The sequence below is a fragment of the Nicotiana tabacum genome, chromosome 3 (genome assembly GCF_000715075.1).
Source record: "Nicotiana tabacum cultivar K326 chromosome 3, ASM71507v2, whole genome shotgun sequence".
NCBI lineage: Eukaryota > Viridiplantae > Streptophyta > Magnoliopsida > Solanales > Solanaceae > Nicotiana > Nicotiana tabacum.
In genome coordinates this window covers 1,883,828-1,953,192 of record NC_134082.1, presented here as the reverse complement: position 1 = coordinate 1,953,192, position 69,365 = coordinate 1,883,828, and the positions used below count along the sequence as shown (strand labels likewise).

General features: G+C 34.7%; 5 protein-coding genes across 8 annotated transcripts; 4 read left to right on the top strand and 1 right to left on the bottom strand.

The window, feature by feature from the left end:
• Positions 1 to 18,012: 18,012 nt before the first annotated feature.
• Positions 18,013 to 31,141, top strand: LOC142179342 (DExH-box ATP-dependent RNA helicase DExH8-like). 2 transcript variants are annotated; one of them, XM_075249044.1, is made up of 14 exons: positions 18,013 to 18,254; positions 20,317 to 20,494; positions 22,580 to 22,753; positions 22,952 to 23,099; positions 25,059 to 25,373; positions 25,695 to 25,841; positions 25,916 to 26,096; positions 27,452 to 27,732; positions 27,818 to 27,940; positions 28,063 to 28,207; positions 28,277 to 28,545; positions 28,625 to 28,816; positions 29,460 to 29,984; positions 30,703 to 31,141. In XM_075249044.1, exons 1-14 carry the CDS (start codon positions 18,110 to 18,112, stop codon positions 30,916 to 30,918), a joined length of 3,039 nt encoding a protein of 1,012 aa, XP_075105145.1. In that variant the 5' UTR covers positions 18,013 to 18,109; the 3' UTR covers positions 30,919 to 31,141. The 2 variants fall into 2 exon arrangements, with proteins under 2 accessions (XP_075105145.1, XP_075105146.1); XM_075249045.1 differs by lacking the exon at positions 20,317 to 20,494 and having other exon boundaries at positions 18,126 to 18,254.
• Positions 31,142 to 36,474: 5,333 nt separating this feature from the next.
• Positions 36,475 to 40,196, top strand: LOC142179341 (uncharacterized). Its single transcript, XM_075249043.1, has 2 exons — positions 36,475 to 37,569; positions 39,982 to 40,196. The coding sequence occupies exons 1-2, from the start codon at positions 36,846 to 36,848 to the stop codon at positions 40,077 to 40,079; spliced, it is 822 nt and encodes a 273-aa protein (XP_075105144.1). The 5' UTR covers positions 36,475 to 36,845; the 3' UTR covers positions 40,080 to 40,196.
• Positions 40,197 to 40,712: 516 nt separating this feature from the next.
• Positions 40,713 to 41,021, bottom strand: LOC142179624 (uncharacterized). The gene has a single exon (XM_075250623.1). The coding sequence runs from the start codon at positions 41,019 to 41,021 to the stop codon at positions 40,713 to 40,715; it is 309 nt and encodes a 102-aa protein (XP_075106724.1).
• A 10,096-nt stretch (positions 41,022 to 51,117) lies between these two features.
• LOC142179346 (magnesium/proton exchanger-like) lies at positions 51,118 to 58,223 on the top strand. Of its 3 annotated transcripts, none has more exons than XM_075249056.1 (9): positions 51,118 to 51,348; positions 53,256 to 53,718; positions 54,293 to 54,468; positions 54,703 to 54,821; positions 54,956 to 55,113; positions 55,255 to 55,403; positions 56,140 to 56,356; positions 56,466 to 56,595; positions 57,415 to 58,223. In XM_075249056.1, the coding sequence occupies exons 2-9, from the start codon at positions 53,325 to 53,327 to the stop codon at positions 57,710 to 57,712; spliced, it is 1,641 nt and encodes a 546-aa protein (XP_075105157.1). In that variant the 5' UTR covers positions 51,118 to 51,348; positions 53,256 to 53,324; the 3' UTR covers positions 57,713 to 58,223. The 3 variants fall into 3 exon arrangements, with proteins under 3 accessions (XP_075105157.1, XP_075105159.1, XP_075105158.1); XM_075249058.1 differs by having other exon boundaries at positions 51,122 to 51,348; positions 55,276 to 55,403; XM_075249057.1 differs by lacking the exon at positions 51,118 to 51,348 and adding an exon at positions 52,695 to 52,818.
• Positions 58,224 to 62,541: 4,318 nt separating this feature from the next.
• On the top strand, positions 62,542 to 64,137 carry LOC142179345 (protein SENESCENCE-ASSOCIATED GENE 21, mitochondrial-like). Its single transcript, XM_075249055.1, has 2 exons — positions 62,542 to 62,815; positions 63,757 to 64,137. Exons 1-2 carry the CDS (start codon positions 62,742 to 62,744, stop codon positions 63,971 to 63,973), a joined length of 291 nt encoding a protein of 96 aa, XP_075105156.1. The 5' UTR covers positions 62,542 to 62,741; the 3' UTR covers positions 63,974 to 64,137.
• The last annotated feature ends 5,228 nt before the right edge of the window (positions 64,138 to 69,365 follow it).

Here is a 69,365-nt window from a genome sequence, read left to right as displayed (position 1 = left end):
AGTACAGTTGCTTTTATACAAGAATTTCCCGAGGACTTCTCGTACAAATCATAATCTTCTAAGATTTAGAGTTTACAAAGCTAGTGTAAAATAAATACATCATCTGCCCGAATTATACATAACAGATTTTTCATAAGTCTAGAGCTGCCATGAACAAGAGGCAGTTATAACCAGGACGCAGGTACATCTTCAAATCCAGCTCATGTCGTACACAGTAACATCAGCATCCAACATCTGCACTCAAGGTGCAGAAGTATAGTATGAGTACAACTGATCTCATGTACTCAGTAAGTAACAAACCCAACCTTAGGTTGAAAGTAGCGACGAGCTGAAACAAGGTCGGAGTCCAACACCAATAGCCAATAATAGTTCATAATATAATAACAGTGCTAAAAGAAGTAACTCAGAGATAAAATCCTCAACTTTTTCACAGTTCCAAAAAATAGGCATGATTTTCATGTATATCAGTGAAAACCCAAATCTTTTATCGAAATCACCAAAATATGAGTAAGTTTGTAAAACTGTAATTTTTCCCAAAGCTTTCAACAGTAAATAAGATGTTTCATTTTTCAGATAGCAAGAGGAAAGTACGTCTCTATGCCTACATGTCAATATGCAGGTGAAATCATGAATGTCACCAAAACCGGGTAGCGTGAGAAAATGCATCTCTACGTTGTATCTCAAATACACATGCCAAACATAATGCATATCAGTGATGAACTCATGTACTCACACTCTCAGAGTACTCATTCTCGTGGTCTCGCTCTCTCACTAATTACACTCGATATTCAACACTGTACAAGGCAGATCCAGGCCAACCAAACATAAATAAAACCTTACGCTCAGTACTGTATATGGACAATTCAGGCCAGGGAAGATACATCCCAAATATATATATCAACTGACATTCTTATAAGGCCGATCAGGCCCAGGAAAAATCCATCCCCAAACATAAATGATTTGGGCAAGATCCATGCCAATGAAGATCCAACCCTCAATATAAATGTCAATTGCGCTCACTGGGGTATACAGACTCCGAGAGAGGGGGAACTCCTTCAGCCCAAGCGCTATAATAAGCCAGATCCAGGCATAAATCAATATAACATGTTGCGGCGTGCAGCGCTATCCCATAAATATCACTCACAATCAGACCCTCGGTCTCACTCAGTCATCAATCTCTCCAGCCTCTCGGGGCTCACAATGTCATGAAATTAGCCCAAAATTAATGATATGATGTATCAATAAATAGCAATAGAGAATGAGATATGATATGCAATGAAAAAGTATGACTGAGTACGAAATTCCAATTTAAACATATAATTCAATAGCATAAATAACCTTAGTGGACCCCAATAATACCAACATATGCCTAAGCATGATTTTTAGCATGGGTCACATCTCAATTTCTCTAACACGTGAAAAATACAAGTTAATTGACTATATAGATCTACGGAATCGATTGAGTTATAATTACTACGGTGCACGCATACACGACAGTCACCTAACATGTGTGTGACCTCCAAACAAATCACATAACACATATAATCAGGGTTTATATCCTCAACTCTTACTTTAGAAGTGTTACCGAGAAAGCTAAATGATTATCCAAAAATGTCATCTCGCGCGTACCGTCCTCCGAACGGCTCGAAACTAGCCAAAAGTAACTCAAATACATCAAATAAAGCCTAAGGAACAATTCCAATTGTAAAGGTCAAATCTTTAATCAAACCCCAAAAGTCAAACCCGGACCCGCACCTCAAAACCCGACAAAACTCACAAAATCCAACAACCCATTCAATTACGAGTCAAACCATACTAGTTCTACTCCAATCCGACTCCAAATCGATGTTCAAATCTCGAAAATTCACTTTATGAAGTTTTAGACAAAAAAACCCTAATTTCCTCTTTCGAAATCATCAACCAAATGTAAAAAACGAGGATAGATTCATGAAATATAATCAAACCCGAATTAAGAATGCTTACTCAATTCATGTGGTGAAGTTCCTCTTCAAAATCGCCCAAAACCGAGCTCCAAGTCTCAAACTTAGAGACAATTGTATATTTCTAACTTAGAGACAATTGTGTAGGTTGTTAAGCTCTGTGCATATTTTCCAACTAAATATTTAAGTTTCTACATACCATATTCTCTACGAGAATCATCAAAATGACTCTCTAAATATCTTATCATATCTTGAAAGCCTGAATCTTTTTAGCATGTGAATCTGTATATGCTATTGGATAACACAAGTAATCAATTCTTTTAATTGTTCTCGAACTTTTGAAATCTTTTACATGGCATATAGGTATCGATGCTAATAATATGGTTTAAAAAAATGTGAAAGCTATAGGAAAAAAGGATATATGAACTTATACAGGATACTAGTTATAACTATTCAAATCATGGATATGAACTTATACAGGATACTAGTTATAACTATAAAAATCATTACTAATGTGCAAGATTTTTATTGCGCCGAATACCTTTCTCATATTAGACTTCATTTTCGTTATGATAAAGTTAGTTCTTCCGAAAATAATTTAATATACGTAATTTATGTAAAAAGCTAATTGTAGGCATGCAAAATTTATTGAATTTAAATTCAATGAATTAATTTGGGATGTATTTTAAATTCAAGATATATTAGTCCAAATAAATACTACGGGCTAATATAATTGAATTAATTATATAGGTCCAAATACATATAGATTAAATAAATAAGTCTTAATCCATTGGGCTAGCCCATTTAACTAGGCTAAAGTGATGAGCCCACTTCACTAAGCCCAAGATGACATCTTCCTAGAGGCCCAGTTTGGTGCCACATGTCAAATGACATGGCGCGTCAAGTTAAACGAAAGAGCCAATAGGATCATGCCACGTGTCAAAATGACAAGGCATGCTAAGTCACATTAAAAGGCCAATGAAATCGCGCACGTGTGCAAGTGACATGTTCTAGCCAATCAAATGCGGCTTTGTCACACTTTAATTTGATTGGTCGGAAAGAGTTTGTTCTTATCATAACTCTTCCTTTCCACAACTATAAATAGGGGTCTTCATAACCCAGAAAAGACACCAGAAGTTATAACAAGAAGCAAGAGAGAACTCGAGGATCAAATACCGCAAATTTCTCTACAAGTTTCTGGCTTCAAGAAATCAAGTTCAAGTTCAAGAACGAAGAACAATTCAAGTATTCAAGATCAAGAACGAAGTCAAATCAAATACAAGGCGTTCAAGGTCAAGGCTACTTATTTGTGATACAATTCGTGGCAACAATCAAAGTGTTCGCGACAAAAAAATCAAATTCAAATTCAAGATCAAGCTCAAAAGCCCTTGAATTTATACTGAAAAAGTAGAATTAGAGGAATCATAGAGATTGTACACTCAAATATTTGAAATAAAATATTACGATTGTTGCAATATTTTTCGGTCTTGATTTTATGTTCCCGATGCAAATTTATTGTCTACAAATTCTGGCACGCCCAGTGGGACAATCTCTACCTCTCATCTCAACTTTTCAATCACCAAAGTTCAAGAACATTGAAATGTTTCAAAGAAAATCAACTTCGGTTCAACTTCCACCAAGGCTGCTAATTCTAGGTTCTATGCTGATGTGGAAAGCATCTTCGATGTTACCTTTGGAAGCATCAGACCAGTTACGAGGAGCAAAGTGAGCTCTTTAGGACAACAAGCACCCCAAGTGTCGTCCGTATCAACACATGTTTTCGGATCTTCATCTTCAAAATGAGAAAGATCTTCCTCAAACGCACCTGAAGGAGGAAACGATGTTACTAAAAAGATCAAGAAAACTCTTGCTTTGCTTGACCTCTCCGGATCCAAGCACTCTACTTTGAAGAAAGATGATGATGCTTCAAGTGATTGATCCTCCCCACTTACACCACATAGTGTGAGCCAATCAAGGATTAATCTGTGTGAAAATCCATGTTACTCTCCATCATCCACGATAATCATGCAAGCCATGGTGACAAACACTTCATCTGTGGAGGAGCAGTTGACAAACTTGACGGAAGCAATCGCTGACTTGACCAAATGCATGCAAAATCAAGAAGCTAGAATTGACAATCTAACAGACATGGTGGGAATCTTGATGGAAGAAGAATCCACCCATGCACCCGGCAAGCTCCCAGAAGTTTTAGAGAGTAAATCTCCCCCAAGACAAGTAGCATCCACTAAGGCTATCCCTGTCTCATCTGAAGAGATGATTCCAATCGATCAACTGAAGGAGTTCATTGAAGGAACCATTAAGAACAAATATGAAGTTGCTGCCAAATCCTCCTTTACATATGCAAAGCTGTACACTACAAGGGTCGATATGTTGAAGATGTCGGTTGGCTATCAACCTCCAAAGTTTCAACAGTTTGATGGTAAAGGTAACCTAAAACAACATGTGGCGCACTTCGTGGAGACGTGCAACAATGGGACTTATGGAGATTACCTCATCAAGCAGTTTGTCCGCTTGCTAAAGGAAATGCTTTTGACTGATACACAGACCTCGAGACTAGATCTATCGATAACTGGGATCAACTAGAGCAAGAATTCCTCAATAGCTTTTACAACACGATGCGTACTATGAGTATGATAGAACTTACAAACACTCGTCAATGAAAGGACAAACCAGTTATCGACTTTATCAATCGTTGGAGGAATGCAAGCCTCAACTGCAAATACAGGCTTAGTAAAGCCTTCGGGCATAGAGATGTGCATCCAAGGCATGCATTGGGGACTACGCTACATCTTGCAAGGTATCAAGCCTGACACATTTGAAGAACTTGTGACTCGTGCCCATGACATGAAGTTGAGCATGGCCTCCGTTGGAAATGAAAGGTTGTCTATCTATAAGCCTCGCAAAGGTAACGACAAGCAAGAAGTTAAGAAATGGGGAAAGTTCGTACCTAAATCTGAAAACAAAGAAGCTATGAATGTCAACACATCACTTGTGAAGTTCGCAACAAAGGTGAGCAAGAAGCAGAGTATGAAATCCACTTCTTTTCAAGACAAGCCAAGTGAAAAGTTGACTTTAAAAGAAATGTAAGAGAAAGAGTACCCATTCCTAGATTTTGATGTGCCAACTATTTTTGAAGAACTCCTGGAGTTAAATCTCATTAAGCTTCCAGAGATGAAGCGACCAAATGAAGCTGGGAAAGCGAATGACCCAAATTACTGCAGATATCACTGACTTGTAAGCCACCCTCTAGAGAAGTGATTTCAAGGATAAAGTTATGGACTTGGCCCGTGAAAAGAAGATCGTGCTTGAAGATGAGGAAGCAAGCGCGAACCAAGTCTATCACTTTTGGCTCATTCAGTCTATATGAGTTATGTAATTTAAAAGGAATCAAAAAATGAGGAATTACTGGAGAACAACAAAGTTGAAGACGATCAACCTGATGATGATGAAGGTTGGACGTTGGTGACTCGTCGTAGGCGCCACAAAAGGAGCCCACGAAAAGAATCAATAGAACAACCAACAAAAAAGATGATGGTAAAAAGACAATGAAAAAGAATCCAATTAGGCGTTTGAAGAAAGCAAAAGTGGAGACGCACCACCCTCAACAGCCATGACATACAATGACCTTTGAGGATTTCTTGCCATCTTGGTTCCGCATGAAGATTTCCTGTGATAATATTGAGGCCTCTTGTTGCAATGCTGATAAAGGGGAAGAAAAGAGTGATGACCTACCATTGGCATCATCTTCTGAAAAGCTCATCGAGTCCACTCCTCAAGAAATTAATACTTGTGAGGAAAAATTCACGTTCACAAATGACGATCTTCTGCTAGGTGACACTCTTCATAACCGCCCATTGTACCTGATTGGCTATATGCGCGATGAAAAGGTAAATCAAATTTTGGTTGATGGAGGATCCTCAATGAACATTTTGCCAATTCGCATTGTGAAAGAACTTGGTATTCCCATGAACGAACTCTCAGAAAATCGTGCGATGATCCAAGGATTCAACTAAGGGGGCAAAGAGCCATAGGCGCGATCAGGCTGGAATTTACCATTGAAGATATGCGATCAAGTGCGTGGCTACATGTGATCGATGCAAAGACTTCATACAACGCCTCACTTGGAAGGCCTTTGATACATGAGAACAAAGTGGTTCCATCTACCTACCATCAATGTTTGAAATACTATGAAGGTGGAGTCGAGAAGAAGATAGTTACTTAGTAATTTAATTACCTTATTTGAACAACGTAACGTAGTTGTAATTTCTTTTATATTACAGTTAAATATTTAAAATTCAAATGAGTTAATATTAAAAATTTGAATCAACAAAATTAGTTCCTTTAATTTAATATTGAGAAAAAATTAAAAGTTGATATAGTATGGATAATTAATATGCTTTTTATTTTTGATGAAAATCATTTACGTCCCCTAAGTTGTTTTAAAGATCAAACTCATCCTCCAACTTTGAACAATTATCATTCTACTCCTCATATCAAAGGTTACTTCTTAAAACACTTATTTTAACCTCTACAATTTTATCTCTTGTTTTTATTTTTTAGTATAATAATTTTTTTATTTTAATTGATAGACAAATTAAAAATATTTTTTCGAAACTAAAAAAATTAGAAGTAGTAGTCAAGAATATAAGTTAATAATGTTTAATAGTGAAATAGATGAGAAAATAAAAGATTACAATAAATAATTTACTCGTATTACTAATTTTATTAATAACAATTAAAATTCAATCTATTTACTAAACTGAGAACAAAAGAGAATGAAATTTTTATAAATTATACAATGTGGATATTAAAAAAAATAATATGCATAAAATAGAGGTAAATGTTATAATAACTTTACAAAAATTATTTATTTATACTTTACATGAACTTTAATTATAATTTAGAAAAAAATCTAGCAATAACAATCAAAATTCAAAAATTTTAAAAAACATATAGAATGATAAAATAATGGAACTTAAGATCTCTCTCACACACACCGACATACATTATATGCATTTTAATATAAATATTAAAAAAATAATAATAAAAAAGTAGCAATACATTTTTTAATAAATTCACAATATAGTTATTTTATTTATAATGTTAGTTAACTTAGATTAAATTATATAATAAGATAAAATATTTTTAACTTATAAATAAATACCTGCATTAAAAAAATCTAAATAACATTAAAAAATATATTACGTATGTGGAGCGTTGAAAATGTCAAGGATAAAATAGACATTGTGTATGATAAAAGGATGAACATGACAATTGTTCAAAATTGGAGGATGAATTTTATTTTTAATGTAAAATCAGGGGATGCAAATAATTTTTACCCTTTTGTTTTCGATGAGGACAACTTGAGAATATCTGTGCTTTTCCAACGACAATATGGATTCTTATTTTTTTTTTGTAGGAATTGAAAATATGGGCGACAAATACATGATTTATTTTAAAATCTTAAATAATAATTCATTAAATATTTATATTATAATTTTAACCATTACAAATCGTAGCTTAATTTAGTTGTTGGGTACTATGTTGGCCTATGAATCACACTTAATTTTTATACAAAAATAATAAATTTTAAATACGTGTAATTTATTACGTCGTATTTATATGAAATAAAAAATACATCATAAAAAATCTTTATAGAATAATAAAGGTGACAAACATCTCCAAGATTAAAATTGCGGTCGGTTGTTCCACAAATAAAGTCAAACTGGTGAAAAAATATATATTACTATCTTTTTCTTACACCCAAAGTAATCATAGGCTGCTTTCTTTCTTTCTTTAATTTTTATTTTAAGATATATTCATTAAATTAGGATTCACGCGACAAAGTGCGTACCCAAAGACTAATAATCTATAATTGCACCCTGTTCCAATAAAAATGTTGAAATTTGGGGAAATGTTTATGCATTGAATTGGTGCCTACTTTAATATAGTTGGTCTGTTGCCATCATTTTTTGCTTGCGTCTAGAGTTGTTAATATGGGCTGGCTGACCCAACTTAACGTAGCTCATGCAGGCCTTGGTATTTGACAAATTTCGGGGGAGTCAAACCATTATTTTGATTGGTCGTAAAATAATTAGTCTAACACAATCCTACACGTGGTACCATTTACCATTGGACGACCTATCTTTTAAAAATATTGTTCATATTTTTAAAAATTTAACTTCTACGTAAAATATAAAAAGATAAGTATTTACATGCTAGATAATATTGTGTGGGGCAGAAAACTTATGCAAAACTATTAACCTCGTTCAATTTATATGGCCCATGGGCTAGCCCAACTCAGCATAACCTCGTTCAAGTTCATAGTCTGCAGGCTTATTGGTTGGGCTTAAAAAGTTTCGTTCATAGACGGGCTCCAAAAATCTAAACCATAGCCCTATCAAATCACAAGCTAAGTTGGGCTCGTGTAGTGAGCTAAACCAAGATTTATGGCTCTACTTGCGTCGCTCTAATTTTTGGCATGCGTTAATGTGAAAACCTGTGTCATTGTACCAAAAAAAAAGTTATGTTCGTGTTAGATTTTTTAAGAAAAAAATATGCTAATGATATACTCAACTTCTTTTCATGTTTACACTTATATTAGTGTAGACAATAAATTTGCGTCGAGAAAATAAAATCAAGACCGAAAATATTGCAACAATCATCGTATTTTATTTCAAATATTTGAGTGTACAATCTCTATGATTCCTCTGATTCAATTTTTCCACTATAAATTCAAGGATCTTTGAGCTTGATCTTGAATTTGAATTTGATTTTTTCGTCACGAACACTTTGATTGTTGCCATGAATTGTATCACGAACAAGTAGCCTTGACCTTGAAAGCCTTGTATTTGATTTGACTTCGTTCTAAATCTTGAATACTTGAATTGTTCTTCGTTCTTGAACTTGAATTTGATTTTTTGAAGTCTGAAACTTGTAGAGAAATTTGCGATGTTTTGATCCACGAGCTCTCTCTTGCTTCTTGTTATAACTTCTGGTGTCTTTTTTCGGTTATGAAGACCCTTATTTATAGTTGTGGAAAGGAAGAGTTATGATAAGAACAAACTCTATCCGACCAATCAAATTGAAGTGTGACAAGACCATATTGATTTGCCAGAACATGTCACTTGCACATGTGGCGTTGTTTCATTGGCCTTTTAATGTGACTTAGCATGCCTTGTCATTTTGACACGTGACATGATTCTATTGGCTCTTCTGAGTGACTTATAGCGCCACATTATTTGACACGTGACACCAAACTGGGCCTCTAGGAAGATGTCATCTTGGGCTTAGTGGAGTGGGTTCATCACCTTAGCCTAGTTAAATGGGCTAGCCCAATGAATTAAGACTTATTTATTTAATCCACATGTATTTGGACCTATATAATTAATTCAATTATATTATCCCGTAGTATTTATTTGGACTAATCTATCTTGAATTTAAAATATAGCCCAAATTATTTTATTGAATTTAAATTCAAAAATTTTGCATGCCTACAAATGCCCCATACTTCAAGACTTGTCGAGGTATAGATTTATCGAGCTTTTAAGACGAGACTTGAAGTATGTAAAAAGTAATTATTACTTCATTTTGATTGGCTTCTCACCAATGCATCTTTTCACGTTACAATATAACTTAAGAAGATTTAGAATTTAAACGTGAGCCTTTCCATGGAATTTTACGTGACCAACTTCATGTAGGACACTCCTTTGCATTCCACTTTGACATTTTAACAAATTCTACTAGAAATCAAACTGCTTTTGGCAGATAGTTGCTCGGATAATAACTTGTCCAATACCAAATGGGTTTTGAAAACTTTGCACTGCCCTTAATATCTTTGTCCCACATCGATATTTAGCTTTCAATAACCACCTTTTGACATATATAAGTACATCACATCCTTCATTCCATTAGTACCAATTTCAGTACCAATTTTAGCGTTTGTAAATTGCTTTGAGTCTACCTTTGACGACTTGGAAGCATTAACGCGAAGGTAATTTCTTCTTTTTTTCTTGTGCTTTCTTCTTTGTTGTCTTTTTTTTTTTTTTTTTTTTGTAGGACAAGCGAAAAAGATATGTTCTTTTTTAATAAGATGATCCACGCATGAAGAAGATAATCTTGGGGGTGTGAGTGGATGAGTACTCATCCTTGCCCGAATACCAGAGAGATTACTCTCATTGTCTGATTACCGGAGAGATTACTCTCAATGTGGCCCGACTACCGGAGAGATTACTCTCAATATGGCCCGACTACCAGAAAGATTACTCTCGATGTGGCCCGACTACCAGAGAGATTACTCTCAATGTGGCCCGACTACCGGAGAGATTACTCTCAATATGGCCCGACTACCAGAAAGATTACTCTCGATGTGGCCCGACTACCAGAGAGATTACTCTCGATGTGGCCCAACTACCAGAAAGACTACTCTCAATGTGGCTCTACTATCGGTGAGGCCAACTTAAGGTGCAAAGGGACTCATATGTCCACCTTAAGACTGGAAAGTTATAGTTCCTTTTAAGGACAGACCCACGAAGAGGCCAACTTAAGGTGCAAAGGAACTTATATGTCCACCTTAAGATTGAAAAGTTATAAAGCTTCAACTCGACGGCGACATCGACTTGAACACTTGGAAAACTTTGAAGATTTAGCGGACTTTGCAGACTTTAACTCGAAGATTCGGAGGGCTTAAACAATTCAACTTTAAGATTGATGAATTCGAAGACTAAAACTTGAAGACCGAAGGACTTGAAGACTTCAACTTGGAGGGCTTAAATATTTCAACTTTAAGACCGGCGAATTTGAAGATTGAAACTTGAAGACCAACGAACTTGAAGACTTCAACTTTGAGACTTGGAGGGCTTAAATATTTCAACTTGAAGATCGGCGAATTTGAAGAGTTCAACTTGAAGACCGACGGAGTTGAATATTTAAACTTGGAGACTTCAGCTTGAATACCGACAGACTTGGGGACTTCAACTTGGAGACTTTGAGGGCTTAAATATTTCAGCTTCTCTTTTGCTTTACATTGTCCGACTTTTATCTCAGTCGCATAATTTTTAGCTTTACGCGCTTGTAACAAAAGATTCATATCTTGTCGTAGGAGAGTCCAAATAATGAACCGTTTGATTTTTCGAAAATTAGACTTCAATATCTAAAATATATCCAAAACTTAGAATCAAACACCTTCAGAATTGCCCTGGATAATATTTTGAAACCAACTCTAGATTTCACCACGTTGAAAATTTTAGATTTGAGCAGTCTTACCCAAAAAATCATATCTTGGTGTAGAAATATCGAAATTGCAAACTGTTTGATTTCTTGAAAACTAGGCGTCAAAATCTAGAATATATCCAAAATTCTCAATTAGACAATTTCAGAATCGTCCCAGATAATATTTTGAAATCAACTTTATATTGTACCATGCTATCATTTTCAGATTTGTGCAGTCTCACCAAAAAATTCATATATTGGCGTAGAAATATCGAAATTGCAAACTGTTTGATTTCAAGAAAACTAGACTTCAAAATACAGAACATATCCAAAATTTTCAATCAAATTTTCAATTTCAAAATACAAAACTGTTTGATTTCAAGTTTGAAAGGGAATTGCGATCTAGGGCAATGTCAATGTTGTATTGGAACTGTTTGACAAAGGCCTGTGCCATGTCATCCCAGACATACCAGCGAGACGTGTATTGATCCATAAACCATTCGGAGGCTACTCCCGTAAGGCTTTCCCCAAAATAAGCCATCAACAATTCTTCATTTCTTCCCATACCTCTCAGTTGATTGCAACACCTTTTCAGGTGGGCTATGCGATCTCCATGTCCATCATGCTTTTCAAATTTGGGAGTCTTGAAACCAGGCGACAAATGGACATCGGGGAACATACATAGATCTTTGAAGGCAACACTCTTTTGACCTGCCAAACCTTACATGTTTTTCAACCGTTGTTCTAAGCTTTTTACTCTTTGGGTCATTTCTTCCTGTACCATCTTTCGGGCAGGCTTCTCAACGTTTGCAGGAAGATCAAACGAGTACGAGTGGTACTTAGGAGAGTGGTACTGCTCTTGTTGTGTAGCAAATTGTGACTCATGACGAGGCTGTCCTTGACCACTGGCCCATGCTTGACACATTTCGGTCATTTGCTGTTTCAGTATTCTATTTTTCTCAAACACAGTAGACTCTTGTTGAACTCTCTGACCCTGAGTGTCTTGAGCACTTGTAACAGTTTCGATGTCAGTTATCATTTTTCCTTGGATCTTGTGTTTCCAGCTTACCACAAACCGACCACCTCAACTTTCTTCACAATTCAAAACAAAACATGTTAGAATGGACTCAGTCGGTCCTTATTATTATCAATATTTTTTCATTTCTTCATTTTTTTCATTTCTTTTTAATGGTGATCGAACCTGATGTGGGTTGCCTACGTATCATGTGGAACATGAATCAGATCTTGCGTAGTTCGGGAAGATCAGGAATAAAGTAAATAAATCAACTTTTTTTGGATTTTGAACTTTTCGAAAGGAAGACATATAAAGAAGAAAGAAAATATTTTTTGGATTTTGATTTTTCTTCAGCATTTTTGCAAAGAACGACTTCTAAAGAAGAAAGATTTTTTTCTCCTTTTTTTTTGAATTTCAACTTTTATTGCTTTTTGTTTTTTGGAATTTCGATAGAAAAACTTCTAAAAAAGAAAGAAAAATATTTTTGCATTTATGGATTTTTATTCTAAAGTTAGGAAAGAAGTACTTCTAAAGAAAGAGAAAGTATTTTTGAATCTTGAATTTTCTTTTCAATTTTCGAAAGAAGAATGAAAATATTTTTGTATTTTTTGATTTTGAGAAGCAACTAAAAGAAAATATTTTTTGTATTTTTAAAAGTTGGGGTCTTAAAGAAAAACTTTTCTAAAGAAGGAAGTAAAAGATTTTTTTGGATTTTTGAACCTAAGTGTATTGTTCTAGACCTGGCTTACCCGAGCGGACAGCTCGAGCCGAGGAGGGGCAGCGTACCGGGAATACAGAAGCTTCACCGGCTTTGCAACTTGTCCGAACCTCGTTCTAAAATTGGGATATGACTCTAACAGAAAAGAAGTCACACGAAGTGCACACTTCCCAGATGATTTAGAAGACTCAGAGAGAAGAGGGTTTTGTAACAATTTATATACACTTAATACAATATTAAAGCGGTAAAAAGCGACATTTAGCACATTAGGCTCAAACATGTAAAAAATCAAATAATAAATAAAGCCAAGTATAACAGTTATTCTAAGCTCGAATTCTTGAACTCTGAACCAAAGTTCTGGGTTATGATTAATATTTTTTGTTCAGAGTCGCCACTTGGGATGGTTTGTTTTCTAGTGTCCCAAGTCACCGGTTTATTTTTAAATCCCAAATCAAGGAAGATTTCGACTTTCCTTTTGAAATCTGCGAATCAGAATTCTGTTAAACCGAGGGAAGGTGTTAGGCACCCCCGGATTTCGTGGTTCTAGCACAGTCGCTTAAACTATCATAATTGGCCTATTATCTGATTTTAAAACATGTTTTAGCCTATGGTATAATTTTAAATTATTAACCACTTTTAATTAATTTTAGAAAGATTCAACGTTATCTAAAACACATCTTTGAACCACGCCACATGAAATGCACCCGCAGTCCACGACACATTTTATTTAACGTTGTTGAGATTTGGATTTGGGTCACATGAAATGCACACCCGAGTTTAAGGAAATTAATTTAAATAGCGCGCCTAAAGCAGCTACGCACTTTCAAGTTTGCGAGGGCCATGGAAAATTTAACTAATGGCACACCTCGATTTTTCAAAAGGTTTTATTATTCGAAGTTGTTATAATCGGGTTACATGAAATGCACACTCAAATTTGGGAATTAGGTATCATGACTATGCCACGAGAACCGTACCCATAGTCACGATGATTATTATTAATCACGCCTAGAGCAACTACGATGTTCTAAAATGCCAATCTTCTCAGAGGCTGCAGTGTTTGTACTACTGACGATAATCAGAAAGCCAATTGCTTATCTCGTTTTATATGGTATGGTATCAGAAGAATAGTTGATGTAGGATCATTTGTCTTTTGATTTTCAAGATCATATTTGCAGTAGGATTGGGAGTGCTAGTGATTGGTACAGAAGCGAAACACAAGTCAAGAATTTTGTTTGGTTTTATACGTCACAATTACCCTATCCATTGTGTTCTCATGTCATAATTCAGAATCCTAGGAAATTCGAACAATGTCCAAAAAGCACGGACAATTATTTATGAATTCACCTATATCCTTATTTCTGAGTATATTCGGTACAATTCGAATTTGAGGTTAAACAATGAAGGAATATTCAGCAAACATATAGATGACCGAACTGAGGCAAATTTTATAATGCTAGAACATCCGTATGACAGTACATAACCTGAGACTGAAATTAATACCTGGATCGGAAGGAAACAAAGCTGACACAACTAAATAAAAGCTAGTTGCCAGAAATCTAGAGATAGAAGATGAATCCAGCAATAGAAACAACCATGAACCAGTAATGGCAACTAGAGCACAAGTCCACAGCTCTGAAACAGATAACCCAACAGATTCGACAACTTCAACAGCTGAAACCGTTTGGAGAAATCCCAGAAAATTTTAACAAGTTTTTTTTTTTTTTACTTTTGAACTTTTGAATTCAAACGAAGGCCTGCTAATGAGACTTCAACAAATTGGAAACATCGACGGGCGGAAACTCGAACCTCGACGACATAATAAACTTTGGACTCGACCTTTTCGAACTCCTTTTAAATTCAGTTGAAGGAAACAACCATTTACCGATTTTTGGTGACTATTTTGGGTTGATTTTAATGACTGCTTTGACTGGTTTTGGGGTGGAGACGAAGAAGCAATGGGATTAGGGTGTATAAGGGTTAACGAAGAAGAAGCAACAACTAGTTTCTTGGGTCCTAGGTCTTAGGTCAGTGAAAAATAGGGGAAGGGATGGTCTTCTTTCGGTCGTAGCTCTAATGTGTGTGTACGATTTTTCTTTTCTGATTTTTGAGACTCAGGATGAGATCAGGAAAAGGGGGGAGTAGTTCTTGGTTCTTGAAGAAGATGAATAGGGGAGGGGTCTCTTTTTTTGTTCTCCACGGCGCTAGGTGTTAGCTGTTTTAGGTGTAGGTATTATTACATTAAAAATAAAATTCATCTTCCAATTTTGAACAATTGTCATTTTCATCCTTCTATCCTACACAATGTCTATTTTATCTTTGACATTTTCAACGCTCCACATACGTAATATATTTTTTAATATTATTTAGATATTTTTTAATGCAGGTATTTATTCATAAGTTAAAAATATTATATCTTATTATATAATTTAATCTAAGTTAACTAACATTATAAATATAATAATTATATTATGAATTTATTACAAAATGTATTGCTACTTTTTTTAAATTATTATTTTAATATTTATATATTAAAATGCATATAATGTATGTCGGTATGTGTGAGAGAGATCTTAAGTTCCATTATTTTTATCATTCTATATGTGTATATAATTTTTTGAATTTTGATTGTTATTGCTAGATTTTTTTCTAAATTATAATTAAAGTTCATGTAAAGTATAAATAAATAATTTTTGTAAAGTTATTATAAAATTTACCTCTATTTTATGCACATTATTTTTTTATTATCCACATTGTATAATTTATAAAAATTTCATTCTCTTTTGTTCTCAATTTTTTAAATAAATTGAATTTTAATTGTTATTAATAAAATTAGTGATACGAGTAAGTTATTTATTGTAATTTTTTATTTTCTCATTTATTTCACTATTAAACATTATTAACTTATATGCTTGACTAATACTTCTAATTTTTTTAGTTTCGAAAAAATATTTTTAATTTGTCTATCAATTAAAATAAAAAAATTATTATACTAAAAAATAAAAACAAGAGATAAAATTGTAGAGGTTAAAATAAGCATTTTAAGAAGTCACCTTTGATATGAGGAGTAAAATGATAATTGTTCAAAGTTGGAGGATGAGTTTGATTTTTAAAACAAACTTAGGGGACGTAAGTGATTTTCACCAAAAATAAAAAGCATATTAATTATCCATACTATATCAACTTTAATTTTTTCTCAATATTAAATTGAAGGAACTAATTTATTTTTTGTTGATTCAAATTTTTAATATTAACTCATTTGAATTTTAAATATTTAACTGTAATATAAAAGAAATTACAACTACGTTACATTGTTCAAATAAGGTAATTAAATTACTAAATGTCAATAATCTTCTATTGTTAAAAGAAAATTGAATTGTGAGAATAAAACTTGAATATTAGTAGCAAATTTTCATATTGATACGACGTTAGTGTTTAGATATTTTTTCAAACGTAAATTCTCTTTTAGCCCAAAGCATTAACCAACATAATCTTTTGTCACAAAAAATTTGAATTGGATGGTGAAAAGAAAAAGACTCAAACGGAATATAATTCTCCCAAAATCATATAAAAGCATTATTATTAAAAACAAAAGTAATAACAAACTAAATCAAGAAAAAAATGCCAAAGGTTACAATAATATTTTATAGAACGAAAAAATAAAAAAATCAAGGGACTCACATGCTAAGGTGTAATTCATATTTCGTTTGACGAGGAATAAAATAAATAATAATTTATCTCGATATACTTTGTTGTGTTAGCTTTAAAGAATCCAAAAACTTCTAAAATCTAAATGCGACAACCTAAAACAGGGTGGAAAAAAGAACAAAGATTAGATAATATCAAGTTAAGAACATAAAAAGAGATAATAAATAAAAGCAAAAGCTTTAATAAATAATAAAGTAGTTTGAATCACAATCAGCGGTTAAGACTTCGACAATCCTAACGAAAATATTAAACTTCTCATATGACAAACTAATATTAACCATTGTTTTATTTTTTTCTCCCAAAAAATACTTTATTAATATTCACAATTTTAATTCAGCTTAAAATGCACTTACAAAAGACAAAAAATGCGAACAATATTTCGTTAAGGATTTTTGTACTTTTAATATAGTATAAATATAGGTCAACAAATATAATTGAACGAGTTAATTTTTATCTATCGAGGTTTAAATAAAAATATTCTAGTAGTTTTTATTTATACTGGAATTAGAACAATAATCATTAAGATTTAGACCCATTTAGTTGATCACAAGGATACCACTGAGTGCTTAAGTTCTTTAATACCACAAAATAATTACCTTTCTTTAATTAAGGAAAAATTACTTTAATCTTACATACCATTAAATGAATGACATATTTGGAAATGACAGATAATCAACGAGCAGACATATAAAAAAATAAATTTGAAATTTGAACCTTCTAGTCATATTATTTTAATATCAACAAGGACTCTGTATTTAATAAGTGTCTAAGAAAAATTAATCTTTTTTTCTTTTACAATTAAAAAGCTTTATTATTTTATTTCTTTTCCTTATAACAATGATGTCCGAACTGATTTGTGCATATTTATTTCATTAATTATTAAATCATATTTTTACTACTTATTTTATTTTATCCTTGTGGTATTATGTAATGCCACAAAATTAGACGAAAATTACTTTAATTTCATAGACCATAAAATGAACGAAATATTTGGAAATAACAGATAATGGATTACTTTTTTTTTTTTGGGTTTCCCACCCAGTGTTCGGTACTCACATTGGGGTCCGACTAAATTCGGATTCGCGCCGGAAAGTCTCACATTGGGGCTCGACTAAATTCAGATTGGCGTCGGGAAGTCCTACATTGGGGTAAACCGGTAAAGCGCTCCCTAACAAAGACAACTCCATGCCCAGGAGCTCGAACTCGAAACTCGAGACCTCTGTCAATTAATGGATTACTAGGATTTACTGATTTAGGACAAACATAAAAATTTTCCCAATTTGAAGAAAAAACAAAGAAAAACAATTGACCGTAATTTAGGGAGCACGCACAAAGTCACGTACTCATAGCGCGTGAAATCACCGCACACCACTGCGAACAGAACTATATAAATTTCCCTCCAGTTCTCTTTCCACTCGTCAAGCAAAAAGCTGAATACTCAGTACGGTTATTCACCAATCACAATTTCGTCACTGTTTTAGGGCTTTGATTTTTCCGGCAATGGCGTCTTCTTCGGCTTCGCCGTCGTCGGCGTCATCGACGGTACCTGAGTTTCCTCTTTTACCAGTTATGGGAATGAAGAGTAAAATCGTTGAGAAAATTCAAGAGAATCGTGTCACTCTTGTTGTTGGTGAAACTGGTTGCGGTACTCCTCATTTTTCTATTTTTTCTCAATCGCTCTGTTATTCTTTCTGAAAATTATGTTTACAGTCAGTTTGTAGAGGATGATTCAGCATATAAGCAAGTAGTTGCACATGTAAACACATTTTTGACTAAATATATGTGTGCACGGTCATACATCCCTGTAAAAGTCATTCTCTATAACATTTTCATTGAGGGATTCATCATCTACCATATATACAAAATAAAAAATAAAAAAATAAATTTGACCCCGTGTATACAGTGTGATTTCCGCCCCTCTAGCTCTGACCATGCCTATAACAGCCAAGCTCTTTTGGAATTGATTTTTTATTTTATATGTATCGAAAATAATCTCTAGCTTCGTGAGGTAGCGGTAGGGTACCCTCCCTAGACTCTACTTGTGATATTATACTGGGTGTGTTATTGTTGTTGTTGTTGTATATTTTACATAATTACAACTATAACAACAACATCTATTATTTTACGGGTCAATTTTTGTATAGTTACCATTCAATAACAGCCTTACTCAAATATCTATATATTTGTTAGGATTTGTAATAACCAAACAACAATATATTAATTGACATAATTTTCATAATTTTTGTTAGTTTCAACAAGGAATCTGGAATGCTAAAAACTCTTGTAGCTTAGAACAAGAGAAATTAAAAGTTGAAGTTGAGAATTTTTTGTTTCTGCCATTTTCCTACATTTTCCACCTCATCAAAATTGTACGCATAAGGTCTTTTAAATTCTTAATAAATGATACGAATTATTATTTTACATTTTAAAATTAAATAATTTTATTTTCTGTTATAACATAAATAAATTGAAAGCATAAAACAATCAAAAAACATAAATAAATTGAAAAAAATGAGTTTTCAAGTGTTTTTATCCATAATAACCAAATAAGATCTAAATGTCAAGTGCTGTTATAGGTGTATAACAAATTAATCACTATAAAGGGCAACAAAAAGTCCGGACAAATGAGGATGTAATAGAGAGGTTTGATTGTATGTACATTAATGTTTTTTGATATATTAAAATAAGTGTATACCTTAGAGCTATGTACACATTATCTTGAATTCGGACTATATATATCCTTAGAAAATTGTAAAATAAGTGTATTTATTCAGAGGTGCATCTACTGTCTCGGGCTTGTAACTTATATTATGTATGTAGGAAAATATATGTGTGTGTGTGTATAGAGGTACAACTACTGTCTTTAAGTTGGCATGTCAATAATAAACTAGTTAACAAAACTTAAGTTGTAGTTTTATTGGTTAGTTCTGATGATCTTATACCGAAAATGGTAGATTGAGTCACTGGAATATGGAGAGCGGCCTTTTTAAGGGTCATGGAACTTGGAAGTAGAATAACATATATATGACTTGGTAATCTGTATATGTTAGTATGGAGTCATCTGAGGAAATTTTCTTGTTACATGTGCAAATGTTTGCCCCTTTTTAGAATTTCCATTAGGTTTCGTTTTGTCACATTTGCTTGCAAAAGGAAAAAGATAAAAAAAAAAAATCAAATGCAAAATGGTGGTGTAAGGTGGTGATACTCACTTTTACCTAGCCGACAGCACTGGTGTACTATAAATTTTGTGCCTTCTTAATTATGTATTTGCTTTATATGCTCTAGAGTTGATATTGTATTCGTGAATTTATTAGGAAAGAGACCTACACCATATTATTTCCGAATATTAAACATTTCTACGCTCCATTGTTTAACTTAGCCATGGATGCTTGTTATTATGGCTTTACTAATTTTTATAACACATGTCACATAACACTCATATCCAAATCTTACTCAGAATATAGGGCCTCGTAGTTAGTGGGGAACTACTCCTAGATGAGCATTCAATGTGTTATTATCTTATTACGAGTGACTATTAGATTCTCCTATGGTAAAGTTCTACCATTCGATTGTTTGAAATTGAGTGTATTTACTAGCTTTATAGTTTTTTGTTAAAAGTGCACAGCATTTGCTTAATGTCATGCTACTGTTTTAGAATTTGTCAATTTGTTAGTTTTATTAAGCAACTTGCTGCTTGGGTAATTAAGGAAAAAGCTCGCAAGTCCCTCAGTTTTTACTGGAAGGAAACATGGAACCCATACTTTGTACACAACCAAGGAGATTTGCTGTGGTAGCAGTTGCTAGAATGGTGGCGAAGGCTCGAAAATGTGAAGTAGGTGAAGAAGTTGGATACCATATAGGGCACTCTAGGGTCTACTCAGAAAGGTAGTCTTTTGTTAGTGTTTTCTCAGATGAACTCGTCATCCATGCGTTGCTTGAGTTTCACCTTCACTCATAATGTTTGAATTGGTTGCTATTCTTCTCCTGATCTGAAATTTGAGTGAGCATTATATCCTAACAAAGCTACATATCAGACAGCAAATGCAAAAACATTTACATAGTGCTAGAACTTATAAGTAATATAAAACCTTTTGGTGTACGTTAATTACATAGGTTGTTCGTGGCATGTTTTTATAATTGGTTAACACTGTCTTTACTCTTGCCAAGGGTTCACTTATGTGAAAACATTTTATTTGACGATGATCCGGTAGTTTATACACACATTGTGCGTACACGTTCTTTTTAAATAAGAGTCTTAGTGTGTGTTACAACAACTATGCCTTCATCCCAAGCTTGGGATCTGCATATAAAGTCTCATTGTCCGTTTTACCCTAATTGGTATACTGTTTTTATACAGGGGCTTTCCCCATCGTTAATAAAAAAAGTTTACGATATAAAAAAAATCCAATGATCTGCGATTCTCCAACACTAGAAGTTATCTACATTTTCTACTGACATGCAAATCTCTAAATAGACTAGAAAATACTCATAATAACACTAGCCCTAATGTATGCATAACATCATGACTAAGCCATAATCCCAGTTAGCCAATGTTGCCTACATGGAACTTTTGCTTCCATTGCATATTTCTATGTTAATAGATAAAAAAAGGAAAGTTAAGTGTACTTTTATTTTTTGTTTTCATGACATGCTGAAATGAACTGAGAGATGCTCAACTTAGGCTGGAGAAAATTGCCGAATGTGGGATATCATGTAAAGCTTTGACGGATTTTATATGGCCTTGTCGTATGAGTTTTAATGACAAAACACAAGGGCACCTTCCACTTTACATCTTCAGATGCTTAATTATCATCACTGTCCTTTCTTGCTATTTTATTTTATTTTATTTTGTTCTGTTTTTTTTGGCTTCTTCTTGTTATTGTTTTTTCATGTGAAGTAATAAACAGAGAAGCAGAAATATGTACATTTCCTTTTAGTTTCTTTCCCTAATTTCTTAGCTAATGTGTAAGATATGAAGAAAAATTTAAGGTTATTTCTGCACTTAATATTTTGAAATTTACCAATTTGATGAAATGTTCAAAATCAATGGTGTTTGGTGGTTGGCACTAGTGTAAAGCTCGTTTCAGTCGTCCTGTGACTTTGACCTCATTTGATCTTCTATCTCCAATAAAATTTACCAGCTCGTATTTATTTAAACAACTAATAAAAGGGAATCTTAAAGTAGTGGTACTGGAACCTCCAAGCATATTCAGAATAACTGCTAATATGAAGCTCATTTGAGTCTTCTTATTTCTTTGACGTCATTTAATATTCTTTCTCTCCAATTAAAGGTACCGGCTTGAATGATTTAGGCAACTAATAAGAGGGAATCCCAAATTACTGCTATTGGCAAGTAATACATTTACTGAAAGAAATAAAAGCCCATTCATTGTCTTGTTTTTATTTCTCAATGCAGTTTTGTGGGAATATATACACATCATGATTCAGTGTTTTGTCACGTTTATAGTTTAAGTTAGTGAGCACATGACCTCAGTTTCCAACTGATGTATTGTTAGTAAGTCCGTATAGCCATTCTCAAAAAAGCAAACTAGAGATGTATATTTATCTTTATCCATATCAGACCTTGGCACCCATCTATCATGTTGTAAAGTCTTGGTGATTGTTTTCGTCAATCATTCCTCTCTTCACTGGTTGTTGCAAGGGAAGCCATCTTTGGCACCTTAATCATGATTTATCGAGATGCAGTTTGCCTGGAATGGCATGGAAGTTATATGTTGGAACTAAGATGTTATGCTAAAAAGGAAGTATAACAATCTTTACCTTTTCTTTGTTAATGTCCCTCTCTTTTCGGGGAACAGTTTTAAGGAACGCCATTCTCCTCCTGTAGTGGATTTATCAATGTTTTTGTGTTTCAATTACATCCAGCAAAATTTTCAACTACTCATTATTGCTTCTTTCTCTGTGATGTATCTTCATTATTTAACTTATCAAGTCAACATTATATCACAGATCTAAGATTGTGTTTAAAACTGCTGGAGTTCTGTTGGAAGAAATGCTAGAGAAGGGCTTGAATGCTCTAAAGTATAAAGTTATCATTCTTGACGAAGTGCATGAAAGATCTGTAGAGTCAGATCTTGTCCTTGTTTGCATCAAGCAGTTTTTGCTTAAAAAGAGTGACCTGAGGTAACATTCTCTTTCTTCTTTTTTTCTTCTGTATTTTGTATTTGTTTGTCTATCTTGATATGAACTCTTTGCCATCTCTCTGCTTTGTGCTCAATCTTCTACCATTAACACTTGGAGAACTTAGTCTACTATGTCGCATGCATTACAAACTCTTTGGTGATAATGTGCTTTGTGTATCTAATTGGTTCAACTCTACAGGGTGGTGTTAATGTCTGCTACTGCTGATATAGCAAGATACCGTGAATACTTTAAGGATCTCGGTAGAGGTGAAAGGGTAGAGTTGTTGGCCATCCCTAGTTCTGGACAAGACACTATATATCAGCGAAAAGTTTCATACATTGAGCAGGTATATTTCATCTATCTTAGAGAAGAGAATCCATTTCATTTACTTTATCAGAAAAGGAAAATGAATAAAATTCGTTTAACAACATGTTTCTTATATTGAAAGTTACCGTGCATCGATGGTCTTAAAGCAAATTCCATCAATAACAGTTAGTATCTGTAACTTTGGCATGTCCCTCTCTCCAGATTAAATTCGTTTAATTATGTTTAAATTCATGGTTTACTTGTGATAATGGTAGTTTTGACTTTTGAGTGCACTGAGTCAACCTAACTTGGCTTTGTCCTACTGCCTTGGGGGTGGATATGTGAATCCATTTTTGTTCATGTAACCCTACCTATTGAAATGTTTTTCTTTTGATGTTCTATCACAATTGTAAGTTCTCGTATTCTATTATTTTATCCCTCTTTTATCTTTTCTTAGTTATTGGGCCTCGTAATTGGCTGTAAAGATGTTTGCTAGAAATGAAGCAGTTGCATTGAATTCCATAACTGGTATTGCCTTTTCGAGTTATGCTTTTAAACATAAGCTTGAAGGTTTCTCCAATGAAACCATTCTGTGGAACTCGTTAACCTTTGTTACTTTTGCTTTCATGTATACTAATATAAGGAATAAGAATCCTTCATTTATAAAGTAAAATATTGATGGAAAGTCATCTTTTGCAATGGTTATTTCTTGAGATATTTAATATATTTGTATGTTTACTTTTTGCATTAAATTTATAAAACAATATAAAAGTTGCTATACATAAGATTAATCATTAATATTATTTAAACCAACTAGGCATAAATAGGTAGATGCATTATCTTTTTGTGTAGGTAATTATGGTTCATTAGAAGTGAATATTTATAATTTAATTATTCAACATCTTGTTAAGAGACTCTATTGGCAGATGATCCGGATTATACTCTTCATCCTAAAATAGATGACTCTATTTGACTAGTTAATACATTACAAAAATAAATTTTGGTTAATTTTTTTAACCAAAGTTAGGTTTAGATATGTTACATAACAATATTTGCTGAAATCTAGAATGCATAAATAACTCCATACATGAGGTTTACAACCCTCTATGAAATATACCTTCAAATTTAACAAAGTTATCCATTTAAGGGGAGAATGTGCAAGTTTTCAAATGGTGAAGGTTCCTTACTTTTAGAGAGACAAGACTCCAATTGTACGTACTTCTGACTTTTGAGCTCAAGTAAGGCCTCCTCTCTGTTTAAAATAACAAGCGAAATGTGTAAATATGAGGTATATGCTATGAGGACGTCACATGAAGGCTAAAATGATATTAAATTTAGAATACATATTGTATGTTACTCCGTATTTTTACGGGATGGAGAGCTTTTTGGGTTGGGAAAAGCGTCAAGTAGTTTTTAGCATATTAAAAGGGAAGTGGGCCAAATTTTTGTTGAATGAGGTAGTATTTCAAGTTGAACTTGATGTTCTCAAATTAGTGTAGTCTCTAATTACTAAATATCACAACTTTCAATACAGTAATCAATTGACCCCTTATTCCACTTACAAACTGTTTAGTATCTAAAAGAGGACTTATCTCTTATTGCCTACACATACTGTGGTCTTCCACTTAATTAATTTTCCCTTTTCCTATTTGACTTCTATGATGTATGATTACTGAGAAAATGCTTTGTCTAAATCTATGCGTTTCTGGTTACTGCATGGTATATTTTTATATTCATATGCTGCAAGAAATATATATACAAGGTGATATTTCTGCTGTTCCTGCCAGACTAGGGAATATTTTAACTTTATCAAATAGGGAAAAAAATTCATGAACATCTTAACTTGATCAAAAAGGGGAAAAAATTATCAAAAATTCAAGTGTAATAACAGTATAGCAAGTGTTCTGTTAAGAGGATATGGAATATTGCTTCCTATAGATTACTGATGTTTTCCATTTAAGCAAAATTGTAATCTGCAATGATATTATTTGCTTAACAGGTAGCTGAACTCCTTAAAATGGAATCAGAAGAGACGGCTCTGAAATGCTGTTCTGGTCCAAGCCCATTGACAGCTGATGCTGATATCAAGCCTGAAATGTATCAGCTTATACACAATCTTATTATACACATTCATAAGAATGAAAGGGACATTGAAAAAGGAATTCTGGTCTTTCTTCCAACATACTATGCACTTGAGCAGCAGTGGCTCTTATTGAAGCCTTTCAGTGTATCTTTTAAGGTTCACATTTTACACAGTAGTATCGACACTGAACAAGCTCTCAAGGCCATGAAAATCTGTAAGTCACATCGTAAGGTAGGCTTTCTTTCCTCCCTTTGTTCAACATTCATCATTGTCTAAAAAATTTGGGGAGACAGTCCTAAAAGCAGGCAGAGTGCTTATACCCCCCCCCCCCCCAAGCCCCCCAGCAATGCCCAAAAGATAAGAGGAAGAGTGCTTATGGCAAAAGGTCATTTTTATTAATAACATCTAACCTTTTCTGTTTTCCCTTAACCCTGATTCCTGGTTTTATTTCAGTGGTTAGCTGTTATAAGTATTCAGTAAAATGAATATGGTAACTGCATTCATGTCTCTACAGTACTGATGCCTCTCGCTGAAACCTAAACTTATCCGCAGGTGATTTTGGCCACAAATATTGCAGAATCTTCGGTTACAATACCAATGGTGGGCTATGTCATTGATTCTTGCCGTTCTTTACAAGTTTTCTGGGATAATAATAGGAAATCAGATTCTGCAGAGCTTGTGTGGGTTTCCAAATCACAGGTACTAAATGAGTCATGTTTGCACATTCCAATCTCTCTTCATTAGATTGTTGCTCCTAATTTTTTGAGATGCAGGCAGACCAAAGGAGAGGGAGAACTGGACGGACTTGTGACGGCCATGTATATCGATTGGTAAAAAGATCATTTTACACTCAACTAGAGGATTACGAGCCTCCTGCAATACTGAGGTTATCGTTGAGGCAGCAAATACTTCTCCTTTGCTGTGCTGAATCTAAAGCCATCAATGATCCCAAAGGTATTCAGCTACTATGCTTTTTAGCTGGATATTCAGCATCACAGTTTCTTCTCTGTTTGTTTTCTTTCTCCTTTTCCTTTTACATGATTACCTTCATGAAATTGCTTGCTGCTTCACTTGAGTTGAATTGTGAAAATTTTCTGTTATTTGATGAAGAAAATGAAGAAAGCATGCTTAGGGATGGAAGAGATGTATAATTGGCTTGTTTATTTCTCCTCCTGTTTTCTTCATACATCTTTAGTCGTTCTGCTGTTGATTTGTTTTATTGGAATGAGTCTTATGACAATTATTATGGAAAATGTTTTGCTGACTTCTCTATGCTTCCTGATTCTACCATTTTGTTGAGGACGAGGTTTTAGCTTTTAAAGGTGGTTATGAAATAACATATGTAGAAAATAAACATTGCGCCCAACTCAACTCAAAGCTAACTCATGAGCTGAGGATTGACCAAGAGCCCAATATCATATAAGGAGATAACAACCATCCCTTCAAACAATATGGAGACTTAACATCCCCCCTACTCCCAGGACTGGACATCTTGTGCGTGGACAATATAATACGAAGGCTCAACTGGGTAAACCAAGAACAAGATGGGTCTATCTTTGATACCGTGTTAGGAAAATGGTCCTAGGGCCTAATTCAACCCTAAAAACTAACTCCTTAACTTAGGATTGTCCAAGACTATCTAAGGAGCTAATCAACCAAAGTGATACTCTTAACACCTCCCCTCCCTTGCATGCCCAAGACTAGACATCCAGAGCGCGGACACCATGACATGGGGCCTAACATTGGGTTAACCAAGAATTATGATGGTCTTGCTTTGATATTGAAAATGGACCTTTGATCTTGCTTGATTGTCAATGAAAAATGTGTTCATAAATAATTAGTACATGTTCTCAACTGAGAATTGAAATGTGTAATACACTAAGGAGTTTAATGCATATAGAATCCTCTATATTTATGAATTGTTTCTGAAATGCGAAGACTTTCTTCCCACACCTACAAACAAATGGACAAAAAATGCATGAGACAAATTTGGTGCAGTATTACTAGCAAGTTTGTCCAATCTAAGTCAGATCCATATGGGGCCCTCTACAGCGTGGGCTGGTTAGACCAAGAACTCAAACCAACCTGCTCGGTTGTCACCCATAGTTTAAGCACCAAGCAGGACTAATCAATTTATAGATGGGCTAAAAAATATGTCATTTATCCAAATTAGCATGGTCTTGAGTGTTATTATCATCAATTTGGGTAAGTTTGCTGTCTATGTTCAATAATTCTCTTTTCCTTTTTCTAGTCTACTGCTGTTTATAGATGTGAGATACTAAAATTTAACTGATGGATCTTTCAATTAGTTCTGCTACGGAAGGCTTTAGACACTCCGGATCCTGAAGTCGTTGAGGATGCATTGAGTTTGCTTGTTGACCTCCATGCACTACAAAAAACACCTCCAAGGAGCCGTTATGAGCCTACATTTTATGGAAGATTGCTTGCCAGCTTTTCTCTTTCATTTGATGCTTCTATACTAATACTCAAGTTTGGAGCCATAGGAATGCTACGAGAAGGCATTGTTCTTGGTATAATGATGGATATGCAGCCACTCCCCATTCTTCGTCCTTTTGGCCACGAAAGCTTGGTACTATCCTATACTTTTTAATTTGAGAATGTCACATTTCTTTAATAGTTTAGATTAATGTTGATCAATAAATTTGATTTTCCAGTTCATGAAGTACATTGACAACTTTTTCAGTGGAGATTCTAAGACCACTGGTTTATCTGGTAGAAAAGAGGTAATCTGTATGGCAAATTCGTGCGCCTTTCACTTCTGGCAACGTGCTTTCAAGGTAACCCCGCAGTTCATTCTTGACTATAGGAAATCTCTCTCTCTCTCTCTCCTCCCTGTTTTTTTTGCTTTATTTTTTTGGGATGCTAGCATTCTATTTACGTATTTTGTTTCCAAATGAAGGACAAATACCGCCTTCAACTATTAAGACAACTCTTCAAGTTGGATAACACAAAAGACAGAGAAATAGTGCTTTCAAAAATTGAGGAAGAGTGGTGCTCATACCATAATCTTTTGCGAGCGGCACTCAACCAAGTTGCTGAATCATGTATGTCTTATCTTGAGTTTTACCAGTTTAGATCCTTTGGTTTTTTATACTAAGCCTGTGTTGTTGCAGATGATGAGGTTCTGGACTCTTTGCATCGATATAGACCCCAATTTCTTGCTACATCAGGTGGCATACCATCTTATTATAATCCAAATGAATATCAGCACAAGTGCCATCTCGACTGTGATCAGTATTTAGATGATGGTGCGTTAGATATGGATTATCAGCTACTTGAACAAGGTGGTGAAATAAGGAAATGCATTTCTATTCCATTTTTGGGCCACAATGAATCATTAGCACATAAGGTGGCTCAAAATTTGGCTAGTGTAGTCAAAGAGGTACTGTATTCTGCTATCACTTTGCTGTTATATTTGATGTCAAGATTTTGATATCATCTTCCTTTTCGATGTTCGATAGATGAGAAGTCAGTCTTCTGCGGATGTCTCTGGAAATCCTGACATGTTGGTGTACGGTAATGGTGTTTCCACAGGGGAGGCTTCTCTTTGTAAATTTTTTCTCAGTGGTCAGTGCAACAGAGATTCCCAATGTTCCTTTTCTCATTCTTTACAAGCAAAGAGGCCCACTTGCAAATTTTTCTTCTCTTTACAGGTATCAGTAGTTTTATGGCTTATTGTATTTGTCAAATAACAGTGTCCCTGATCGATAATCCCCCATTGGAAACATTGGTGATTGAAAAATGAGGAAGTGAATACTAGGGAAAAAGTGTTAATGAAGGTCCTCCTCTTTGTACTTTTGGTTGATTTGAGATAGAGGAATAAAAGAATATTGAAGGGGTTGAGAGTCCATTCCCTAGAGTAAAGAGTTCCGTTTTTGCTTCATTTGGTGTGATAAAGACATCCCTTACTGTATTGGTTATTCCAGGGAAAAATGTAGTTATCATTCTTAATAGGCTGACTTTGATCAAATTAAAATCTGATTCTTCTGTCAATTTTTTCTTCCTTGGTTCATCAGTCATCACAAAGACATGTTACTTGTTACATCTTTCCTTTGAAGAGGAAGAAGAGCTTGCATTAGTGGAAGGAGGAGGAGAAAGAATGAGGAAGATTTAAGGGTGTGCTATATATATATATATATATATGGAGGGGAAAATAGTCATTTGTTGGCACTTATTTGCCTTATCCATAGGTTAAATGGTGCATATCCTTGGCTTCTTTAAATTTCTTCTTACAAAATTTTTTCTCAAGGGTTTCGATACTCCTATCTGACGTATTCTGAATTTACATTTATATAGGGATGCCGGAATGGAGATTCATGTTTCTTTTCTCACGATTCAGTTCCATCTGCTTATTCTGGTGTTCTGTCAAGTTTATGCCGCCCGGAGAATGCAGATGCTGATATGTTGTCACTTCTGCGATGGTTTCCTGCACCTCATCATGGATGCATTCTCATACTCGATGACAATGATTTATATTTTTCGTCACATATTGCACGTCACTATGCTCCGTCTTCTATAATCTCCACAACGCCCCTTCGAGATGAATCCACACTTGACCAATTACCAACTGATGTCAGAATTCTCTGGGGCCATTCCAATCCATACAACACGATAGTATCCAACACTGCAGGGAGTCCAGTTCCGTGGAGTGAAGTTAAATGTGTCCTATGGTTTCCCAAATTTGAAACAGGACATAGAGAAGGGCAGAAGAGTGTGATGCAAACCTTTTTTGAGTATTTAGCCATCCGGATGCTTGGATATGCCTTATATGATGTTAAAGTTATTGTCACCATGAATAATATGCGTTTCTCATACCTTCAGGTAATTTACTCCTTGTATCTTTTTTTTTTTTCCTTTTCCTATCTTTATGACAGTTCTGTCTGAAGTGCTCTATTTGTGGGTTTACTTGGGGAGTTGGGGGGGGGGGGAGGATGAATACAAAATCTATATCTAAAAGTTATTAACAATTGAGCTTTTGAAAGTTGACATGAAAGTATGCTTTGTATTTGTGGAGCTGCTTGATGTTTTAAGCATCTGCAATGAGAAATGAATGGGAATTGTATTAAATTTATGTCTACTGATAAATAAAATAGGACTTACTGTGAAGCTATATGATATTATGTCGCTTGGCGTGCATTTACGCAATATAAACACATACTAATATGTTGTTGCTTTATCATATTGTAGCGATGCACGTGTTGTCGAAGAGAATGTTTGAGAATCACTTTTGAAAAAAATAAAAATGTTTTTTGCTCTTTTCTATTGGCTGAGGCTCTTGACTTTGTTTGAACTTTTTCTTTGATGAAAACTGACTATCAGGCAGATATGCACCCTCAGAGCTTCCATGCTCAAAAAATGTATACATTAACAACTTCTCTAATATATTCTCCTAATATATTTCTTTTAATGCTGCAAATAGTTCTCCTCTTCTATTCGTCCGAGTCCTAAATCCCACCTGTTGCTAACATAAATGCTTTGCTGATTCAGATTATTTTCCCCTTTACTTCACTGAATTGAACATTTGAGACTGTTACTTCAGGTGGAAAAGCTGGCAAGGGAATGTTGCTTTTTTCTCAGGGAGTCATTCCTATTTGATGAACAGAACTTGGGAGAATTATTTGATGAGATTAATGCCAGAAAGCCAATGCTGCAGTCGAAGCCTGTCTCATATGTTTTCTCGCTGCATCCGCCTGCAGATGTCCAGTCTCATGATTTTGCAACACTCCTTAGCCAAAATAAAAATAAGGTTATTTAGATACAAGATTAGCTCCAGAATGATGTGCAGTGCGGAGAGTTAAATTATATGCAAATTCGCGTAGAACAGTGTAAAGAGGGGGTTTTCATGCAGTCTTTAGTTATCAACTATAAAGGTTTTTCATGCAGTCTTTAATTATGAAGAGAAGGTTCCTTTTGACATCCAAAAATGCTTAAGTTGCAGAGAATTCCTTCATCTTGATCAGGTTTTACTGTTATATTAGGCATCTCTGTGTGTTTGTTTGGCATCTAATTACTTGTGGGGATAAAAGATGACTTTGATTAAACTCCTGCAACGTTTTGCTTATTGGCTAATAAAGTATTTTAAAATGGTAATGTTGTTAAATCAAATTATATTTCTTTAATTATTGTTTATTTTTTGTTATGACAATTAACCGTGAGCTTGATTTTAGTGCTTATGATAAGTTACCCTCCTGAGTCTTGGCTTGGTAATCTTTTTTCTTTAACTTAGTAGACAAATGATACCAGAATTACTATTTGAAATTAGCTAAATTTTTACCGTCTCTACTCCAAAAAGATTGATGCTATTTCCTTGCTATTAGTTTGTTTAGTATTGTTGCTTCTCTACTCCTTCAGGTAGGAGTAAGGTCTGATTTTACTGAATCGTCGTTGTTGTTATAGTCTCAGAAATGCTAAGACAAATATCAGTCCACAAGTTTCAAAAGCTTTAGTCACGCAGATGTTATGACTTATTTAAGATCACATAGTCTTCCTCTCTTTATTACTCCCTCTCTTCCAGTTTATGTGAACCTCTTTCCTTTTTGGTCCGTTCCAAAAAGAATGACCTCTTTCTAAATTTGATAACAATTTAGCTTAAACTTACAGTTCTACCCTTAATGAGAAGCTTTTATAACCACACAAATACTCTGGGCCCCTTTTTGATTTGTTTAGGACCACAAATTTTAAAAGTCTTCACTTTTTCTTAAACTCCGTGCCCGGTCAAACAAGTTTACATAAATTGGAACGGAGGGAGTACATTTTATGCCAAGTCAAACAAACTAAAATAATCTTTTTGAAACGAAGGGAGTACTATGGTGCAATTTTCTATACAATGTACATTTTTGCCTTGCTCTTTATGTGTCCAAAATGCAGGGTTATACTTATACCAGCCATCTATTTCGTATTTTCGTATTTCGTATTTCTGTATTTCATATCTCTTATATATTGTTGTTATTTTTATTATGCATTTTTATGGTACTAATATATCTTCTCCTATTGCTTTTTTGAGCCGAGGGTCTCCTGGAAACAGCCTCTCTACCCTTCGGGGTAGGGGTAAGGTCTGCGTACATATTACCCTCCCCAGACCCCACTAACGGGATTATACTGGGTCGTCGTTGTTATTGTTGTTGTTGTTGTTGTTGTCTTTATGTGTCCAAAATATTTTGCCATTTTTCATAGAGAAGAGATCGAAAAGAACAAAGGAAAACGCCAAAAATTAGTATTGCTAAACATTAAATACCAGTATAAACAATTATTCAAATGATTAGTTGCATATTTTCGACGTAATTTATATAAAGGGAAAATCCTAAGTAGACAGCAAAGATCTAAAACTAAAAATTAGTGTAATTTTAGATTATGACACCAACAGTAAGGTTCAAATTACAATTTGTAAACTATGTCACCTAAGATAACTAGCGGAAGTAAAGCCCGTACTATGCACGGACCCAAGCTTAAATGAATAAATTGACATAAATCAAGCTAATCTATGATTTGACTTTATATTCCATAGATTAGGTATGATCAACAAATTTTATCTTAATTTAAGATATGATCATGAGGAAAGTCAGATTAATATCAATGTGACATGTTCCTTTTTTTCTTTTATAATTTTGCAATAGAGTTGTGGAATTATGAAGTTAATATATAAGTGTGGCAAGTTTGTTTTTTTGTTCTTCTGTATGAGTATGTTTTGGAAGCAACCCCCACTTCCAACCGAGAGGTTGTGAGTTCGAGTCTCCCCAACAGCAAGGTGGAAAGTTCTTGGAGGAAGGATGCCGGAGGTCTATTTGGAAACAGTCTCTCTACCCTAGGGTAGGGGTAAGATCTGCGTGGAATTATGAAGTTAATATATAAGTGTGGCAAGTTTGTTTTTTTGTTCTTCTGTATGAGTATGTTTTCATATACTTTATTTCGTTAAAATTTGATGCTAAAGATGATATAGTTTTTCACGTGAATCTTCTGTAGTGATTTTGTATTTTTATAGCATGGGTGAAAGGGTATAAATTAAACCTTGTAAGAAAAATGCCCCTTTAGAGATAGGGGCGAGCAAAAGAGCTACTATACACTCAACGCAACCCATTAGTAAATTAGTAGAAATTAAAAGCTACAACGTACAAAATCTCATGTCTTTGCAAATCAGAAAACTTGCATGAAAAATAGTAATTAACATTTTTATAATCGTCCCAAAATTAGCTAAGCAAAAAAAGAAGTAATATATGCTTGAGACATAGAAAGGATAAAATCTAAGTATCGATCGTACTCAGTGGCGAAATCAGAAATTTACTCAAGGGTATTCAAACTTAAAAGAAGTGAAAAAAATCTCCGAGAAAGAGTGTTCAATTTGTGTTATATACCTCTAAAATCTAATATTTTACCTATACATACAGTGTAATTTTCCGACGAAAGGTGGTCAGTTGACCCCCTTTACAACATGTAGCTTCGCCCATAGATCGTAGAGTAATGATCATAGTATTAAACAAGTTCTTCATTTCTTACTTAGCCTAATCTATATTAGATTTTGATGAACCAAAGAGAAGTACTATAACATTCTAAATTAGATTTTGATGAACCAAAAAGAAGCACTATAACTTTACCTATGATTTATCAAAAGAGTGTTTTTGTCTTAATTAGTAGTAGTAATAAAACATAATGCATCTGTTAGTAGTAAATATAAATAGGATGTCTAGAAAACAGATGCACAATCTCAGTAATAAAGTATAATAGTACTAGGGGTGTTCACGGTCTGACGGAAAACCGATCCAAATCAAAAATGAATCAAACCGATTAAGTAAACCGATATTTTTCTTGATTTGGATTGGTTTTGGTTTTAAATTTTAAAAACCAATAATATTTAGTTTGGTTTTGGTTCTATTTTAAAAAACCGAAAATAAACCGAACCAAACCGACTAATTATATACAAAATTTAATAATTATTTATATACAATATAATATCTTTTTGTAAATAATTTTAAATATTTTATGCATTTTAATTGTTATTTTGAATTTTGGTTTATCCTTTTATATCTTAAAAGATTGCCTAAGCCCAAACAATAGGACTCGACCAGTTTTTTTTTCATTAAGAGACTCTAATTCTCTAATCCTCCGCACATACTTTTGCCTAACAGAATAGTTAAAAAAAACCCACCACAAGAGTAAAGAAAGCAATTCAAATTGCAAGACAACAATGGCTAATTAAAGCTTGAGAAAGCAAACTTTTTGTTTGTTTTTTGTTCATTCTTTTCATATAAACAGGTAAATAAACTTTCAGTTCTGAAAGAAATATATAAAAAAGCATAAATTTAGTAAATTATTTTCATATTGTTGTCTAGCGTTATTTTACTATTATCGACTTATCATTAGCTTACTAAGAACCGAAAAACCGAACCAAAGCGAACCAAACCAACAACAATCAAACGTTTGTATTTAATTTAGTTTGGTTTTGATTTTAAAATTTTAAAAATCAAATAAATTGGTTTGGTTTTGATTTTAATCAAAAACCGATCAAACCGAATTGTGAACACCCCTAAATATAGTACTATCTTTGGAACACACCCAAACAAATGGGTCCACTGTTTCATGTTGTTAAGCAACCTCCACTTCCAACCGAGAGGTTGTGAGTTCGAGTCTCCCCAAGAGCAAGGTGGGAAGTTTTTGGAGGGAAGGATGCCGGGGGTCTATTTGGAAACAGTCTCTCTACCCTAGGGTAGGGGTAAGGTCTGCGTACACACTACCCTCTCCAGACCTCACTAAGTGGGATTATACTTTGTTGTGGACTATTCATTTGTGGGGTGGGCTTTGAAAATGCCTACAAAGTTCCCTTTATTTACCAAATTATTTGATGGCAACAAAAGTTATAATACTGAAAAGAAAGGGCAAAAATATAAAAGTTTAAACTGGCACGAAGTCCTGTCAGCTTCACCTAGTGCACTCCCACTTCTAATATTAGTAGAATAATAATTTGTCTTTTTCGTTTTGGCATCAATAATTATTGATCACTGAGGGGTGCGGCAGAAAAATTAAAATTTCTTTACTTTTAATTAAAAAATTTAAACTCGATCAAGAAAATTTAAAATCTTTTAACACAAAACACTTTAGAATTTCATATTTACCATACTATACAAAAATCTAAATTAATCAAACTTAATGAACTTCAGATAGAATCAATGGCGGAGCCACATTAAAGCAAGGGGGTGTCAAACAACATTCCTTTGCCGGAAAATTATACTATTTTGCTAAATAATTTATTTTATTTTATGTATATTTACTATACGTTGACTCCCCTTAACTTTTCGATATATCTAATTATTTATATTTTGATACTCCTTGATAAAAATTCTTGATCCGCTACAGGATACGATATAACTCAACCACGAAAAATAGATAAAACAACATATTGCCATGTGTCTTGTCTCCTATTATGCTGGAGTATTTTTCCGGATTTTGAACAGTGTTTTCGTTCAGATTTATCTTTACATGAAAAACAACTAAATTTCGATTACTTTTGAAATTGTGGCTATTTTTGAATGACCACTTGTAAATGTGACTATTTTTAAATTTCTCCCATTAGTTAAGTTACTACTAGTATTACTTATTAATATTTGTTATAAAAATTTACTTGAAATTATTTTATACGTGATTTAATTATGTAAAGATTATTTACACGATGTACATACAAATTAAAAACTACAACAAATAAAATATTGCCACGTGTCATGTCTCCTACTAGACTAGTAGAACTAGAAAACTAGTGGCTGAAACTGAAATAAAAAAGTGGGGATCTTTTCGTGATTTTGATTGAGCGAATATAATAAAGACAACAAACCAAATATCCATAGATGCTCCTGGAAAAATGGGAGAAATTTAAATATAGTCAAATTTATAACTGGTCATTTAAAAATAACCCAATTTTAAAAGTAATCGAAAATTAGCCACTTTTCATGTAAAGATAAATCTGAGCGAAAACACTGTTCAAAATCCGAAAAATACGCCCGTATATTATACTGGAGTTCCAGCATAAGTATGCTTGAACTCCAACATATTATACGGGAGTTCCAGGATAACTATGCTGGAACTCCAGCATAAGTACACTAGAACTCTAGCATAAGTATACTAGAACTCCAGCATAATATACTGGAGTTTCAGCAAGTATAAATGTCCAGTATAATATACTGGAGTTTGGAGCACCGGTGCTTCAGTCTCCCGTATATTATACAGGAGTCTGCAAAGTATACCGGTCCAGCATAATATGCTGGATTTCGTACATAGATGCACCAAATTCCCGTATATTATGCGGGATCGGTCTCTGTTGCAGCAAAATAGTGGCTATTTTTCGTTAACTTCATAAACGGTGGCTTTTTGAATGACCGGTGCGAAAACTGGCTATACCGTGCTATTTTAAGTGGAAAAATTGATACCAAATTGTCTACTCCACAAATCTCCACTCCTCCACCAATTCAACCAAAATACTCCAAATCTTCTTTCTCTTGTTCTTCAACAATCCATATTCAATTTTTCCCCATTTATTAATTCAACTTTATTTAGCTGCTGTACATGATTTATGCATAGGGTGTCGAGCTGATTAGTCGAGGTGAGTACAAGCTGACTCGAACGACAGTATATTTCTAAAGAAAGTGTGAATAATCAAACTACACATAGCCTGTGTGTAGTGTGTGTGTTGCTGAAGCTGCAATGTCACCAAAAACCCTAGATTCACGTCAAGCTATTGAATCATGTACGTATCATCTCCATTCATGGAAGCCCTTTCAGCTCCCAAACCCTAATCCCAAAACCCTAGATTCCTCTGAATCACCAAAACCTTACTCTGCACTACACACTAAGCGCCAATGTAGAGCGGATCGAGCTACTTCGATCCCGATTGAAACCCTAGACATGTCGAAGTTGAGCTTGTTTGATGATGATCGTCCTTTATCGGCTAACAAACGGGAGAAAAATAAGAATAGTCTCCGTTTGATAGCCGGTAAAAGGAGGCGGCGTGGGTCCCGTTCTGTTTCGGGAAGGAGCAGTGATCGGAGCGGGACCCATCGCCCACGCCGTTGTTGCTCTGTGGGAGCATCAGCGGCTTATGGGACTTGTTCTGATTTTCCTGTAGCTGTTGGGACTGATTCTAGTGGAGAGTTGTTTGTAAATGGGGATATGAATTGGACATTGGATGTTAGTGAGGTTACTAGGAATTTGAAGAGAGAGAAAGAAAGTGGTGGGGTTAGTGAGAGAGAGAATAATTTTAATGGTTTGTTAGGGGGGCAAATTGGGAATTTTGAGGGTTTGGGGAATGAATCAGGGTATGGGAGTGAACCGGGTTATAGAGGTGATGCTGAGTTTGGATATGGTGATGAGTTTGATGAAGAAGAAGATGATCAACAACGGTTCTCATTATGGGGCGATGAATTTGGAGGTATATGTATACTCTGCAATCTGCATTTGTAGTTCCATTGTCTTGAATTATGCATTAAGACTTAATGTTGGGGTCACCTATATGAATCCTCTATATAGATTTTGTACCATTTCGGATCCATTTCATTTCAATACTAAATAATTTGTCTTTTAAAATAAGCATTTAAGCAGTCCAATGTGCAAGCCAAAAAAGAAAAAAAAGAAGATAAAAAGAAAGCAAACTAACTCCATCTTCTGGGGCGATGAATTTGGAGGTATACCTTTACCCTGAGTGTTGATCCATATCTATTTAGCTTCATTTAGGCCTGTTGCATTGAATGTTGAATTGTACATAGATTTCCTTATATTTGCCTTCTGAGACAGACATTTAAATGGTCAATTTGGGAAAAGAAAATGAGAAAGAAAAAAGAGATTGAAGTGCTCAATGTGATTTAATCTAGTCAATGTTAAGCCAATGCAAGTTAATTTTTCATTGAAATGTCAATCTTTGGCTTAAATGGATGTTTTCGTGATGGTGGAATCATCTAACTGTCTATCAAGATGTAGTTTATATAGAATGATGCAGTTTAAAGAGTTAGTGTTTAAAATATTCTGTTGGACAAGTCAGTTTCATCCTGCCCCAAATGTTAGTCTGGCCTTGTAGCCTCAGGAAAAAAAAATGCAAATAGCTCCTATTTTAGGTAGCAATGCTGCTTGATAAACTCCTATAAGAACATATTATAGGAGTTTGTTTTTTGTAATTCATTACCATTCTGTACATGTACAGTACATATAGTTTTTCTGTCGAAGATTTATATATTATGAGTCACTCACCAGCAGAAGCTATTCCCTGCCTATAGAACACTACTATAGTACTGCAAGTTGGAATGAAAGAAGTAGTCCGGCAAACATGTTTCAGAACTATTGATGTTAATTCATTCACATTATCATTCATCTCGGGGCTGATATATTATTTTATCAGTGAATCAGTATTTGATAGAACATTGAGTGAGGAAGGGATGTGGAAGTCAAGAAACAGAAATTTGAGGGGAAATTTGGGTATGTAAAGGATGGACTTCTAATGGCTGATAGAAACATGATAGATGAAACTACGACTTACAAATATACATGGCACTTATCCAAAGATTGGGATGGAGGATTAAACTTGGTGTTAGGAGTTAAGGTGGAAGTATGTCGTGGAATTGGCTCAAGTTTCACTTAATTATCTGATTAAGTATGTGCAAACTGTAGAGATTTTGCTTGTGTATGTCTTAAAGCCCAATATTGCTTTACTTCCAACGTTGGTTTTCCTCTACCTGTATGTGACTTCCAACTTACCGTAAATGTTATAGTCTTTCACTTACTTCCTATTAACAAATTTGTTCCAAATCATGTGTTCAAACTATCCTATATATTCACTTTCCGTGTGACATAATTACCCACATGCTCTATTCTACTGGTGGCTCTTACTTATATATACTCATTAACCTTGACTCTTGAGTAGGGGTGGAAAGGGGAAAAAATGATAGTGAAGCATAAGGAGGCACTGTGTCGTTCATTCCGAAAGGAAGTAAAGTTGATGCCTTTCAATTCCTTTGACTTCTCAAAGCTTATAGGTGGATTATATCGCGCAAAATCTAATTGGTGAGGGGTGGTCCTTCACCGAGTTCTGGGGCTTAATCCTGTCTTCGTGATTACTAAATCTAACATAATCAGCATCTCTCTCTCTCTCGTTACTTCTTTTCCTTTTGTACTCCCCCCCTTTGGCTGGCCTTTGAACCCAATTCTTTCAGTTTCTTCTGGTAGATAGGAACCAGATATAGCGTCGTGTGATCTCCTTTTCCTTTTATATTATTGATGTACAATTATCTTGCTGGTTCTAGGTAATGATTTGTCTGTATTTCTTGGCATAAACGCTGGTGATCATGGTGTACTCCCTCTTGTTACCTACTTGGTACTATTTCCATTAATAAAATTACCTTATTAAAAAGTAAAAGTTTAATGCTGGTAATCATGGTGTACAAAAATTGAAACAGTGGGCGTTTGGTGTGTGTGTGTGGGGGGGGGGGGGGAGCTTGTGAAGGCACAGTGTTACCATTTTGTTGTATGCTCAAGGATGCATTTACTAAATGTAGTATGACCACGTAAACCTATAAGCTGGATCTTTACTAGTGCCAAGGTTTTCCATTTTTCTATAAGCAGGCTCCTTTTGCTGAAATCTCAACAGATGGGATGGCTACTTGGACTAGAATTAGTTAACCACTATTTGCCAGCCTAATTTGTCAGACAAGCTTCTGAAAGGATTCTTAGGCAGTCTTGCTAATGTCATGCTTGTGTATGTAATCATGGCTAATTGAGTATAAGCCAACCACTTTCTAAAGAAAAAAGAGTATGAGTTCTGCTAACTTGTTCCTTTTCTGTCTTGTACTAACAGCACTTTCTAAGATGGAGAAGGTTGGGGAGAACACATTACAGAAGGTGCACCACAGATGTCGGCGGAGGAAACAAGACTGTAAAATGGTGATCGCCTGAGGCGGCTGCTGCTGCTGATGAATAATATTTATAGTTTTGACTGTATTGTTGTAGCTGATTCCAAGATTTGCCAGTGACATTTATGAATGCATAATGCATGACACTGCCTTTCGGCTATACAGATTTTTTGCTGTGTACAAATAGAATCAGTAATTTATAGGCCATGAGCATTGGACTGTAACATCACTATGGAAATATATCAATATTGGTTAAAGCATCTCGCACCTTATACGTATTTGGGGTGCAAGAGTCATTAATATATTCGAAAAAGTTTCTGTTCTTTCTTACCCTTGCTGCTATTAGTTTTTACTGGTAAAAGGTTGTCTACTGTTTGTTTGTTCCCTGGATATTTGCACACAATTCTCTTACAACAAATCCACTGTGATACAGCAAGTGGGGTTTGGGGAGGATAGTATGTTCATAGACCTTACCTCTACCTTATGAAGATAGAAATTTCCTATAGACCCTCGGTTCAAAGAACAATCAACGAAATTAACAAACAATAGTAACAACAAGGTAATAGGGTAATTGAAGTGAATAACACAACATGTACTAATAACGAACCACGAATAAGCAAATACAACAGTAGAACTAGTTTTATTGACAAGCCTAGGAGAGACTCACGACTATTTGTCAACCTTCAACCCTAGTACATGTCCTCCACGCCTTCCTATCGAAGGTCATGTCCTCGGCAAGCTGAAGCAGTGACATGTCCTGCTTAATCACCTCACTCCAGTACTTCTTAGGCCTACTCCTACCCTTCCTCAGACCCGCCATGATCAATATCTCACACCTTCTAATCGGAGCAATTATGTCTCCCCTTATCACATGCCCGAACCATCTTAGCCTGGATTCTCGCAACTTGTCCTCCACATCCGCAACTTCCACCATGTCCTGAATAACTTCGTTCCTAATCTTGTCTTTCCTGGTATATCCATACATCTATCTCAACATTCCCATTAATCTGCTTTGTAACCCTGAGAAACATAATGTGCTCTTAAATATCACATAATATTAGGTGTTTCACCAGAAGGATTCAGCCTAGTGATAAATAAAGTGAATGCAAATCTTGGATACAGGGGCGGATTAATTCCTGCCGAAGCGGTGTCACGCGACACCGCTTCGTCCGAAAATTTTACTAAATATATATATTAATACTGTACGAAAACGGATAAGTAGGAAAAATGACACCACTTGACATAAATTGTGTCTTGTTGTGTTGGTAATGTGCTTGCTTTTTTCTCTAAGAGGTCAACGGTTCAAACCTCAGTTAGGACATTTTTCTTTTCCAAATATTTGAGAGGGCCTTTGTAGTAAAAATTGTGATGAAATAGAATTGAACACCTTTTCTAACTTAAGACTCAACAAAATCAATAGACTAAGGTTATTTTTTGTCTAAAAGTATGATAATCAAAGTTATACTCCAGTTCTTTTATAAATTTCGACACCGCTTACAAAATTTCCTGTGTACGCCCCTGCTTGGATACTGTTCAAATCCCACTAAATCTTCTATGCCAGTGTCTCATATAATAAAGCTACTTTATATACCATATCTTCATACTTGTGTAATGGGAAAATATTTCCATGATAGTGGAATGCATGTATTAATAATCTATGATGATTTTAGTAATTAGGTAATAACATATCAATAAATGTCATTATTATTACATTGACCATTAAATCGTGAGGCTTCTCGTGGATCGGAACAATAGAACTAATAATAGAATAAACAGAGAATAAAGAAAATATTTGAGAACTCGGGAAAGGAGAATAAGCCTCTCTAAGGGAAGAAGACCTAGCCCAGCTTTCTTTCCGAGCCATCAATAACTGTCGGCTTTCAACGGGTCCGGCTATCCTTTTACCGGTCGGTCAGTTATGGAAGACTGTGCAAAATACGGGGATGACTTGTGGCTAGGGGGGAAAGGGATGTTTTCTATTTACAATCTCGTCAAATCCTGAATAGAATGCCAAATATGTAGATAATAAATGCCTCTATTTTCATCTTTATATTCGGCAACAATTCCCTATCTCCGCCATGGTTATATAGATCAACACACTCTCAAATGGACCGCATTGTATGAGAAATATGCTAGTAATTATATATGAAATAAGAGCATGTGTATAAGCAATATAGGATAATCTATACTATATCAAAAGCACGAAAGTTCTTAACGAAATATCGTTCGCCTTTTTTACCCTTTAAAAATAGAATTCACATTGGACAAAATTATAATTTAAATTAGTTTTCTAATATTTAGGAATTCATAATCAACTAAAATCTTTATCATTAAATCCTTCCTTATTTAAATTTATATCTATATCTATACTATATTAAAAGTACGAAGCCCCTTAGCAAAATGTCGTTCGCCTTTTTTTCCCCTTAAAATCAAATTTATATTGGATGAAATTGTAATTTAAGTTAATTTCCTAATTTTTAGGACTTTAAAATCAACTAAAATTTTGGTCATAAAATCTTTCCTTATTGAACTAGATAAGAAATATTAATATTGGGACTTTAAAATTGATTAAAATATTACCTTATATAAATCAAACAATTATTTTATAAGATTTTTTTAAAATTAGGCACGTACATATTCAGTTTCACCGGTAGCACCTGAGATAAGTTGAATATTCAATTAATTCTTTTTTTTTTGGGGTCATGTTTTCTCAAGAAATCTTTGGAAATTCTTTTTCCCGGTCTAAATACATAGAGATTTGATATAATTAGCAATACATATCAAACTCAAGAAAGAAGGGCAAGAACATATTTGAATTTGGTAAAGCAATTCAAAATTCCATCCAATGTTCGCTTTCTCTCAAAGGAAATAAACGTGAATTTATATAATTATTATTTTTAAAATGATACTTATGTCATTAAAATGTTGTCCATATTTTGTCCAGATATAATTTTTAACTCATTTTGACCATCTAAAAATTATGCATATATGCATACTTTGAAAATTTTAAAGGCCAAATCTTGTAAAATATTAACTTAATATTAGTCATTTTACAATTTATATATTACTTATTAATACTACTATTAAATATAATGATTATCTTTTGCATATCTGAAAATTACAGTCAATAATTAAAATAAATAACTAAAAAAATATTTAAGAATATAAAAAGAGAGATAGAGAGAGAAAGGTAGTTGGCAGGAGTAACATCACTAATCATTCTACAAATACAAAAATTTAAAAATGAAATGTAAGACTAACTTTTTTACCTTTTGAAAGTAGAATTCTTATTTGATAAAATTATAATAGCGGTTAAATATTTAAAACTAAGAATGAGCTAATATTAAAAAATTGCATAAAAGAATTATTAGCTATGTTTATGAAAGTTGAGAGCAAATATAACTCTTTGAATTAACTAATTTGTAAAAAATTCTTTTATTTATAAAATTTATCATACATGTAAAGTTATTTTTCAAGTTGATAATTACAACAACAATAACAATAGACCCAGTGTAATTCCACAAATGGGGTTTGGGGAGGGTAGTATGTGCAGACTTTACCTTTACCAAGTTAACAATTAATTATTTAAATTAATTTTCATAAGAATACCACTAACAGTGAAAGAAATTGACTATAGTATAGTATTAAGAGTCAAATTACTAAAAATAAAACTTGAAGAAATAAGGATGAAATAACAAAAAAATAAAATATATTCTAAATTAAATGAGTTGTCATTAATTGAACTTTTTTTTCCAACAAATTACATCTTCCTATATTTTACTACTATAAAATATTAACTCAACATTAATCATTTTTCGAGTTTACGATATACTAATCAATTTTTTTTCTATGAGTTATATAGAATCAACCACTTCATTCTCAAATCTCTAAAAGACTTTAATCAACAAAAAAAATCTCTAAAAGATCACAAAAAATTAATTTATTTTATTTGACAAATCTTTAAAGAATCATGATAAAAGTATTTTCGTGTTATTTGTTTGTGTTCAATATTAAGTTATTAGAAATAACAATATTCTTTTGTACAATATTCTTGCAAGAAATTCTTATAACTTATACTTTTTCTAATAATTTTTATTTTATAACTTAAACACATTACTTAATACTAATATGATGACCCAAAAGGTCATCACTTGTTTTAAAACGAAACTTCCGTTGAGGCCTTGAAAACCTCATTTAGAGTCACCTCGATTTGCTTGCACAGTTCAGGCGCAGAGCCGGAAAGCTTAAATACGATAACAACAACAACAACAACAACAATAACAACAACAACCCAGTATAATCCCATAAGTGGGGTCTGGGGAGGGTAGTGTGTAAGCAGACCTTACCCCTACCCCGAAGGGGTAGAGAGGCTGTTTCCGAAAGACCCTTCGCTCAAGATAATAAAAAGATCAAAGGAGAGAATATTAGATTCACCACGGAGATCATAGGGAAAAAGGAACATAAAATGCAGAAGAAAAATGCAAAGCAAAAACGATGGCTAGTAAATGGATCCTGCGTCGAAAATAGAACATAGTAAGACACGACACTGCCCCTAGCTATCTTAGACAAAACCCCACCGGAACTAGGCTCACAAAGGTACAAAGTAACGCAAGACTCAAACAACCTCCTAGCCTACAACCATAATATTCGACCTCCACAACTTCCTATCAAGTGTCATGTCCTCGGAAATCTGAAACCTCTCCATATCCTGCCTGATCCCTCTCCCCAATACTTCTTAGGCCGCCCTCTACCTCTTCTCGTGCCTTCCACGATCAGCCACTCACACCTCCTTAATGGAACATCTGGGCTTCTCCTCTGTACATGCCCAAACCATCTGAGCCTCGCTTCCCGCATATTGTCATCAATAGGAGCTACGTGCACCTTCTCTCGAATGTCATCATTCCTAATTTTATCCATCCTAGTATGCCCGCACATCTACCTCAACATCCTCATTTCTGCTACTTTCATCTTTTGGATATGTGAGTTCTTAACAGGCCAACACTCAGCCCCATACATCATGGCCGGTCTAACGACCACTTTATAGAACTTACCTTTGAGTATCGTTGGCACTTTCTTGTCACACAAGACTCCAGATGCCAACCTCCACTTCATCCATCCTACACCAATACGGTGTGCGACATCCTCGTCGATCTCCCCTCCCCCATGGATAACCGAACCAAAGTACTTGAAGCTGCCTCTACTTGGGATAACCTGGGACTCAAGCCTCACATCCACGCCCACTTCCCCCGGCCCAGCGCTGAACTTACACTCGAGGTATTCCGTCTTCGTTCTGCTTAGCTTGAAACCCTTAGACTCAAGAGTCTTTCTCCAAACGTCCAATCTCTCGTTAACACCGGCTCATGACTCATCAATCAGAACTATGTCATCTGCGAATAGCATGCACCATGGCACCTCCCCTTGAATGTGGTTCGATATCGCATTCATCACCAGGGCGAATAATAACGGACTGAGCGCAGAGCCTTGGTGTAATCTCATTTCAACCGGAAAAGGCTCAGAGTCCCCTCCTACTGTCCTAACCCGAGTCTTAGCCCAATCGTACATGTCCTTAATTGCCAAAACATAAGGAACCAACATACCTTTAAATACGATAATCTGTGAAAAATGATAAGTTTTGATTATAAAATGAGCTAATTTGACTTCGGTCAACATTTTGGGTAAACGGACCCGAACTCATGATTTCTCGGTCCTAGAGGGTCCGTAGGAAAATATGGGACTTGGGCGTATGCCCGGAATAGAATTCCGAGGTCCCGAGCCCGAGAAATGAATTTTCAAAGAAAATTATTTTCTGAAATTGTTTAAAGAAATTTGAAATGAAATTTGATTAGAACATGATGGTATCGGACCCGTATTTTGGTTCCGCCATCCGGTACAGGTCTTATATATGATTTAAGATATTTTTGTGGAATTTGGTAAAAAACGGATGTCATGTGACGTGATTCGGACTTAAATTGCAAAATTTATGTTTAAAGAATTTTAGAGAAAATTTCATCGATCTCGAGATTTAATTTGATGTTCATGAGGTTATGTTGATGATTTGATTACACGAGTAAGTCCATATGATGTTTCTGAGTTAGTATGACATTTGGTTTGGAGCCCCGAGGGCTCGGGTGAGTTTCAGGATGTTTTTATACGTAGGAAAAAAATTGCAGATTCAGAGAAGTTGCAAGTCTCTGAAGCCAGGCTTCGTGGTCCCGGTGGAAGCTTCGCGACCGCGGTGGGAATTGTGCGGTCCGCGGTGAGAAAGGCCAAGCCTTCGCGGTCGCGCTCGATTTCTTGCGGTCCGCGGTGGAGCTCCGCAGCTGCAGTTTTATGCGGTCCGCAGTGGTGCTCCGCGGCCGCATTCCTTTTTATGCGGTCCGTGGAGAGGGCTTGAGAGGATTATATTTAAACGGACTTTCCAGTTATTTTTCACTTTTCAAAACCCTAAAACATAAGAGGCGATTTTTCAAACAACCTTTCTTCTCCAAATCCTCGTAAGTCGTTTTTAACTAGTTTTCTTCAATCATTAACATCTTTTAACATGATTTCAACTTCAAATCAATAATTTTCATGGGGAAAATTGTGTGTTTTGGGTAGAACCTAGGTTTTTCAAAAATTGGAGATTTGGACCTCGATTTGAGGTCCGATTTCAAAACAAATTACATATTTGGGCTCGTGGGGAAATGGGTAATCGGATTTTGGTTCGAACCTCAGGTTTTGATCACGTGGGCCTATGAGCAATTTTGACTTTTTGGTAAAACTTTGAAAAACTCATTTTCATGCATTCAAATCGATTCATTTAGCATTTATTGATGTAATTAAGTAACTTGTGGCTAAATACGAGCGAATTGAAGGAGGAATCGAGAGGTAAAGCTATAATTGAAGCTTGAGTTGTGTTTGTGGCATCGAGGTACGTGTTTGGTCTAACCTTAGCTTGGGGGATTAGGAGTTGTGTCTTATTTTCTATTTGCTTCTTGTTGAGTACGACGTATAGGCATGGTGACGAGTATCTATACATTGGTGTCAAGCATGACCGTGAGTTTTATATTGTGATTTTCATGATTTCGTTGTATTATTCATTACTTGGTGAATGTTTCTAATTGTTGTATAAAGTTTGTGGAAGAATTGTGACCTATGAACATTGAAGAGCGTTGACTCAAGTTGTATCGTGAAATTGTGAAAGTATAAGTAATAATTGAAACTCTAGAGCATTGACTCGAGTTATGAAGTGAATTGTGAAGTAAGAGTGAGAAAGAAAAGAGATCATTATGTTGCCCCTTGCCGGGCTATTGTTGAATTGTGGTTCCCTTGCATTGTGTTCTTAATTGATATTACTGATGCTTAGGTTGATGATTCTTTGTGTTGGGTAGGGATTAGGGGTATAGTTGAGGTAGTTAGGTGTCGGAATGAGGTTGATTATAGCTGAGGTAGTTAGGTGTGGTGACGAGTTTGGTTATAGCTGAGGTAGTTAGGTGTGGTATCAAGTTTGATTATAGCTGTTTCTCCCTTGTCGGGACAGTGTAGACCTTATTGATCTCTTGTCGGGGCTCTCGTTACAATTGTAAATATGATATATGGATCGGGTTGCACGCCGCAATAATATTATATATGGATCGGGTTGCACGCCGCAACAGTTATATACGTGGATCGGGTTGTACGCTGCAACAGTTATATACGTGGATCGGGTTGCAAGCCGCAACAGATATTATATTGGATCGGGTTGCATGCCGCAATAGTTATATACGTGGATCGGGTTGCACGCCGCAACAAATATTATATTGGATCGGGTTGCACGCCGCAACAGTTATATATGTGGATCGGGTTGCACGCCGCAACAAGGTTAAATGATTAGGGATCGGGTTGCGCGCCGCAACAGTATAGTTATCGTATTGATTGTAGACATCGAGTGTTCTTTCATACTTTATTGAGTTTCTGATAAAATTGGTATGTTTCCCCGAAGCATGTTTCCCCCTCCCTTTTAAACCGTTATTACCTGTTTATATTTCCGCTGTATATTATATAACTGCACATGTTTATCTGGAGTCTGGTCCTAGCCTCGTCACTACCTCACCGGGGTTAGGCCAGACACTTACCAGCACATGGGGTTGGTTGCGCTGATACTACACTCTGCACTCTGTGCAGATACCGGAGTAGCCTTTGGTCAGCAGCAGTAGCTCGGGAGCCAGCCTTCAGTCCACCGAGACACCGAAGTAGCCTTGCAGGCGTCCGCAGGCCCGACATCTCCTCTATCTTATTTCATATTCTGTTATCTCATGTATTCGAGACAAATATTGCTATATTTCTTTCAAACGGTTGTATTTAATACTCTTAGTAGTTCGTGGATGTTGTGACACCAGGTTCTGGTTAGAGGCACGTGATGATCTTTGAGACATTTTCGTTTTCTATTTATTTAAGACTTCCGCTAAATTTCATATTCCGCTGTTATTTAACGGTTTATTTCCTTGTTATTATAATTGGTAAGAAGTTTTAAATAAAGGAGTTAATGATTTCTAAGTTCATGGCTTGCCTAGCTTCTACGAGTAGGCGCCATCACGACTCCCGAGGGTGAGATATCCGGATCGTGACAACTAATATTTATACTATTATTTAAAATAATTTACTTGTCGATATGAATTCATGCGCAAAGCGCGTACCCTAAGACTAGTAATATCTAAAGATAAAATATATCTTTAAACTAAAGTAAAAATTAAAGTTATTGAATCCGACCAAACCCGTAACTCAAATGTTAGCTCCACCTCGTTAACAAACGAAAGTTCCAAGATAAAACCAACGCACAACTGCTCGGATTACAAGAAGACAACTAGGAAAACTACCGAGAAATGTCAATAATGGAGCATCCAAAAGTTCACGAGCTTTCCTGTAAATCACAGGATCAAATATTAGCAAGGATTAAAAAATAGAACCTATCGAATTTAAATTGTGGATCCCTATCAGAACAGATATCAATAAAAATATAAGTTATATGTATTGACGATATAGAAAATTTACACATAAAATAATTTAACCTTTTATAACATATTACGTTATAACATATTTAATTTATTCTAGGTTGCCAATAAATACTTATTGAATAGTGAAATGGACTTTAACTTAATCAATGAGTATATATGTTACAATCATATTGAATAGTTGGTTGTTGATAAAACTACCATAAAAGTCTAAACTCTAAAGAAGTTGCTTTACAACAACAACAACCCAGTATAATTCCACTTAATGGGGTCTGGGGAGGGTAGTGTGTACGCAGAACTTACCCCTACCCTAAGGTAGAGAGACTGTTTCCAAATAGAAACCCGACATCCTTCCCTCCAAGAACTTCCTACCTTGCTCTTGGGGAGACTCGAACTCATAACCTCTCGGTTTGGAAGTGGGGGTTGCTTACCATCAGGGAAGTTGCTTTAATCAAAGAAGTTGCTTTAATCAAATCAAATTTGACTACGTTGATGTAGATTTTGTCTATCTCGTGTTTTACGTTACCTACTTATATTATTATTCGCCCTTCATTTCATGCACGTCTTTTTCATATATATATATATATATATATATATATATATATATATATATATATATATATATATATATATATAATATTCCCACCACATTTCTGTAATTGTGTATACACACACTTCTCATATTATATGTAGGAAGAAATTTAAAAATAGCCAGATTTATAACTGATCATTCAAAAATAGTCCAGTTTTAAAAGTAATTGAAATTTAGCCACTTTTCATGTAAAGATAAATTTGAGCGAAAATACTGTTCAAAACCCGGAAAATACGCTAGTATATTATACTGGAGTTCCAGCATAAGTATGCTTGAACTCCAGCATATTATACGGGAGTTCCAGGATAACTATGCTGGAACTCCAGCATAATATGTTGGAGTTCCAGCATAAGTACACTAGAACTCCAGCATAATATACTGGAGTTCCAGCAAGTATAAATGTCCAGTATAATATACTGGAGTTTGGAGCACCGGTGCTCCAGTCTCCCGTATATTATACAGGAGTCAGCAAAGTATACCGGTCCAGCATAATATGCTGGAGTTCGTACACAGATGCACCGAACTCCCGTATATTATGCGGGGTCGGTCTCTGTTGCAGTAAAATAATGGTCATTTTTCATTGACTTCGTAAACGGTGACTATTTTGAATGACCAGTTCGAAAAATGACTATACCGTGCTATTTTAACTATTTTTTGTTCAAGACCCCATCTTTATCTCCTTTTTTCCAATAATAAAACGGTCCAAAATGGAGCAAAATGAATAATGAGGATTTATATATTAAGTTCCCACGACCCATTTGCAAATCTTTGTATTGTAGATTATTCTTTTCTTTTCCTTTTATTCGAATGGTGAAATTATGTTGGATGTACTTTTTTTAAAATCAAATAGAAGTCTAAAGAAGAAAGTAATCAGATTCAGCGTGGATTTTCTTACATTGACGTAGATCTTGTCTTTGTCGTGTTTCACATGATCCCTGCCTATAGTCGTGTACATGGATCGGGTTGGTTCGGCTTTTATCAAAAACAAACCAAACCAATTATATCGGTTTGGATTGGTTTGGTTTTATCACGTTTTTCGGGTTTTCGGGTTTTTTTGTTACATGCATAAATATTATTTCAATCTTACTTTATTAAAATTATAGATAAAACTTTGATAAGTGAATATATGTTTAGCAAATATGGAAAAAATTGACAAACATATGATCTATTAAAATATTCTAATGGGAGAATTTTTTTATTAATACATGATAGTTATTTTCTTAGTCGTCAAACAATAATTTTTCGTTAATTTACGCTTTCAAGGTTAATACATGATAGGATCCCAAATATTTTTACATTTTTTAAAGAAAAATTACTATAAAGTCTTAAAAATATAAATAATTTTTTTATATTTATATGTTGGTTTGGTTCGGGTTTTTTTACTTAATGCCAAACCAAGTCAAATGAAATCTAATTGTATTTTTTAATCGGTTTGGTTTGGTTTGATTTTTCGGTCTGGTGCAGTTTTACGGTTCGGTTTTAACAACCTGCCTAGTTATATTGAACACTCCTACATTATTGTACGCAGATATCAACCTACGATTGCTTTGGACCTTTGAAGCAACAGGCAAAAATAAGGTCACCGTTCATTCCATGCACGTCTTTTTCTTGTATATAATTGCCACCACATTTGTATACAAATCCCTTTTTGAGTCCCTAATTACTCCTTCGTTATCAGTTCAAGACCCCAATTAAGAGACTGTCCAAAATGGAGCAAAATGGATATTGATAATTTATCCAATTTATATATAGTAAGTTTCCCAGCAACCCATTTGCAAATCTTTGTAAGATCTATTGTAGATTCAGATTTTTTTGTTTTTTCTCTTACCCTTTCTTTTTTTCATGTGTTCCAACAATCTTGGAATTACTGTTGAGTGCTTATTTTGCTGTTTATGTTTTTTTTCCCTTCCCTTTTTGTGCTGTTGAAATTAGAATCTTGAGTAAAAATTTTGCTTCTTTTTTAGCTATATGACTTCCCAAATGTGTATTGAAGCTGAATTTATTTTGGGATGTCTATTAATCATTGAAGTAATTAAGCTTTGGCCAGTGGTTAATTGCTCAAGTTTACCTAATTCTTGATAATTGCAATTTCTGATATAAAGAAAGTACTCCCCCCCCCCACCCCCCACCCCCCGTTTGGTGACCACGCTCTTGTTTATTACAGTCCATATAAATGAATTCCCATTCTGGTGTGTCATAATTTTCTTTTGTGTTTTTTTTTTAATTCTGTGTAAAGACTGGATTTTTATTCAATTTGAAAGAAGTTTATAGTAATTTGGCATTTATGTGGATAGGAGAGAGTATAATTGAAGTGATTAGTAAACAAAGTTAACAACATAGTTCTTGCAGCACTTTAGTTTTGTATTGCATTAGCCATAATAGTCGAGTTGGATCCAAGATTTGAACACTATGGGTTCAAGTTTGGAATTCTACCACAACCCATTTGATTTACTGGGTTCGAAATCTATTGTATGTACTTTTTTAGTGATTTTTTAACACATATATAGAGTCTGAGCCAGTAACTTTAGCTCAGACCTAGTGTAGTTGCAAATTGGGATTGTCTAATTTCTTAGTGTTTAATTACTAGCAAGTTTTCTCTAGAATTAGGAAGGATAATACATAGCAGAGTTTTTTTGTTGATAGAAAAATTAAAGGCGAGATTATGGGATGAAGTACAAATGATAAATGGCGCAGATTAAATGTCATGGTTTTCTTTTTTCCTCCTTCGGATCATCTCTAACTCCTTTTATTGGAGTGTTTTGCTTCACTAAAGCTATTTGCATGTCACTTGCATTCCTAATGGTTCCTACAAATAGCAGGGGTTAGAGAATAGAACTGAGAATGCGTGTGCAAAGTGTGTGCGTCTAGTAGAGAGAGAGAGATATTTATGATGATACTCTAATTCTTATACACTTGACCACCAGTATCTTAGGAGTAATAGTTAAGGCTAATCTTGGCACTCTATTTCACTTTTTGGGTCAGAAGATTAGAAACTTTCATCAGTAAATGCTGAAGTTATCATGTGATCTTGTAATCAAATCGCTCTAGATCAGCCCATATTTAAACTCGCAAGCTTCTCCTCAGAAAAAGTTACTAGTGTCATTTGTCTCAAAACCCCTTCTAAGATTCAAATTCTATCTCGTGCTTCTTTCCTTCACGGCTTTTCTTGAGCCGAGGGTCTATCGGAAACAACCTCTCTATCTTCACGAGGTAGGGATAAGGTATGCGTACACACTACCTTCCCCATACCCCACTTGTGGGATTTCACTGGGTATGTTGTTGTTGTTACTTCTTTCCTTTGCAATATCTAATTTCATCATACACTTGAATTGGCTAGTATAAGGCAAGGAAGGCAATCTCATGCTTGTCTGTGTTGGTGCCAAAGTATTTACTCTTATACAATTAACTCGGAAATTGATTTGCGTGGTCTGATGACTTCCTTCTTCCGTACTTGGACATGCTTTATTTCATATTACTAATACTTAATGATGCAAATATTTGGGCTACATCTCTCCCCTTGTGTACTGACTTTCTGTGCACAGGTTTCTGTCGCCTGAAGTGCTAAAGAAACTCTCGGGAATCTTTTTGTATATGAGAACTGTATTAGGACTGTCTCTTGACTTTAATAGCTTATCAACAATTGTTGCATAAATGACAGGTCTCTTGCATCCGTTGGGCAGAATAATTCTTCTGGGGCTTGAACTGTGAATAGAAAATATTTGTCGAGATGCCGTCACTGGGTAACTATACCACCGACAGCACAAATGGACATTCAAATATATTTGGGCATGAAAAATGTGATGCCTATTTACTTTTCCATTTAGAAACTTTTCTAGGTGAAGGCTTTCGGGCTTTCTTGTACTTTTTGGGTCTTGCCTATTGTTTTGTCGGATTGTCAGCTATAACTGCTCGGTTTTTCCGGTCAATGGAAAGTGTTGTTAAGCATAGTCGAACTGTAGAGATGATAGACCCTCGCACAGGCACGAAAATCATCAAAGATGAAAAGGTGTGGAATTACACAATTGCAGACATTACTCTACTGGCATTTGGGACTAGCTTTCCACAGATATCTTTAGCTACAATTGATGCAATACGAAATATTGGAAATTTATATGCTGGAGGTTTGTTCTGGATTTCCTATTCTGCATTCAGAATACTTGGTTTGTGTTATAATTTTTTTCTTATTCATAATATGGAGGTAGGAAAGCATGGCATGAAACTTTCAGATTCCTCTCTTACTCATAGTATTTATATTAAACAATCCATTAAATATGTATAAATATTTAATTGTGAACCTAGTAACTAGGACGAGTTATGTGTTCGGTGGCACTTCAGAACCCATAAAGTTTGCCTCCACCTCTGCTTAAGACATGCTGAGATATTGACTATGAAATCAAGAGTTAATCGGTTAATATTCACTATACTTTGTACTATGGCCAATATTATATATAGTTTCGTGCTATATCATTTCCTTTTTTTCTTTTCTCTATTGAGAAGATAGAATGCGAGAATCTGGCTTCCGTTGGAAAAACTTGTTCATAGCTTGAATAGTTTAAAACTGTTAAAGTACTAAATTTCATGTTTTATTGTTGTTGAAGCATTTAGATATAATGTATCACTTCTACTAGCTAACCAGAAAATTGACTGAATCTTGAGCATCAGTTGCCTTGCTAATACACAATATGACTTGGTCAGGTTTAGGTCCGGGTACACTTGTCGGCTCTGCTGCGTTTGATCTATTTCCGATACATGCCGTTTGCGTGGTGGTTCCTAAAGCTGGAGAATTGAAGAAGATATCAGATATTGGAGTTTGGCTTGTAGAGCTCTTTTGGTCTTTTTGGGCCTATATCTGGCTGTATATAATTTTAGAGGTATCTGCTCAAAATTTTTCGATATCATTAAAATTCACCAGTAGTTTTTGTGAAGTTCAGAGATTTTGTAACTTTATGGGAAGTCTATTTACCAGTGTTTTAATTTGAGCTATCAGATTTATCTTATTGGTGAAATGTGCATGGTGCAAAAATGTAAATGTAAATGTCTTATTCACATCAAAACAAGGATTCAGTTAACGCTGTCTTGTTCATGAGTATAATTTGACTTTGTAGGTGTGGACTCCAAATGTTATAACTTTGTGGGAGTCTATCTTAACAGTGTTGCAATTTGGGCTATTGCTGATACATGCGTATGCTCAGGACAAGCGTTGGCCCTATTTATCCCTTCCTATGTATGTCTTATGTTTATTATCATAAATTTTGTAGTGTGCCGATCCTCTAATTGATTTTTGTTTCAGATTGTTTTATTTTCTCATATGGGAAAATGACCTAAATTTGTGCGATGTGTATGCTTTCTACTATTCAGAGAAAGAGCCGAGAGGCCAGAGGAGTGGGTGCCTGCGGAGGCTGCTAAATATAAGCCTCATGACAAGGTTCATGATCCACACCCTGAAGTATCTCAAGTTGGTGAAGAAAATAGCGGAATTGTTGATATTTTCTCCATTCATTCAGGAGAAGGGACAGGTAGTTTCAAGAAAGTGATGCTTTGTTTTACCTGGGATATCCAGTTCTTGTCAGTTTATGTGATACAATTTGACTAGGTACAGTTTTATGTGTAAATCAATTTGAAACATTGAGAGAAAGGATATGACCTTCTTTTTGCAGTTAATTCTTTTGTAACAACAGGTCATTTTTATCAAAACTTAGCTGGCGAAGATGTCACTGAATCGTCCACGCCTCGTAATGGCAATATCATTCCAGAAGAATCTGACATCCTCTCAATTTGGAAGCATCAATTTGTGGATGCTCTCATGGTACTGTTTTCTTATACTGTCTTATTATGTTTCTTTATTTGATGTCACTTGTGTTGTTGTACAATGGCTGAGATACTGGTCTGACACAAACAGTCATGTGTATGTTTTACAGTATAAACAATTGTCGCTTTCAATAGTGCTAAAGGCAAAAATTACTAGGTGATTTCTTCCCATCTGTCTAAGCCTTGGACCTTTGGTGAGCTGAGTTACCTGATACCTATACTGGTGGGAAGTAATAGGTACCTGGCGGAACAGTCGAGGTGTGAGGGACCTAGCCCGGACACCATTATTATTTTAAAAAAGGGGGAAAAAATGTGACCTCTTTGAGAGTCCATAATTATGGAGCTGCATCATGAGCAAAATCTTAATTGAATCTCAAACTACTGGTACATGTGGGCTGTGGCCTCCAAAACTGAATCCAGGCGTAAAACTCCATACATATGAAGAAGATGCAAAATTTAAGGATTTATTACGCCATAATATGTGTTCCCCACTCCAGGGAGGTTTCTTCCTTCTCCTTTTCTTTCTTTCTTTTGTTTTGTGTGGTGTGTGTGTGTGTGTGTGGGGGGGGGGGGGGGATTGTATTGATTTTGCCCCCTTTCCTATTTTAAGGTGACTTCCATCTGCCCATCAAGCTTCATCAAATTGCCTAAGTTCCCCCTTTCACAGTAACATTCCTTTCGCATTCCACATACTCTGCTTGGTCGATTAATGGGGTTGTTTAAATATCTTACAGTTGGAAAGTGCAGAATCCAGAAAGTTGAATAATATATACCTACGCCTCGCAAGAATTTTCTGGCAGTCACTTCTTCTGCCGTGGAAGCTTCTTTTTGCGTTTGTGCCACCATATCATATTGCCCATGGGTGGGTTGCTTTCATATGCTCGTTGATATTTATTAGCGGAATAGCTTATGTTGTGACAAAGCTCACCGATTTGATAAGCTGTGTTACAGGTTTTCACCCTTCTTTTAAATTAAGTGCTTTTTCAATGATCATAAATGTTCTTCCACCTATATGCTTATCTCGACCTAAGAATATACATGGTACATAATGTAACTGCAGGAATAAATCCGTACGTCATTGCATTCACAGCTTTGGCAGGTGGAACCTCATGGCCTGATCTCGTGGCCAGCAAAATTGCTGCAGAACGGCAGCTTACAGCCGACTCCGCCATTGCTAACATTACCTGCAGGTTTCTTTGTCAACCAATTATGCCCTTTACCTGTTACATACTTAATTTAATAGGAGGTTTCTTTCGTCGTTTTCCAATTTTATTTTTTCCCTTTTCCCAAATCTCACTAACTAGCAACTTGGGTGGTTAAGAAGTTTATCAAGTTTAATTTTTGCCCCTGTTAGCGAGGTAAAAGACTAAGGGGTCTTTTGGTTGGAGGGATTTGGAAAATAATTCCAGCATAAATTTTCGCATAAAATAAATGCAATGTTTGGTCAGAGGGATTAGAAAAGAATAATCTCCCCATAGCTAATGCGATATTTAGTTGTCTGTATAATAAAATATAATCCCTTCATTACTTTATGTAGTGTTAGGTTGGAAGTATTAAACAATACGTGCATTAAGTTATGTGAGAATCTATGTATTATTTTAAGCGGAATGAATGTGAAATAAAGAATATTTGTGTTAGCAATACGGGGATAAAAATATTTAAGGACAAAAATTACTTTGGAGTAAGTATCCCTGCATAAATATCATATATTATCATTCACTGCACAACAATCCTTAAGTTATTCACTGTATAACAATCCCCGCATAAACAACCCCTGCATTCCACCGCATAATCAATCCCGCATTATAATCCTCCCATAACTAACATGTGAAATAAACGACCCCTAAAAGTAGTAGTTAGCCAAAACATAGTTATTCATGTAAGATGCACTTTTGTGATTAACTTAGATTAATCCCCCATAATTTCTTGTGAATTTGACAATGTCATTCTTTAAAACTAGATCTGCCGGCATCGGACTTACATTTTTACATTCTTCTTCTTCCTTGTAGCAATTCGGTGAACATCTATATAGGCATTGGTGTACCTTGGCTCATCGATACATTATACAACTACATTGCATACAAGGAGCCACTACGAATAGACAATGCAGAAGGACTAAGTTTCTCTTTGCTTGTTTTCTTCTCCACTTCCGTAGCATGTATTGGTGTTTTGGTGTTTAGGCGGCTTACTCTTGGTGCTGAGCTTGGCGGGCCAAAAGTTTGGGCATGGGTAACTTGCATATTCTTCATGTTTTTGTGGCTCATATTTGTTGTACTATCGTCTCTTAGAGTTTCGGGGATCATATAGCAATCTTAGTCCAAATCACGGTTTTGCTTAATATCGCTGGTTCCTAGCGTGGCCCGCCCTCGTCGTTATGTACCCATACACACTTGCATACATGCATACAATTGTGCACTTTTTGGAAGTGCAATTTTCTTTACTCATTGCACCGGGCACTTTATGTACCCGCCCTGGACCCCGCGCATAGCGGGAGCTTAGTGCATCGAGCTGCCCTTTTTATTGTAACAGTCAATGAAATATAAAGGCTGTCAAAGGATCATTTGTTATCCAAGTGTGAGCTATTGAATTTCTTGGAAGAGGAGAGTTTGAAGTGTCTAAAATATCAGGACCAAGTATTATGCAACTCATGGGATCTGATGAGAGTTACACAAGGTATGACCTATATATATATATATATATATTTGATATTAAGCTGCAATGTAAACGGCTCTTCTGCTCCGAATCGAACTGTTCCAAATGTTTCTGGGAATTCTTGCTCTGATTGTAACCATTTGTATCTATACATAAATTTGTCTAATAGTCTCCCCGACCTCTTAAGAGATAGCTTTATTATTTTTTTTTTTTATGATTGATAAAAACCGAGGGCCAGTTGGCGCAGGGTTTTAACTCGGTGGATAAGGGATTCGCTCTTCTACTATGTTTCACTTAAAGCAATTTCTGGTTTCGCTACTGATATGAGGTAAGAAAGGAGCTGGATTCTGAAAGGAAATATCCCAACACTTTAGCTGTTTGAACATGTCAAACATACGAGTAAACTAAACAGGAAACCCATAAAAAAAATAAAAAAATAAACCCAGTGCAATCCCTCATAGTAGGGTCTGGGGAGGGTAGTATGTACGCAGCCCTTACCTCCACCTTATGAAGGAAGAGAGGCTATTTCTGATAGACCTTCGGTTCAAGAACAATGAAAAGGGCGCAATAAACAAACAGTAACAATGACAAGTAAATAAGATAACAGAAACAAATAGCAAAGGAATTAGGAATACGAAGCTACAAGAGAAGTGCGAAAACTACCGGCAATAGTGCCATATCGTCTAACAACAAGGAACTCTGAGTAAGAGAATACAAGAGTAGTATCACTACTAGTAGTACGACTAGAAGAGACTCTCGACTACCTGTCAACCCACAACCCTAATCTTCGACTTTCACACCTTCCTATTGAGGATCATGTCCTCCGTAAGCTGAAGTAGTGCCATGTCCTACCTAATCACCTCTCCCCAGTATTTCTTAGGCCTCTCTCTACCTCTCTTCTATCCCGCTATGATCAACCTCTCACACCTCCTCACGAGGAAATCGGAGTCTCTCAAAAAAGAAAAAAAAACCACTTCAAGACAACTAAACAGGGAAAGAAGAATTAAGCAAGTTGGAGTTTGGCTTCCAGAAGCTTGGAAAAGTAAGGAAATACCGCAGCCTCAGTGTGACTAATTGACTACTCCCTCCGTTTCAATTTATGTGAACCTGTTTGACTGAGCACGGAGTTTAAGAAAAAATAAAGATTTTTGGAATTTGTGGTCATAAACAAGTCAAAAAGGGGTCCAGAGTATTTGTGTGGTTATAAAAGCTTCTCATTAAGAGTATAATTATAAGATTAAGCTAAATTGTTACCAAATTTAAAAAGGAGTCATTCGTTTTGGAACGGACAAAAAAAATAAAATAGATTCACATAAATTGGAACAGAGGGAGTATTAGTTTCTATCACGCAACTAATTGACTAAGGGATCATTTGGTTCATGAACAAAATTATACTGAAATTATAATACAGGAGTTATAATATTAGAATTAATAATCTCTAAATTACTTATAAGTACTTACGTATGATTTGTTTGGTTTAATGCATAGAAAAACTATACCGGTATTCTCATTTTGAAAATAAAAATTCAACCAAACGAAGTAAATAATACTATCAATCCATAGAATACATACGTGAAGCACCTAAATGTGTTACCAGTTTTTATTTTTTTTATTTTTTTTAATGAATAAACAAGATATTGTTTCTTTTATGTAAAAGGTCTCATTATAGCAATTTAGCAATTCGAGATTACTTTTTTATTGGTCAACTACCTACCCCGTGTCCTAAATTTTGTTCAAAGTAAAATGATAAGGTTTTACTAATATCAATTTGGACGCTTGAAAAAGAAACATTTCGGGGTATTATCATTTTCAGTCTGCGCTAGAAATTATTTATATTTGGTAGCCAAAAAAGTGTATCAAATTTGTATAATATTTATATATAGCATACAAAATGTGTATACATATAAAAAAAATATACAAAAATTATATATTTTTCGGTTATTATTTTGAAAGTGACTGTACAGTATTTCCCCCCAAACATTTCGTGCATAATGATCTATATTCTGGCTGTTTGTATAGCAATGGGCCAAAATTTAGCTAAATTAATTGAACTAGTTGACATTGACTTTATCAACATCTATTCAATTGATTCACAATAGCCAAATTATTTTTGTAGTGATGGACAATCTATTGCAATTTTTCTTCTTAATTCAAAATTTAGCTTATCATTACACTTTTTTTTTTCTGGTTTAAAAACACTATAGTTTTCCACATACACAAAATTAACCCTTTCCTATTAATTATAATAAAATTGTGACTGAATCTTAAAAACTTGAAGTCGGTTATATGAAGCTTCACTAATATATTGTTCCATTTGAACTCATCTAAGGTGCATACTTAAGTTTGCATATCCCAATAATATATTTTGTATTATGAAAATTATCATAAATTAGTAAGATATTCCAACAGTGAAATAAAAAAGACATGGGAATTAAAAAATTGAAAAAATAGGAGAGTCACCGCCCCAACCAAGGAAATGGTTACGTTCACTATGTTCCTCTTATTTCCGACATGCTATGATGCCTCGAGAATGTCTTTCAAAGATCTTCGATCAGAACCTTCGTATTGACTCTCTTTGCTGACACTCAACACCATCAGAGACGGATCCAGAAATTAATGCTTATGGATTCCTGTAATGACTTAGAGTAAATTTTCAAGTAGTAACTGAGTTCATATTCAAATATTTATAGATATTTAGTAATTTTTTCAAACACATTTACACTGTTTGAATAAAATTTACTGAATTCACGTGAATCTATAGGTCGGGAAGTACCATAACCCTAATCAGGGACGTATCTAGAGTATATGGGTTCCCGGGAACCCAGTAACTTTTGCATACACTCTAAATTCGCTTCTGACCCTAATCCTCTTTATTTTACACGAGTTTGAGATGACACCGTGAACAAGCTCAAACAGACGAAGTCAACTATACAGACTCGGGACGAATAAGTCGTCCAAAAGTGCGAGAGTCAAGTTGCAAGTTGGCTTCCAGATTCTTGAAAAGTAAGAAAAAAAAAGAGCCGCCATAGTATTTCTGTCAATTATTGACACGTAACCTCCACCGATGGTAAGCCACCTCCACTTCCAACCAAGAGGTTGTGAGTTCGAGTCTCCCCAAAAGCAAGGTGGGAAGTTTTTGGAAGGAAGGATGCCGGGGGTCTATTTTGGAAACAGCCTCTCTACTCCAGGGTAGGGGTAAGATCTGCGTACACACTACCCTCCCCAACCCTCACTAAGTGGGATTATATTGGGTTGTTGTTGTTGTTGTTGTATTGACACGTAAGGACCACTAGTTGTGTGAACGTAAATATAATATTTCACCCATCAAGTGTGTAACAGATGTTGATGGATAGAAAAGAAAGACGATGCACAAAATATTCTACGTTCAGGCAAGGTCCAGGAATGATGTGATCAAAAGCAAAGTCAGAATTTGAAGTTTGTAAATTCGGACAGAGGCGAACCTAGAATTTCAAGTTTATAGGAATGAAATTCTAAGTATTTTAAGTTACTAGATTCTAATTATTAAATTATAAATAATCAATAAATTATTCAAGACAAATATAGGATTTGCACCAAAGCTATTGGGTTCGCCGAACCTGTAGCCAGAACACTGGCTCCGCCCCTGGATTTGGAGTTCTAGTTCGTTTATGTTAGTGAGTTCTAAATTAATGCTTACTCCCACAGGCGGACCTATGCTATACTAATAGGGGTCACCGGCACCCATAAAGTTCGGCAAAAATTCCATGTATACATGTATATGTCTTTAGAAAATAGTGATATATCAGTAGTGGACACCCTCCTCTATATAAAGTAGATTTTAGTTAAATTCAAAAGTGCACCCTCGACCTTCAAATTCTGAGTCCGCCTCTACTCACTCTGATCCACTTTAAGTGATTTTTTGACCTTTATTTGTAGTTCATAATATTTGATTATTTCAAATATCAAGAAAGAATTGACTTCTTTTTCTCAAAGTTGCTCTTGGACTAAAGAGCCTAGGAATATTTGTTGTACTTCCAACGAACAAATTAAGGCTAATATGATCAGTTACATTGTTAATTAATGCTAAAATGTGAATTTCTTAATATGTGTGAAAACAGTCCAAAAATCACTTAAAGTGAACCGAAGAGAGTATATATACCTATTCAATGAAATTTTTAAGACGAATATATGGTTTAGACCAAAGTTATTGGATTGGCCGAACCTGCAAGTCTTATGCTAGCTCCGCCCCTGTATGATGTAGATAACCTACTTTAATCTAAATATTATTAGTAACTACTTTCACGACTCGAACTCAACACGACTCTTAGTTGCATGCAACGACCAAGTGTTCATTAACAATAAGACCTTTTCACCTTCTTAGAAGCCCCACATTTACGCGTCTCCATTTATAACTCAAGTGGTAATTTGACTCTTTCCTCCTTCTTTCTTCAATTCTTCCTCCAAATATTTTCTCTATATATACCTCTATTTCTCTCATATATTTTCCTCATAAATTCTCTCTATTTTTCTTCTTCTTCTTCATATATATAGCTAAGAGTCGCTGCGAAAAAAAAAAATTTTAATTTGCTGCTGCGGAAGTTAATTAATTATCTGAAAATACATAATATATAGCTTCTGCTGCAGCTTTTAATTAATTTCTTTTTGATAATATAATTTTTTCGTTTCGATTCTTAGCTCAATAACAATGGCTCGTTTTTTCTCCAACTCCAAGATTGTTTCTGCTTTTATTGTAGACTCTGTTTCTGCTGCTATTAATAGGTAAATTTTCCATGCTTTTTTCTACCTTTTTTTCTTGAAAGAAAATAAAAAAGGGATTTTAATTTTTGGATCATTATATTTTGAATAATAGGATAAAAAATAATTCTCTACTTTATGAAATATTTTAATTTTACTCGTTATTTGTATCCTTGTCGTTAGTTGTATTTGCCTTTGATCCTAATGAAGCTCAAACCTAATGTATAATTAAAGGTAATTTTAAATTATATCTAAAAATAAATAGGTAAGTTTACATTTATTTTTTCCTATCATCTTGTTCAAGCTAGAGTTTAGAAAGAATACAAAACAATTTGCTAACGAAAGGTGGATAAATATCCCCAAAATATAATAAAGAAAAAAATTAAGATATTTTATATATTTTAGGAAAAAAGTAAATTTAAACCTTTTATACTATTTTTTAATGTAGAGGTGGCACCTCCTTTTATACTATTTTTTGAACATATAATGATGTATATTTATCCTAGCGGCAGAGCCACCTTATGTTAGGGAAATCAACTGACACCTCGTTCGCTGAAATATTATACTACTTTCGTTCCAGTTTATTTGAATCTATTTTTTTTTTGGTCCGTTCCAAAAAGAATAACCTCTTTTTAAATATGGAAACAATTTAGCTTAAACTTCAAATTATATCCTTAATAAGAAGTTTTTATAACCACACACCTACTCTGGGGCCCATTTTGATTTGTATAGGATCATAAATTCCAAAAGTCTTTATTTTTTTTTAAACTCCGTGTTCAGTCAAACATGTTCACATAAATTGAAACGAAGGGAGTACTAGGTTAATGTATATATACTATATGTTGATTTTTCTTATTTTCTTCATGTGTTTAATTTTTATTTATATTTTTGATATTCCTTAATAAAATTTTCGGCCGCTACTGATTTACCATATTTAAATTCTGAATCCGTCTTTGATCGTACAGGCGCGGATATGCAGCTGCATCACAAGGTGTAGTAAAAGGAGTGGTTGTGAGAAACAATGTGATGATGAAGAAAGGTGTAGAGGAATCAAACAAGACAACATCATGGGTACCAGATCCTGTTACAGGTTATTACAGGCCTGAGACTCATGTTAATAAGGAAATTGATGCTGCTGAGCTGAGAAAGATGCTCTTGAAACACAAACCTAGCCAACATTGAAAAAAAAACATTGATAAAAAATTGTGTCTTGGTGCGTAGGTGGCGAGTTCGGGATTTAAATGTTTAAATATTTTATGTTCTCGTTATTGAACTCATTGTATTATTAGAATTATGAGTTTAGAAAATGTAATATTAGTGAAAATTTTAGTAATTTTTTACATATACTGAGTTGGCCATTTAGCAAATATTAACTTAGACGCATCATGTTTGAAATCTTTGTCAAACATATATTTAACAGATTGAGCATCAGTTTTTATTAAAAACTTTTGATTATATAAATCGTCTTGAAATTTTAAAACACATTTAACAATAGTCAACATTTCATGAGCCACAGTAGCATATTTCTTCTGGGCTTCGGTCCATTTACCAGAGTGAAATCTTATCAGGTATTCACTCTTATTGTTGGGATTCACTTGTTTTAAAATCCCACCGTAGCCAACGTTGGACGCATCGGTCTCGATAATTTTTTGCCATGTAGGATTAGCAAGAGTTAAGCAAGGTAAAGACTTAACACGTTGTTTAATACTTTTGACTAACGCAATATGCTGGTCAGTCCAAAGCTGCTTATGATCCTTTTTCAGTCCGTCATATAAAGGGGCTAGATCCCGAGATAAACTTTTGTAGAAAGGAGATATGTAATTCAAACTTCCCAAAAATCTTTGTAATTGAGTCCTGTCAGTAATAACATCAGAAAATTTTGAGGCAAAATCAATCGATCTTTGTATCGGGGTAATTTTTCCCTGGCAAATATTATGGCCTAAAAAATTCTGGTTCAGTTGAATCTATTGAACTTGTAATGCATTCGCCTTTACTGATAGGAGGAGGTGAATTTAAAATTTAAACGTGCGTCCAACCGTTATGTTCTCACCGCGAATTCATTACACTTTTATAATTATGTATTTAGAATGTAATATTTCATTATTAGTCTTAGTAATTTATAGCATATATATTTTTATTTTGCGTAAAAATATTGAATTCAGTTGAACCGATTAAAATATGTATTGCATCCGCCTCTGGCTAAGGCATTTGGTTACACTACAATCATAAATACAGAGTAGTCCTGTTTATTTTTCAGAGTATCTTATAGGGTCGTTAACTTTGCATTTCTTTGTTAAATTTCAAGACATTTAAATTTATACAATGGATATTAAGTTGTTTCGAGTCATTTAAAATTATATAATGGAAATTAAGTTCAAGTATAAATCACGTTTAATCAACACATAATAAAAGGAAAATTTTGAGAGGAAGAAAATCTGACTTTTGAGGGAAATTGGGATATGACATTTTCCAACGTAACATTCTTAAGGAAATGGTCTTTGTGTACACATTGTTAAATCAACTGAAGATATATAAAAAATATTTATCGCTTCACCATAATCCTTATGACTTTATTAGTGAAATTAGTCATTGTTATATTTGCGGCAAACAAGAGTAACTTAGAAAATATGTAGAAAAAAAAAAACTATGAAAGTAGGTGAAGGTAGGAGTGTTCGTCGGTTGGTACGGTATTTAAATATTTCGGTTCGGTATTTTCGGTATTCGATTTCTTAAAATGCTATACCAATACCGTACCTAATTAAATTCAGTATGGTTCGATTTTTCTTCTTTTGGTTTCGGTTTATTCGGTTCGGTAACTTCGGTTTATTCGATTTCAATACTAACTTGTGGGTAGAGTCATAGAATGTAATATTATTAATTAAAGTACTCAAAAGTACAAAACTAAAAATGTTTGTTGACAAATTTTTTATCCAAAATCAGTAAATATCAATCCAGAGAGAGAAAATTGTACATAAAGGAATAAATTTGATCATGTAGAAATGTCTTGTTACTTGCTTAGAGTTACTTGATGAACTTAGAGAATAAAGGAAAGCAAAATTTTAGATTTTTTATATTTATGTTATAATTAATAATATGTGTATTGTGCAATATAATATATATTTCGGTACGATATCGGTATTTCGATATTTCATTTTAAAATACCAAATACCATATCTAATACCATTTCTTTTTAAAAATTAAACCAAATAACATACCAAATACTAAAATATCGAATACCAAATATCAAAATTTTCGGTACAATAATTCGGTATTTACCAGATTATGCGGAAAGCATATGTACACGGCTTTTCCCATCACCCACGCTGTAAATTTAAAAAATGATTTAGGTAAAAAAACAGATGGGAACAAAAACTAAATAAGGAGAGGTCACATCATTGAGTAATTCTTGTTTATTAAATATTTGCCTAGTCATATTTTTTTATGCATAAATAAGTCGAAGTAGGGCATGTTCCAATTACTTTTATTATGCCCTTTTAAAAAGCAATACCATATAGCCCGTTTTCAATATATTAACAGATCGAATTTAACTTCTTTTTTACAGTAGCAACTTATTTTAAAAAATAAATACGCATAACAATAAATGCGTACGTGGAATTATTATTATGGAAAATAAAGCAAGTAATAACGTGCTAAAGGTTAGATTATAGTGACAATGCAATTTTGTTGTAAATTTTTAGTGTTTTATATATATATATATATATATATATATATATATATATATATTGAACGGCCTTCAATAGCATCGAGTCATTCTTGGCTATTGTTCATTGTCTAATTATATTTTATGCATAAATTAGTCGCAACGGTTGCATATTCAATTAATTACTTTTTTATTATGGACGTAAGCATTCCTAATTTAACCACCTATCACTTTCTTGAATTTGGTCACACCTGTCAAAAGCAGTACCATAAGCCCAAGGAGAGGGAGATCTAGCCTTCTTCTGACACCGGATTCAACTAAACTCGTAACTTTTGACGTAGAGTATAAATTTCTGTGAAAAATTATTAAAGTTGCAATAAATAATAGATATGAACCATTACTTTAAAAGTATAATGAGTTCAACGTAAAAATCTCAAAGACTGAAATCATAAAGTTTAAAGTCCATGTGCAGTGGCGGAGCCACATTCAACCAAGTAGTGTCAATCAGTACCCCTTCGCCGAAAATTATACTGTATTGCTCGATAATTTTTATTTTATTTTATGTATATTTACTATACATTGACTCCCCTTGATTTTAAGGTGTATTTAAATTCTTATATTTTGATACCCCTTGTTTAACCAAAAATATGATTCTTTGGTCAAAGCTAAAGACAAATAGAAATTCGGGCTACTGATAATCAGGAGACGAAAAAGAAATAATAGACTTTTTGAGAATGACAAATAAGCAGTAAATAGGTTTGTATTCCAATGTAATATTGATAATATCCTCTGTCCTTACAAATGACGAGACATCCTCCCTTTATAGTTGATTCTAAGTAAAGGAGTAATACCTTAGTCTTAATGAGATAATTATGAGCAATAAATGACATTAAATAAGACGCTACACAATCATTCCTATTTAATACCAATTCTCTAACGTATTGGGTATTTAATATTGAATTTGGACTCCTTTTCATCATCATATCCATGTCTTCAATGCCTTCTGATCTCTTGGCTTTAAATGACCTAAATAGGTACGAAACTTGTATTATTCGAATTGCCTCTCGTGCCTATTTAGCTTTCCTTTCCCCGTATCTGTTGTCACTCGTGCCTCTTAACTGATCATCATATTTTGACCACTTGACCAATCCTCGTATCATGCCACGTCACCTTCAATGTAAATTCACTTTTTTTTCCCCAATACAGATAGTCCCCCCACTTTTCATTTATTTATCAATTAAATATCTGGGAAGTGGATCTTCATAAAAAGGGAATTTTTGCCGTAATTAATACTATGACAGTATTGACGCTTCAATTGTCCCTTCTAATTAATGCTTTGCATACGTGTCACCTTTTATTTAATGCTCTACACACGTGTCACTTTCTGATTGGTTCTGCAATTCTGTGCCCTTTTTTCAAGGCTTCTTCATTCCCACTATTCACGAAGTGATAATTGCCTTTATTATAGGCTTTCCATCCTTACACTTCTAAGTTTGACGGTTGTCATTATAAACATATTTAACCCTCTTTCTTTTGTCTTCTTCTTCATAGATCTTCAACAAGCAATTTATTATTCACTTTTGCTTTTTCTCCCCTTTAGTTCATCCTTCTTCAACAATGTCATCTCCAAACCCTAACCCTAGAAAAGTTCCAATTCTAGATCACTTCCCCAATGCCCCCGTAAGACATAGGAGAGGCAGAGGAGGTAGGCTTCGGAGCTTGAGCCTAGGATCCACTCGTGGTGGTTCATCTGGTTCTGCTTCTTCTTCTTCTTGTATTAGGAGTTCTATCTTCTTCTTCTTCTTCTTCTTCTTCTTCTTCTTCTTCTTCTTCTTCTTCTTCTTCTTCTTCTTCTTCTTCTTCTGGTATTAGGAGTTCTATCCCAAAGACCCACTCTTCTAAAGGTAAATAACTTTCTGAACCTACTCAGGAACCTTTAGTTGAAGAAATCGTACCCAATGATTTATCTTTTGGGAATGATAGAAGATCTCGCCAAGAACAAGTTAAAAATTTAGAAAAAGCTGACACCTATCCTTCTTTAATAACTGAACTTGTGATTCCCACTGTTAGGAAAGATTGTAATTGGAGAGGTAGTTTTTGTATGATGATTCCTGCCCCAAACCAGAGAATTTCTTCTTTCAGAATTGGATTCTCTTTCGTTTATACTTATCCCTTTACTTTGGGATTTAATCCTGCCATTGACCCAGTTATACTTGAATTTTGCCGCTTTTTCAAAATTTGCTTAGCACAAGTAGGTCCTCTTGTTTGGAGAGCTGTGGCTTGCTTAAGGTATTTGTCTACCAAAGCCAATGTTAATTTTACCTTTTCCCATCTTATTCACCTATACCACCCCAAATTATTCCGCCATGGAGTTTTTACCTTGACTGCAAGAAGAAAGAAGGTTTTGGTAAACCCCGAAGATAACAAGGATCGAGGGTGGTATTGTCGTTACGTTGCTGTACGTACGGTGGATTTGTTGGGTGAAACAAACATTCCCTTCCCTGAGAAGTGGAATTTTGCACGTAAGTTTTTCTTTTTCTTACCGTATCTATTTTTAAGAATTTTGATTTCTTTTCTAATCTCGTCTCTTGTTGGCTTTTTGTAGCAACCATGGGAGATGTGGAACACGTACCTAACTTCCGTGGTTGGGTAGATTCAATTTTGAAGATTGCACCTATGGATGCGAGAACTTGGAAATCAATTTCTCTTTTGAATGGTTGGAAAGTGAAGACCCATGGTATGTATTTCCTTATGCTTTGCCGTATATTGAATTCTTTCTTATTTTAATTCTTTATCCCTCTTTTTATCAGGATTTGGTATCAGGGGTATGACAGCTGAGGTAACTGTTGCCATTCGAGCGTCTTCAACCGCTTCACTTGATTTGGAAAAGACTCAGGCCACGCTACCAAAAAG

Coding starts and splice junctions, on each gene's coding strand:
- LOC142179342 (XM_075249044.1), top strand. CDS start 18,110: ATGGCGTCTTCTTCGGCTTCGCCGTCGTCGGCGTCATCGACGGTACCT. Junction 26,097..27,451: donor AGCCATCAATGATCCCAAAG/GTATTCAGCTAC, acceptor TCTTTCAATTAG/TTCTGCTACGGAAGGCTTTA. Junction 29,985..30,702: donor TGCGTTTCTCATACCTTCAG/GTAATTTACTCC, acceptor CTGTTACTTCAG/GTGGAAAAGCTGGCAAGGGA.
- LOC142179341 (XM_075249043.1), top strand. CDS start 36,846: ATGTCACCAAAAACCCTAGATTCACGTCAAGCTATTGAATCATGTACG. Junction 37,570..39,981: donor ATGGGGCGATGAATTTGGAG/GTATATGTATAC, acceptor TTGTACTAACAG/CACTTTCTAAGATGGAGAAG.
- LOC142179624 (XM_075250623.1), bottom strand. CDS start 41,021: ATGTATGGATATACCAGGAAAGACAAGATTAGGAACGAAGTTATTCAG.
- LOC142179346 (XM_075249056.1), top strand. CDS start 53,325: ATGCCGTCACTGGGTAACTATACCACCGACAGCACAAATGGACATTCA. Junction 54,469..54,702: donor GGCTGTATATAATTTTAGAG/GTATCTGCTCAA, acceptor TTGACTTTGTAG/GTGTGGACTCCAAATGTTAT. Junction 56,596..57,414: donor ATTGCTAACATTACCTGCAG/GTTTCTTTGTCA, acceptor TCTTCCTTGTAG/CAATTCGGTGAACATCTATA.
- LOC142179345 (XM_075249055.1), top strand. CDS start 62,742: ATGGCTCGTTTTTTCTCCAACTCCAAGATTGTTTCTGCTTTTATTGTA. Junction 62,816..63,756: donor GTTTCTGCTGCTATTAATAG/GTAAATTTTCCA, acceptor TTGATCGTACAG/GCGCGGATATGCAGCTGCAT.